We start from the raw sequence: 65,786 nt of genomic DNA, 5'->3' as shown, positions 1-65,786 counted from the left end.
TCGTGCACTTCTCTGGGATGCCTTCGCTGAAATGAAAAGACCAAATACCAAGGTCCTGTCAGCTTGGACCATAGATGGCAGGATCATCATTTCCATGAGGGCATCAAATGGGAAAACAATCACAAAAAGAATCTACAGCAAGATTGACTTGCAAAAGCTCTGAAGATCCACCAACATATGAAGTGATTAATAGATTATTGATTCTATGTAAACTGGGTTCTGCTGATTGATTTCTTATATATCTGACAATATAAAAGATCCGAATTTCAATACTACCACTCATATCTCACAAGTTTAGTGTCTAATGAAATAATCGAAAGGTGTTTTCTCCTGGTGTTTCTTTGCTCTTGATTACAACTACAATACGATCTAGGTTTATACCATTCTAATTTTTGCATTGTTTTTTTCTTTGTTTTTCCTCAACTTGCCAATTGTGTGATAGTTATTTCAACTACTCTGTAGTTATGTTTGTGTGTATTTTCGTTGTTTGTATTTTCGTTGTTTCATTGTAATGTCCAGTAAGAATGATTATCGTCATTTTCAGCGCCTTGACAATGTTGATTTAAGTATTCTTAAGGATTACCTAACTCCTTCTGACTCTGAGGAGAATGTCTTCTCGCAGGGGTATTTGACAATTAATGAATTTAATAAGTTTTTAGATAGTAATTTTGAACTCAAACAATTTCATGATAAGATATTTTGTGTACATGTGAATACCCGCAGTTTGTGTCATAACTATGATGAGGTTGCATTGTTTTTAGACTCTCTGTCTGTACAGCCCTCTATCGTAGGCATAACTGAAACATGGTTTCATGATAATATTGCATTGTCTTTGTATAATATTGATAATTATAGATTTGAAGAAAATCATAGAAAAACTAAGCGTGGAGGAGGAGTTGGTATGTATGTATTAAATGATATTGACTGTAAGAGACGCATTGATCTAGATGTAAACAATGATTTCATTGAAAGTATTTTTGTGGAAATTGAAAATTATAAGAATTCGTCAATAGTTGGCGTTGTTTACCGACCTCCAAATCAAAGTACTGATGAGTTTCGTTTTTATCTATCTCATATTTTAGACGTTGTACATATCGAAAAGAAAATAATATATTTGATGGGTGATTTTAACATAAATTTATTGAATGCCGGGAAAGTGCAAGATGTTAATGAATTTTTAGATATGTTGATGTTGTACTCCATGTTCCCTTCTGTGCAATGCCCCACGCGAATCACAAAACAAACTGCCACTCTTTTAGATAATGTACTTACTAATGATACATGTGTTATTCATTCAGGAGCCCTTTTTACAGATATATCTGATCATTTACCGGTATTTTGTATTTCTGATAATAGCATTAAGTCCCAAAGCAAGACAAGTTATGAAAAGCGGGATATCAACGAGACCACTATCACTCTTTGTGTACGTATGATGGAGAATGTGGAATGGTCACCTGACGCAAATGATGTTAATAGTATGTATAGTGATTTTTTGATTAAGTTTTCAAATGTTTACAATTTTTGTTTTCCTAAAAAAGTGTGTTGCAAAAAAGAATTTAAGAAAGGTAAACCATGGATAACATATGAAATTCGTAAGTTGTGTAAAAGAAAGTGTCGTTTGTACAGATTATTTGTAAAGAATCCGAGTGAACGTCATGAGACTGTGTATAAGAAATGTCGAAACAAAGTTACAAATATGATCAAACTTGCCAAAAAACAATATTATGTCGGACAGTTAAACAAATGTAATGGAAGTACGAAAAAAACTTGGAATGTTATAAATAAAGCAATGGGCAAAGAAAATAACACATTCAAGTGCAATGGAATATTAAAGAATTGTGAGAAAATATCTGATAAGAAAGAAATATGCGATGTTATGAATAAGTACTTCGTTGATATTGGATATGAATTGAATTCAAAGTTTACACAAGACCTTACTGATAATTTTATGCAATATGTGAAAGTAAATGAACGCACTATTTATTTTAACCCTGTTACTGAGAAAGAAATCATAGACATAGTCTGTAACTTAAAATCAACTACCAGTGCCGGATATGATGATATTCACATAAAAGTTGTAAAGAGAGTTATACATGTGATAGCAAAACGTTTGCGTTTGATATTTAATAAGTGTTTTGAATTTGGTATTTTTCCAGAAAATATGAAAATTGCTAGAGTGATTCCTGTGTTTAAAAGTGGAAGTCCGGAACTTGTTTCTAATTATCGGCCAATTTCAGTCTTGCCAGTATTTTCAAAAATATTAGAAAAGTGTATATATAATCGTCTTTTTAATTTTCTTACACAGTGCAATATAATACATGAAAATCAATATGGTTTTAGGCCGGGGCACTCCACATCATCTGCAATGGTGAATTTTGTGCATGAAGTTGTAACTGCGATTGAGAATAAAGAATATATGATTGGTGTATTTCTTGATTTAAGTAAGGCGTTCGGCACGCTTGATCATAGTATATTGGTACGTAAATTATATGCATATGGAATTAGAGGATTACCATTACAATTACTTAAGAGTTATTTGTGTGAACGTAAACAACATGTAAGCATCTGTAATGATAAATCGATTAATTTAGGCATAAGATGTGGAGTGCCCCAGGGCTCTATTTTGGGACCTTTACTATTTTTGTTATATATCAATGATATTTTCAATGTTTCTGAAACCGTAAAGCTTATTCTTTTTGCCGATGATACGAGCATATTTTTTTCACACAAGAATATTTTAGAGTTACAAATTATTTTGAACCAAGAACTTACTCTGATGACAAAGTGGTTTTATTCAAATAAACTTACAATTAATGTTCAAAAAACTAAATACATGTTATTTACCAAGAGAAATGTAATATTGAAAATTTTTCTGTCAATATCTGTGCCTCTCAGGTAAAACGTGTGTCGGCTTTGAAGTTTTTAGGATTAATACTTGATGAAAGTGTTACCTGGAATGCTCATGTAAATAACCTTTGTAATGTGTTGGCAAAGAATATTGGTGTTATGTTTGGTGTTGTGTTATGCTTCATATCTTGCCCATTCAAAACCAATCTTTCATTTGTATAAGATGCTGCAATTTTATGATATTTATCTTTTACAGTTGGGTATTTTTATGTATTTATGTTACAAAAAGTTCCTTCCAGAATCCCTTTTAGATTATTTTTCGCTGAACAGCACTATCCATAATTACGAAACAAGAAATTCTGCAAACTATCATCTATATCACATGCGCACCTCATTTTTCAAAAATTCAGTTATATATCAGGGCCCTCATATATGGTATTCTATCCCTAGAGAAATTAAAGCATCAAAATCCATAAATAATTTCAAAATTAGATATAAACACTTTTTATTGGAAGATTACAAACATAATTAATTCAAGGCGTATTTTTGTTGTTGCTGTTTTCTGTGTTGTTATCGTCCATACCTCCGTAGTTTTCTTTTGTAATGATTGCATCGGTTTGACTTGTTCTGTTTTGTCAACTTCACTGACATTTTTTTTTTCTTAGATAATTTTATGTCAAAGGTATGTATGTTACAGTAATATGGGTCAGCTACTCACAAGGGCTTTTCCTTTCTTGCTGCTTTCCCCACCAATGGCATTGTCTCTGTATGTAGTCATACCGCCACATTATTTTTACTTTTATGTCGTAATTCTATGTCCTATGAATTTTTCTCTCTTTGTATCTCATTTTGTACACTCATGTTTTATTGTATGCTCTGTACATTTTTAATGCTTGGTGCAAAAAAAAAAATAAACTAAACTAAACTGAAACTGAAACTAATAGTGGGAGTTACTTGGGGATGGGCTTTTTGGTTTAACACGTTCACATTTTTGTGCGTACACTTGTATTTTATTGCATCCATGTTTGTTATCAATAAAACAAATGAAATGATACGTATTTAAAGTATCAACATTTGATTTCTACTTCTTATGCGCGAAAATGGCACACAGGAACTTACAGGATGGGAAATATTCTCGTTTACTGTGTCCAAATTATGCATTTTTTCACTTACTTTGTACGGCATTAACTTTTGAAGTACGGCGTGTACTGTTTAAGGTATATAATTTGAATGGAATGGATAGATACCACTACACAAAAAGAAAAGAAAAAGAAAATGAGTATGGGGAGGAGAGTGTTACGCTTTGGCTGAAAAGAAACGTGACGCCCCTCTTAGAAGTTAACCACAAAGCGGAGGGAAAATACCATCAAAGCTCAATTCTTTGTTACGGGAATTTATGGTGATTCTACTTCCGAGTTCTACTCGTAAGCCGTAATCCTTGGCTGGGCAATTGGCTTTATTTACATACCATGACCCCCAGTGAAAGATTGTTAAAACGGTTAGCTAGCAATGTAATGAAATAACAGGGGGAACCTCTCGAAAACTATAGCCAAAAAGTGAAGAGGCTTCACCCTGGGTAAATGAGACCACATTTATCATTATTCTGAACAGTACTCTTTTGATTATCATCATTATCATCGGCGGTTGGTTTTCTTCCGTTTGTTGTCAAGGACGTACACGGAACGAGCTACGTAAAAATATGCAAAAAAAAAAAATGACAAAAGACACTAGCAGATAAGAGCAGCTCACATGAAGGCTAACAGAAATACATAATAAAAGTTGGCATGCGAATAACAAAAATTACAAGTTGTGAGTGCTGCTCAATGTCAGCTGTATAGCATATAGCGTAACACAGATTGTGTAACTCGTTACGCTCTCCCTCTTGATGACTTCTTTGATTCAATTCAGACAATATCCATCCATAATCCATGATATGGACAATATCCTTTATATTGTGGGGTTTCTAAACATCTCCAGATCCATCATAAGTCTACTTTATCGTCTAGCAAAGTGGTCAAACAATTTGGAAATGTCTTCCGATTAGTGTGTATAAAGCGGGCATCTCACTAGCGTGGAGACTAAAGCCTCGTTTTAACAGAGCCTTTCAGACAAAGAGTTTTACCGCAGCAGCGTGTAAGTAATCTCCCCCCCCCCCCATTCTGCCTGTTAACCCTAAAAGGGTCGGGGGGGGGGGGGAGAGAATCTCCCCTCCCGACGTATTGCGCTGTAATTCTGTAACGCGAGAAGGCCTCGTCACAAGGCTTCTTGACTTTCTCTATTCAAGTTCGCGCAACTTTTGCGACCAAATTTGCAACGTCCGCGCGTACTTTTGCGTAGCCACGCCCATTTTTGTGACTGCATGTCACCCCAAACCGGGCACAATTTGGTGATTTTGTGTACATTTCCTACGGACAACAGTGTTCTGTCATGAATCTCATAAAAACTAGATTATTTTTACAATTGATTTTTTGAAAGATGTGAAATAAATTGAATTGAATTGAATTGAATTGAATTGAATTGAATTGAATTGAATTGAATAATATTAATAACTTTGATTGATTAATTTTATGCTAATCATGGTAGAAAAGTGGTCTGTGATAATTTCGAATAAAAAAAAACCAGAAGTTAAAAAACAGAGAAATCGTCGTGCGCATGGCAGATTGTCGTTAGCGCGCTTCCGTGCGCATGGCAGATTGTTGTTAGAGCACTTCCGTGCGCATGGCAGAATGTTGTTAACCCTACGCGCACTCCCACACCCTAACGACAATCTGCCATGCGCACTCCCACGCTGTAACGACAATCTGCCAGGCGCAGGGAAGTGCGCTAACGACAATCTGCCATGCGCACGACGAAATACATAAGAAATTCCAAAAGCAATATAAAAAAAAAAGAATTGAAATGACTTTTGGAAGTTTTCATGATGTATAATGTTATTGTTAAATAAGTTAAAATAGATATACAAACCAAAAAAGTAGACTCTCAATGCTTTTTATTAGGCTAAAATATCATCTTGTGCTTAATTTGCATAATTAATTAATTAAAATTAGAAATTGATTATTTGAAAAACACTTACAAGACAACCTTGTAGATTGCGAAGTGGGTGTCACGCAGGCCAAGTTTGGTTGCGATCACACCTCTGATGTCTGAGATCTCGGGGGGGGGGGGGGGGGAAGGGGGAGGGTGTGGCGGAATCAGCCCCCTCCGACTTTAGCATAGCCAAAAAAGCCCAGTCTGATTTAGGGTTGAAGCGGTTGTTGCTCGGACATTGTCGCGGTAACTTTTGCTTTTTGCTTTTGCAATCTCCTGCTATTTCATTGTCTGAGGCGAGGAATTTTGTTCTCCAGACATCGTCGCGACGTTGCCATGGTAAGGTCTGTTAAAACAGGACTTCTTACATTACACATGACCAAGGAGCTATCAGACAACTCCTTGACATGATATGACACAATGAAAATATGTATAAAAATACGGAAGTAAAACTACACTGTACACGTATTCATGCACATGCAATTACAAAGTATTAGAATCTTCTCTCATTAAAACGTACACATGCAAACACGATGTGATATCAGATTGTCTTATAACATGTGTCAAGGATAATCATCCCACAATTTATTGATAGCATGATAAACATTCATCTCAGTATCTTTCATAGTAACATACGAATTCATCATTTTCAAGTGATATTGATTGCTAACACACTAGTGTGAGCACATGAAAATGGCATTCAGTCCCTGAAAGAGTCTGCAGCAATTGCCATAGACAAACACATTCTCTGGCATTTAGTCATTTTTCTACAATTTTAATTGTTTGATTTCCATCAAACACTTGCTAATCATCCGATGTGAATGCTTTCATCTGGAACGTATTTCTCACAGGGGCAAATAATCACTTACACACGGTGAAAATGCTGCTGTTAAACTGAAGAAGTAAATTTGCGATCGAATTTGAGTTGCATTATTTCTCTCCTTCAGGCATTCCTACGATACAAACCGCCCACAAGAAACTATTGCATTAATAAATGCTACATTCATTCACAATATAGTTTATGACAATATTTCAGTGTTGCATGTGTCGCACCTCTCTTCCAGGTGAACAGAAAGTTGATAATATTTCGCACAAAAACATGGACATTACAAAAGCAAACTTTGTCTTTAAACTATGATAAAAACTAGTAGCTCTATTACATGCTTCATTAATGAAATCCTGTTCAGCAATCGGTCTACATAGTGTCATGTGACCAGCAAGACAACATGCCGAAGGAAAAAAAAAAATAATGTGCTTTACCGTGACACAATATCAATGGTATAGTGCACCATACCATGCCACAGCTATGCGATAAATGCTTCTTCACCTACAGCGTGTGCAAAAGTGTTATCGATATCAGGATCACTAGACCGCCATGTAAATTGCGTCCATCTTCACTGCAATATGTACACAATTTTATTTCAGCAAGTTTACTGTTTTTAATTCTTTGATTTGTTTGAAGGATATAAAACAATTGTACATCATGTACTGCCCTGTTTTGAGCAAATATTGAAAGTATGGATTCCTCAGTGACAAAATTGCACTATTTTGTTCAGGTCTGCGCCAGTCAGAAAATAGTGGATACCTAACTTTGGAATCCATAAATTCAACTCAAGCATTTGATGCATGGCATGTACTTTTTTTTTTTCCATACTATCATAACATTATCCTGTTGAGGATGAGTTCCGAGTATACTCAGGCAAGTGTCTATGGGAAATGCATGTTGTAGCAAAATCAGCCCGTCCTCAATGGGTTTTAAAAAATAACTATTAATTCACAAAAATAACATCCATAAATTGTCACAGACAAAAGGAATTACATGTACAATGGCAAAAAGGTACAAAGCACACAGAATTTGAGCTACATACACAACAAGCTGGTCTATTAATTATCGCAAGAGTTAAGAAAAAAAAGAAAGAAAGAAAGAGTGGGACTGATTTTCGCATAACATGCATATTAAACCTGAGAGTGAAACATTTTTCTATTTTTTTTTTTTCGTCTCCAAACGCAAGAATTAATGCTTTCCACAGTTAGTTGTAAAGTACAATTCTCAAATACAATTTTCAAATGTTAATATCCTGTGTGTGTGAATCACTTCTTATTTCTATTCTGGGCAAGAAAGATTCTCACACATATGTTAAGCAATCACAAAAGTGTCCTAGTTGTACTAGTTCAGGATGCTGCAGTGTTTTTTTCTTCTCTCTTTTCACAGGGACAGATTGAAAGCAGCAATAGGATACAACAAAATAGTCCAATGACAGACAAAAGAGAAAAATAAGTTTGAGATCACACATACTATATGATTCTCGCTGAATACATTCAAAATAATAACAATGGCAAAATTTATATCGGAAGACAGAAATCTTACTGCAAAAAGTGGTAATATAATCACACATTGAAAAGTTGACACATTTCATATATTTTGCAAATATATCTTGAGCTGTATTTTTGGATTCATTTCTCATATTTCAATATCTTTATAAACAATACACATCTGGAGTTACCAATGAATACTATGAAGTGTAGAGTAATGGAAAACCAAGCTGCATTTTCTGTAAAAATGTCTCATAGATCTTTAATCCAATCAACTTTTAATCATCATGTAGTTACTAAGAATTAAATAAATCAAAGCCACCATCAAAAGAAGCGACACATGACTTGAAATTTGCGTACGACTTTCATGATATGATTTATCAGATCTGCACTATATTCATGGTGCAACTGCATAAAATGTTCCAATGCACATCGTTTGCCATTCATTTGGGCGAGTCGCTGATGTATATCAGAAGTAACTACTAACCCTCTGGACAGACAAAATAAAAAATCAAACACACACACACACAAACATACAGATGCACACAAGACCTGCACAAGAAAACATGTCTTGAAGGTAAAAAAGGCATAGTTCGGTTCAAACATGCAATGAAATGGTACTTAATCCTACATATAATTTCAGAAATGTCATATATTTCATTACAGCAGCATATTTCTTTCTTTAAGAAGAGGGAAAAAAAAAAGTAAAAGAGAGTGCATACTAGTTGGTAGTTCCGGGAGTTGAAAAAGGGTGTGGTCACTCTCGCCTGGATCTTGATGCCAGGAAGGCAGCGATGTTGTTCTGGACGAGGTCCGAGGTGAAGTTCTCCGCCATTTGATGGGCGTCCTCCTCCCGGCGCTCTCGCAGGTTGCGCAAGAACTTTCCCCGGAGCTCCTGCTTGCATTTTGCACGAGGCACGCCTACGACAAATACAACGAGTCACCCAGTTTACATGAACAACTCATTCTAGGAATTTTCTGCACACCAAAGTACCTGGTTTATGTGGAAGAGGATGTAAAACTCTTTATTCATGGTGTACAGTCTGGTAGAATAGTATATGAATAAAATCAGATCATTGTTGCCTTTTCATGGAATAAAATGCATTATGTTTTGAATGAAGACAAATATATCAGTTCACATCATTAGTATCTGTTCACAGGGCAAGTATTTGTATGGATTGAACGGTGTATAGGGTTTCTTTCAATTTTCTTCACAAATATACCCTGCTGATTAGTTTGGAGCTCAAAGGCAGTATACAATCTGATCAAGGTGGATTCGACCCCTCCACTTTTTCCCCATTTGTTATTGACCAAGGCGCATCATAGAGGTGATTCAAAACATGCGACACTGTTTGTCTGTAAGACATTTAGTTTGTTCCAATGTTCAACCATTTTATATTCATTCTTTTGGGCAAATGAAACCTAATAACCTATTAGCATACACAATGTCCAGTCTTAGTGACTGTACTCTGAGTGGTGGAATGGCAAAATATATCTAGTGAAATGTGAAGAGAATGCAAATATTGCTTCATATGCTCTTCCTATCCCTACAACCACCTCCCCCCCCAAAAAAAAAAAAAAACCAAAAAACCAAAAACAAAACAAGCAGACCTACGAGTCTCATGGATTCAACACAAGACTCAAGCCTCAAGGCCTTTCTCACACTCACGCCTGACAAGCTCTTTCCTGATCCTTGCAACCCACCCCCCCCCCCAAAAAAAAATGGATTTCCAACCACTAAAAAAGTCACATTTTGAGACAACTGAAAAATATAATAAAGTAAAAGGATAAGTATTGGTTGAGGTGAGGATTTAGCTTTTAGCTTTTTGACAGATACTTAGAAACCACTCTATGAAATTCTAAAAAGCGAACAATTCTAGGAGAAATGCAAAGTTTATTTGATTGAAAATTGGTTGTGAAATTAGCTGAGACATCCAAAACAAATTAAAACAATGCAATCTTAAGAAATGGTGGGGCCAACTTTTTATCAGGATCACTGTATTTTGGATATCTCAGCCATTACAAAACCAATTTTCATCAAATAAACTTTGAATTCCTCTTAGAATTGTACGTTCTTTGGTACACAAGGGGTTTCTCACTATCTCATAAAAAAGTTGGAAACCTGAAGCGCCATTTCAACCAAAAGTATACCATCCCTTTAAGTCAGCGCATCACCCCCCTCTTCCACACGATAAAACAGCAAACACTCGAGCCTTGCTCATCTCTGACCTTGGTATCTCTGAAAAGTATGGTTTGACTTGGTTAACTCTTTATGTGCCATGTTCGCACGTCTGACTCACTCGACGACGTGCCAAGTTCGCATATTCTGCTAAAACCCACAAACCCGCTCAAACCGATCAATAAATCGCCAAATTCCGCAGTACATTGTACAATGAAAGCCTTTCTCGCACTTCTGTTCGACTCACATATAGCTTGCATTTTATGTGGTGATTGACAATCAAGCGTTGTTCCCAAATAAATTTAGGTATAGATTCCAAGTTTCTGTCACTGTTTTGTGTGCAAAAGTCTTGCCTTTACAGTAATGTAGCTGCCTGTGACCTCTGACCTTGTGGTTACCTTCATGTTTGGTAAAATGTGTAACTTTGTATAACCACTCTTCCCTCCAAGTTTGATTGAAACTGAAATCCTCACTAGAGAGTTATTCAAGTTACGGACAGACAGACGACGGACGGACAGATACCACAGGTGATCCCTTAGTCTCCTTGCACCTCCGGTGGGCTCGACAAAAACAATCATCGATTTGTCATACAATTTTCATCAGAGCAAAACTTGGAATTTTTCTCTACAACTTTGCTCACTACATGTCCAGCTTAACAGAAATCTACATAGAAGTTACATAGATTTGAAAAACAGAATGTTTTCTCAAAGCATGACTACGTTGGTGTCAAAGGGTGCGTTTGAGCGCTCTAAAGTGAACCAAAGCGAACTGAACCAAAGCATACCGTACTGAACTGTGCCAGATTTGAAGCATTCGAGAGCTCTGTTGAGAAAGCATACCTCGGGAGTTATTTTTAGAAAAAGTTACACATTATTATAGCAAGAATGTCATTCATGTGGTGCTTGAACTACTTACAGCTGTCCCGAACAAAGAGAATGTTGTCTTTGCATCGTCACGTATGCGCATGATATGCGCATGCTTTACAGCGAACTTTTGGTATGCTTTTGGTACACTTTCGGAGCACATCAGGAAGTAGTCCACTTTTGGCTCGGTACATTATGGTACGGTACACTTTGGGAGCGTTCGAGCGCTCCTCTGGCGCGGGTATGGTACGGTACAGTTCGCTTTAGGAGAGCGCTCGAGCGCATTCTAAGAATAATGTGGCACACAGGGGATTTCCAGCATGGCACATAAAGAACTGACTGTTCTCACCTTGTATTTTCAAAAATCTCCCCATCTCTTCCCTCACACTGTCCATCAACTTGTCCTCATCCACAGCTTCGTCCACCATACCAATTCTCAGAGCTTCCTCTGCATTGTAGATTGTGCCTGGAGAGCAAATATATTATTATATATGCATATACTTATGTTCGCATGTATATATGTACGCATGTAGGTGTATAGGTAATTCCTATTATCATACAAAATGAAAGGGAACTAGAAATGTCGCTATGGCGACTGGTATGCCTCCGCCATAATGCATGATTGTCCTAATAAGTCTAGATAATACATGTGGACAATGTGTGATTACATTTTCACAAAATTGGCAAAATATTACAATGACAAGTTTGTCACAAAGGTGCTGAATGTTCACCTTCCTTGACCTAGGTTTAATTGGATGAATAGGAGAGCATGTATTTGGGATTTAAGGGTTTTAACTTGACTTTGACCCATTCATACGTTTATGCATTGAGTAATTTTCAAGGTATGGAGAAAAAGTGCAATTTCTGTATTGAATAGTAAATAGTAAACCATTTTCATCTGGCCTTTGACCCTAAAATTCATAAGATAATCACTGTCAGGCAGAAGATGCATAAATATGTAGTACGTTTCAAGATAACTTGAGCGACTTCCGAGATATGGAGGAAAAAATTAGTTCAGCACTTTCACTTGATCTTTCACCTTTTGACCTTTGAGGCAAAAACAAAAGAAAAAATAAACTTTCCAGAGAATCTCTTTTAGGTCATACATGCATACACCAAGTGTAAAGAAAAATAATAATAATAATCCTGCTGGCACTGCATAAACATGAGGGAAATAGTAAAATTTTGAAGCATTGCCCTTGACCTTTGACCCCTGACCTTTGACCCCATAAACCCTGAATTCTCTAGATAATCATTGCCAGTCAGTACATCTATATATAGTATGTTCCATGAAGATACCTTGAAAAATTTCCATGGTACAGAGAAAAAAGGTGAAGTTTTCATATTTTACTTGACCTTTTGACCTTTGACCTCATGACCCAAACTTTCACCTGAGAATCTTAATTGGGTAATACATGTATACACTAAGTTTCAATAAAATATCTTCAGGCATTGCATAGATATGGTGGAAATAGTGAAATTTTATGTATTTGACCTTGACCTTTTGACCTTGAGCATGTGCACCCAAAAGTTGATAGGCACAACTTCACCCCCTAATACACATACATACCAAGTTTCATTAGGATACCTCAAAAGGTTTTGATAGTTACCCTGTCCACAAAATTCATTACGGACGGACGGAAGGACGGACGGACGGACGGACAACCCGAAAACATAATGCCTCCGGCACCACTTCGTGGCGGAGGCATAAAAAACATAGCGAGAGTTTGACTTTTTAAAACAGTAGAGGTCATTACTTATCCTATAATTTTATTGCAGAATATTTAAAAATCTGATTGCAATTTGAGACTACAGCTGCCTTCTTTTGAAAGAATCAAGCATCTAGTAAACTTGACTCCACATATGCATTATACTTAGGAAAAAATCTCCTTTTTAAGGGATGGTATAGTTTTGGTTGAGATAGGGCTTCAGGTTTCAAACTTTTTTATGAGATAGTGAGAAACCCCTTATGGGACATGAAAGAGCACACAATTCAAAGAGAAATTCAAAGTTTATTTGATGAAAATTGGTTTTGAAATGGCCGAGATATCAGAACACAAAGAGGTCCTAATGAAAGGTGGGACCCATATTTTATTATAACCACTTTGTTTCACTTAGTTTTTTTGATATCTTAGCCATTTCCAAACCATTTTTTTTTTTTGGGGGGGGGGGAGGATTGTGTCTTGGGGTCAGAGTCTAGAGGTTAACTGTTAAGAGAATAGAAAGGAAGCAAGTTATGTTTCTGAAATTTCAATACATGCATGTATGGTGTAAAGATTTGGTGAAAGGTCAAGATTCAACTTATCATTACTGTTGTTGCATAATAATGTTCAGACTTGCCGAGTGTACATTTCTGTATATATTTTGACAATCAAAGAACTGGTACGAAGATTGAATAATTTGAAGTATTTATATGCAGAAGTTCATATAGAAATATGTTTATATTGGTATTTGTCCTTCAACTGAAGTGCAATAATGTGCTTACATCTGTATATTCATTACGTTTGAATTGTCTGTTTTTTAATATTTATCCAGATGCATACAGCTTCTTTCCCTTTCTTTCCTTCCTTTTCCCGTCTACTCACTCCTCTTCTTCTTCTCCTTTATCCTCACATTTCTCCTGCTCTCGCTTTGTGCCTCCCTTTTTTTCCCCCAGCCTTTGTTTCTTTTTTTCTCCTCTCTCCCCCTCACTCTGTTCAGCCTTACACTTCATATAGCATTCTCTATCTCTCAACATTCCTCATTCCACGCCTCCTCCCTTATTCTTATATACCCTTTTTATTAGCTTAAAGGGTTGTGATACGTCACTAATGGAGGATATAAGATACATATATATGTAAAACGTTTTTTTTTCACTCAACTCTGTTTCTGTTGCAATATAATTTATAGACTGAATGTATTTCCACTACTGATGTACTGATGATTTGTTTTGCTGTTGTCGTAATGATTGTATTTTGTTCGTGTTTTGTATATGTAAGTTATTTTGTCTAACTGTATTTTTATCGATGTAAATCAGACACAATTCAGCTGTTCAGCTGCGAAGTTTGATCAATAAACCATTCCATTCCATTCCATTCCAAATAAACTTTAAATCCCTTTTAGAATTGTGTGCTCTTTCATATTTCATAGGTGGTTTCTTATTATCTTGCAAAAAGTTAGAATTTGAATCCTCTTATCTCAACCAAAGCTATTCCATCCTTTAAGAGTTAGTGTGGGGAGTGTTTACCAAACTGATGAGTTTTTTTTTTTCCCCCCCCCCCTTTACCTAGCTGCATTGCCCTTTCAGCTTGACGATGGCCAACAGTGCACCGCAACAGATCTCTGATCCAGAAGGGAATAACCACACCCTGGCAGGAGTGAAAAAAAAAAAAAACAACAACAACAAAACTTACACTTTAGGGGAAACATAGTGGCTGATTCAAACAGACAGGCCAATGATGATAATAAACTTAAATTTCTTTTGCCACACAACAGAAGTCTATCCCACTGTGGAGCTGCATACTAAAGAAAAAAAAAAAGTCAATTACGTGAGGCCAGTAAAAAGTGTACATAAGTCAGTGACCTAAATATCACCCTTGACCTTTGAAAGATGTTACGTTGAGGGCAGTATCACCTAGCAGACAGGAAAACCCTTAAGGGGCAAGTTCACCTTCATTAACATATGGATTGAGAGAATGTAGCAATATTAGTAGAACACATCATTGAAAGTTTGAGGAAAATCGGACAATCCGTTCAAAAGTTATGAATTTTTGAAGTTTTTGTGCAGTCACCGCTGGATGAGAAGACTACTGCAGTGTATGATGTCACATGCGTACAACCATATAAGGAAAATATAAAGAGAATTTCACAAAATTTCATCTTCTGAAAAAAGTACACATTCCCTTGACTCGTTACTGACATATAATGGGTAATATTATTCCCATTGCCTTTAGAAAAAGGCAAGTCAAGTCCTCTCTTATTGTGCGAAAAAAGTGAAAATATGTTGAATTTTCTCTACATTTTCTTTATACTGTTGTACTCATATGACATCACGAGCCTTAGTAGTCTCCTCATACAGCGGTTCCAACACAAAAGTGTTAAAAATTCATAACTTTTGCATCGATTGTCCAATTTTCCTCAAACTTTCACTGATGTGTTCTACTAATATTGCTGCTTTCTCTCAATCCTTATGACAATGAAGGTGAACTTGTCCTTGTAAAACAAGCAAATGTAATGCTGTATTAGACACAGCAAGATACATATCACCTACTGTCCAACACACAGTGAACAACAAACAAGTAGAATAAACGTAAGTCTTGATGTCCATAACTAGCTTCCAGTTCAAGTTTGCAATAACTGTATATTTTTTCATCATCTGCACTCATAATTTTTCATGGCATTCTTTCAGTACAAATCACTTATCTGAAACTGAGGATATATAATGACAATATAAATTTAGTTTCAACAGTTTTTTGGATCTATTCTTCTTCAGTTGATACAAAAAAAAAAAAAAGATGGTGAGAATCCTTACTATGGCTACTTCATTTAGAGTGATGCCATAGGGTCCTTTGACCATGATCCTGCTGTCACAAGCCAAGGCCGACACTGCACCAGCCGCGTAACAATGGCCCTGGAGAAAGAGAAACACATGTAAAATGGTAAGTTGAAATGCAGCCAGCAAAGAACTCTCTTACCCCGCGTTCACATTGGTCCCCGCAACTCGGGGACAGCCACAAGAGATCTTATCTTTTTTACGACTGACCGTTCACATCTGTCCCCGAGCTGTGGGGGCATATTGGGGCTTGGAGCAAGCTCTGCCACTTGAATCCAGGCATAGCGCATGCGCACATTTGATGACCACAGCTGGACGCTATCAATTTCGCCCCAAGGTCACTCTCCCCCACAAATCTTGTCCCTGTACCCGACTTGCTTCGCGAAGGCGAGGGACAAGTCCCAGCGAGCGTTCACATTATGGTTATTGAGGAGAAAGTCCCACAGCTCGGGACTTTCCCCGCGTTGCGGGGTTAAAGGCAGAAATTCAGGCAGAAGATCTACCAAGGTTTCCTGTGACCTTTGTCCTACAACCCTTGACCCCAAATCTACTCAATTCATTAGTGAGTAGTCACCCCGATGCACAAGTATACCATAAACCATTCTTATGCCTCTCACTCTCCTAACACTTCATCTATGAATACTGTGAATGAGGAATGTTCGTGTGCATTTTAATTTCGCAAATTTTGAGAGAGCCACGATTGGCGAAATTAAAATGTACGCGAAGGCTCTTGCCTACACTATACGCATTGAATGCCAGAAGCACTTCGCGAAAATTTCATGCCTTGAAAAAGGCCGTCGGCTCCAATTTGCGAAATTTAATGCCGCTAAAATATCATGCTTTACAGTAGTTACACACAAAGAGACAGTCATGGCAAAGCCATGACACGACTAAACACTGCTGAAATTCTGTTCTGGTTTTAAGCCTCATTGTAAAAGACTGAAATTATCTAAGATCAAGGGCCCATATTCTACTGTAGACAGTGTGTCAGTAGACCAAGGTTTAAACCCACTTTAGATCCAGATGTGGGTTTAAACTCGGCCTAATTTTTTAGCAGAATATTGGCCTAAGAGCTAGGCCAATGATTGCATGTATTCTATGGGTAAAGATTGTTGACAGCTGTGACTCATATTCTATTATGTTTTGAAATGCTACAGACCATGGGTTGTAAAACAGAAGATTTTTTTTTTTCTGGTCTAGGAAAAGAAAACATTTTGTGTTTTTTGTTGTTTTTTTTTTGCTGCTGATAAATCTTAATTTTCAATTCTACACAAAACTACGCAACCAAGCCAGAGCTAATGTCAATACAGCTCATCATATGCCTAAAAGAAAGCAAGGGCTTTTCTTGGTTTAGTTGCATGTTACCAAACAAGGAAAGTGGTTCAGCAGATGTGATGATCCACTACCTACATACTAGGCTTGATGTAAACTTTGTGGTGATTTTCCAAACTTCTGCAAACTCTGCCCATTTAATCATGTTATTAAAGGGACATTCCACACAATTTTCATAATTCACATCATGTACAAATGTAGTACATAAATCAACAGCCCTATATATAGATTTGTGGAATTTATTGTGGTCCCTGAGCAGAGAAACCAATACTCTAAAAAACCTTAAACAAATGACACTGAACAAAGTTGATGACATAGGAGCCTCATATATTTCAGAAATGTATCAGTGTAATTCCATTGCAATACCGCTTGCTTAACAAGTTCAGCCTGCATGAATGTGAGCAAAGTTTGTTGGTTCACCACCTTCTCCACATCAATTGAGGACCAAAAAGCATTTTTGCATGAGCATCCTTTCGATTCTGGTTGGATATTTTTTAAAATTCTTTTTATTTCTATTTATTTTTTTGTTCTGTCAGGATTTTATATCCCATACGGGCTCTTGTTAAAGGGGCATAGTCCCGGTAGTGTAGATGGCGCTGTTGATGATACTGCCGATCACTGTTAGCATTGATACGAAGATTACCGAAGTTGAGCTGTCATCAAGAGTAAAGTGCGTAGGTGTTGCTAAGTAACATTGCCTTTGTTGTCTTCTTTGCGCATCGCGCAGTCTGTAGTAATGCCAGGGTGCATGCATAAGTGCTTGTTATTGTGACATCACAAAAGAAGTTTGCTAAAGCTGCCATCCCCCTCAGCCAATTCATAAGCCGAACTGTGATCGGACCACTGACTACAATGAATCGGACTTCTTCAGACTCGGGGAAAGTGGGCCAAAGCGTAAGCGCCAAAGAGAAGTCGATAGCGTAGGTCTCTATAGGAAACTTGCGCCGTGCGCCCGTGTACGCATTTGACTAAAACACCTGGACCATGCACCTTTCACATATTTTTTTCTGGATACGTACATTAATGGCAGCTATAGTGGCCAGTCGGGTGCCGTAGAGCACAAGAAAGGCTTCTTGGAATGCTCGCCAAAACTCCATCATCTCCTCCTTGGGCTTCTGGTAGGCCATCTTGAAGTCTAGGCCACCTGAAAATAGCTTGGGAATGTCCTTTAGAGAGGAAAAGATCAACACAAAACAAACAAAGAGAAAAAGACAGAGAGTGAGGAAGGGCAACACTTTAAATCAGAAACTGTTACTTCTTTATATTTTCTGTATATATCATCTCTAGGCGTAACACATTGCACACAGAGGCCCGAATTCACGAAGGTGGTACAAATGAAACCATGGTTTACCATGGACAAAAACCATGGAGCGCCAAGTGTCGCACGGAATATTTTGTTCGAAATTGGTCATTTCGTCGACAAAATGACCGTTTCGTTAACAAAATTATCATTTTGTGGACGAAATGTTCATTTCGTTACAAAATAATCATTTTATCAACGAAATGACTGATTTCGTAACGAAATATTCTGTGCGACACTTGGCGCTCCATGGTTTTTGTCCATGGTTTAAACCATGGTTTCATTTGTACCACCTTCGTGAATTCGGGCCATGATGTCATACTACATACTGTATTTTGAATCATTGCTGGAGCTAGTGTTAAGATAGAACCAACACCAGCACTGTATATTACCAAATTTGATATCACCCAATGATTAAATCAATGTGTTTGATTTTGACCTTCTAAAAGACTTATCCCATATGTTTTAGAGTTAATAACCCACGAGGAGCAATAAAGTTTGCAAATCATTTTCAACATAACCAAAACTCAAAAAGTTTTGAAATGTGCTGCTTTCCTAGATGAAGCTGAGTAATCCTTCCCATCTCTTCTCTTCCTACAATTGCATATTAATCTCATCCCTTTTCTACTCGAACAGCAGCAGTAGCAGGGGCAGATCCAGGAATTCTGTGATAGGGGGGCACCTTTACAAAATTAAAGGGGGCGCACGTATCCCTAATTTTTGTTTTCTTGTGTTTTAACAAAAATTAAAGGGAGGACGTGCGCCCGGTGCGCCCCCGCCTGGATCTGCCGCTGAGTAGAGTGTGTTGAAGAATCAAAATTCAAAGCTCCTCTGCCCAGATGACATACTGATGTAATCACAAGTCCTTCCATTGCTGGATCGCCCTCCACGTCCAAGATGTTGGTGGTCATCTCCTTCACAAAGTCCAGCGAGTATCCATTGGCTGGTCGCCGTTTCATGTACATGACAGCGAAATCTGGGTGAGAAAAAAACATTTAGCAATAATAATCATAATGATAGTTGTTTTGTGTATTCACAGTGCCAGAATTGTTCTGCAACATATCATTACTCATACAATTTAATTCAATACACATTTATTTCATATCAAAGCAAAGCAATAAAATGTCACAAGAACATACATGTCGGGTAGCACATTATGAAAGCAGATTGCTTACATAGCAAAGTGCAATAACTCAATGAAATACTCAATAAAATGACAAGTGACTTTGGATATACCCTTGTTGATGGTAAAATGTACAGCACAGTGTTTAGATAATAGACATAAAATGCTGGTTAAAAAGTCCTGTTCATAAGTCCTAGTTGCAGCCTGTTACAACATAACAGCATACATGTGATGTAAAGAAGATAAGTACTTTAGACAAAATATAGTCATTGCTAGTAAAGTTTCTTGGCCGAAGAAGTTCCGAAATATACTTAAACATGCTGATGTCGGAAAATGGAAAATTGACGAGATTAATATTTTAGTTTGTGCAAATAAATTCGATGATATGGTAACCATTATGGATGATTAAGATGCTTGAAATAGAACACTTCCCTACAGCGCATAAACGGGATTAAAAAGGGGTTTGACTATCAGTTTAAATCATTCGTATTGCTGTTTTGCTTCAAAAAGCCGGAGAATAGCTTTAATCGGGGTGTATTTCGTAGAAAACCGCTTGACTTGCGATGACATCATGTGGTCATCCGCGAGCAAGCAAGTAACTTTCCTGGAGAAAGTTATAGAATAAAAACATCGGCTATGATAATTTCAGATATAAGTAGTTTCTGGTATTGTGATTTTCGAAAAGTATATTCATGTTTATTTCGCTTTGTGGAAAACCAAGATTATTTTAGAGTAAGAATAATAATTTGGAAGAAAAGAGTGATTGGGTCAGATATCTTCCTCTGGTCAGCTCGGAGAGACCGCGTGAGTTTCATTTCGCTCTAAGAACGGCCAGAGGAAGAGAACACGTTTTGCGTCGGAGGAAAAGTCAAAGTTTTGGACAATCATCCCGATTTTGGAGAAAATCCGGGTTTGTACGACGTATTCCGAAAAGCGGGAACTCGTAACACAACAGAGATTCCTGTGTTGGATTCAGGGGTTTTTTCTTTTGGATTTTTTGTTTTGATTCTCTGAGTCATTTAGAAACATTAAAGGCCCGAGTTCCTTTAACTGAAGTCTCCCGACATCCTCATTGGTGTGAACCCCGTGGACCTCAACCGTCCATATACCCCGTGAAGTCGACCCACTTCACGACAGAATTTCTGGTGGCAGCGGTGGGATGATTCTTCAGTCGGACGGACACCATCGGGCATCCTGAAACCCCTGAACTCCAAGGTCATCGAGGGCTGGAAGGACTTCGCCAGGGCCGAGACTGGACTGCGAGGAGTGCAAGTTCCTGTCTGAGAGTGAATCACAAGAGGCTACAGGAGCATCGTAGCAAGGAGAGTTCCGGAGGGAGCTAATAGAGAACATTGTTCAAGAGTAGAACAAAGGTGGTTTAATGTTGGACGGAGTATATCCAACGAGTTAGCCTTGGAAGTGTAAAAGGAAGTTTTACATATTCTAAAGCGTATTGTATACATAAAGTGTGTTTTTTTTGTTGTGTTGTTATATTTTATCTTGTGTAGAAGGTGTTAAATATGGCAACAGACGATCAGGGAACGGCAGCGATGGCTGACATGCTGAGGGCGCTGACCACCACACTACAAGGCCTAGGTGTACAGCATGCACCGCCTGCTGTTAAATTGAGCAAATTTAAGGGGACACCTCGTGGGCCGGGAGATCCAAGTGTAGGTGAGTGGGTGGAAGATTTTAATTGTTATGCCCGTCGTTATAAGTTAACAGGGAGTGCCAAAGCAACGGCACTCATGGAGCACCTAGCTGGGCCAGCAAGGGATGAGCTCCTTTGCAGGGATGAGTCAGTCAGGGAGGACTGTGATCAAATAATCGAGGTACTCCGTTCGCTGTTTGGAACTACCCCGTCAGTGCCACTGTTGAGTGCCAACCTGCATAGCCGGATGCAAGCAGAAGGGGAGACGCTGGCAGATTATAGTCGAGCTCTTCTTCGACTGTATACATCCATGGAAGATGCAGCCAGTAACCCAGAAGACAAGGAGGCTTTGAGGCGACTGCGGGACCAGACCCTGAAAGACCGCTTTGTGCGTGGCGCAAGAGAGAAATGGGTTCAAAGGGAACTTAGGAGGATTGAGATGGCTCACAAGTCCAAGAGCTTTTTGGACATGAGGGAAGAAGTCCTCCAGTTCTTTCAGGACCAGGAGCATGCTCCACGCCGCAGCAGAACAGGGGTAAATGAGGTGAGCGAGGCACAGGGCTCCGTCCATGCTCTACAGGCTGGAGAAAAAGAAGTTCAGGGGCTGCGGTCGGAGGTGAGCGAGCTTCGAAAAGAGTTTGCAGCACTTCGCAGCTGTTTACAGGGGCTCACGGGTCAGCAGTCGACTAAAGACGGAAGGCGGGGCCCTAAGGAAATGACCTGCTTCAACTGTGGGGAAAAGGGTCACCTGGCCCCTTCGTGTCATAAGGAACGCCGTTGCTTCAAGTGCAAAGAAGAGGGTCATCTCAAAAGGGACTGTCCTCAAAACCTTGGACTACCGGCACCCTCCTCACAACCCAGTCCTCAACCAGAGAGCACCGGGGCACCAGCAGGGCTGCAAGGAGTACCTGGTGCACAGGTACGGAGCGCCAGCGGTGCAGTGCACGGGGATGCCGTTGGAAGCTGGAGGAGCAGGTTGCTCTCGAAAAGTCCGACAGCGATCATCAAGTTGGCAGGACTGGAGATGGGTTGCGTCTTGGACACTGGTGCAGAAACCTCCCTCATCCCGGCCTCTGTATATGAAGGGAAGCTCCGCAATAACCTTGGGGAAGTGGGAGAGGTGGGAACCTTTCTCAGTGTGGTTGGGGCGAGCGGATTGGAGCTTCCTATTAAGGGTTGCATAGAAGCTCCACTGAGCTTAGGGTCAGCCACTATTCAAGCAGCTTTCTTGGTGGTGGATGACCAGCAGGCAGTGAAGAATACCAGGCAGGAAGAGTTCCCGATACTTCTGGGATGTAACATCCTGCGCCCACTTCGCGAGCAACTTCTCCCGCTGGGTGATCAAGCAGGAGGAGAGCTGGGCCTGGTCTTCAGTACTCTACAGGGAGGGGATTGGGAGGGGAACGAGGAAACTAGGCGGCCAATCCCAGTCATGCCGGAGCAGGAGGAAGTGATCCCACCATTTACGGTTCGTCGCATCGCCTGCCGCACGACACCTATGGATGAGACCTTACTGGTGACGGCAGTTCCCATCTGTACAGAGGGAGACCAGGCAGTGGCAGCCTATGATGGCTGTCACAATACAGCGGGAGGGAAGCTCAACCTGTATGTGGCGAACAGAACAGAGCTGTTACAGGTTATCCGCCCTGAAACACCTGTAGCAAAGGCAATTGCAGTCCATCCCAGGGAAGAAGTGATGTTGTCCTTGAAGGGAAGCCAAAGGATTGTAGTGTCTGTGGAGGAGGTCATTACAGACACGGTAGACTCTCTAGTGTACCAAGAGGAGAAGACCCAGGTATCCTCAGAGGATCTCCCTCAGGAAGGAAGTAAAGATGAAAATTTACTTCCAACTGGGGTGATGCTAGAGGGATTGGGTGTGGCAGAGAGGGAGGCTGCAGAAGCACTGCTTCAGAAGCACAAGTCGGTGTTTTCTACCGGGAGTTTTGATGTAGGAGAATGCGACGTCATTCCGCACATGATTGACCTCACGGAAGGGCCTCCCATCCGCCTTCCATATCGAAGAATTCCACCCCATCTGATGCCGGAGGTTAAGCGAATGCTGCAAGAAATGCTGGATCAAGGCATAATCCAGCACTCTAAGAGTTCCTTCGCCAGCCCCATCGTTCTCGTGAAAAAGAAAGATGGCTCATTGAGGCTGTGTGTGGACTACCGGCAGCTCAATGACCGGACCATCAAGGACTCCTTCCCACTTCCCAGGATTGAGGAGACTCTGGAGGCAATGGGGGGTGCTCGGTTTTTCTCTTCACTAGACCTGTCACACGGATATTTCCAGGTAAAGATGGATGCTGGCTCCGTGGAGAAGACGGCCTTCAGGGTGCCCTGGGGACTGTTCGAGTTTACCAGAATGCCACAAGGTTTGACCAACAGTCCAAGCACCTTCCAGCGGACCATGGAGTTTATTCTGGGGGATCTCAACCTCTCTCAGATTATCCTCTACCTGGACGACATTCTGGTGTTTTCGTCCACTTTCGAGGAGCACCTTGAACGGCTGAACAGTGTCCTTCAACGCCTGAGAGATCATGGATTGAAGGTGAAGGGCAAGAAGTGCCAGTTTTTCAAGGACAGAGTTAACTACCTAGGGCACGTTGTTTCTGCGAAGGGTGTATCAGTTGACGAGGAGAAGGTGGAGAGAATTAGGACATGGCCAATTCCACAGACTTCGGGGGAGGTGTCCTCCTTTCTTGGTCTTGCGTCCTACTACCGGCGCTTTGTGCCGCGGTTTTCTCATATGGCTGCACCGCTGCATAAGGTTGCCGGAGGTAAGACGGGTGCAGCGGGGAAGAAGTTCCAGTGGGGTGTGCAGCAACAAGAGGCTTTTGACACATTGAAGACTGCCCTCACTCAGACGCCTGTTTTAGCCTATCCACAGTTCGATCGCCCCTTTGTCATAGAGGTGGATGCGTCCTATGGCGGTCTAGGGGCATGCCTTCTCCAGGCTGATGAGGACGGAAAGTTGCACCCTATTGCGTATGCAAGCCGCACCCTGCGTGGGGCAGAGAAGAATTACCCGGATCTGTCTAGTTTCAAGGTTGAGTTGCTAGGGCTCAAGTGGGCGGTGACAGAGAAATTTGGTCCGTACATACTTGGATCCCAGTGTACTGTTTACACCGATCATAACCCGCTAGCTCACCTGAAAACGGCGAAACTTGGGGCAACAGAGATGAGGTGGGTCTCCCAACTTGCTCCATATAATTTAGAGATCAAATATCGTCCTGGTAGGAACAACAAGTGTGCAGACGCTCTGAGTAGGCGGCCAGAGGACAACAGAGCCAAAGTTGAACAGGAACTAGTGACCAAGGACATGACAACGGAAGACGTCAAAGTGGCCATACGAGAAGTAGGTGGGTGCCTTGCTGTGGGGCGAGAGGTGGGTGTGAGGAATGGGGTCACGTCAGCTCCCACATGCCAAGGAATCTGGCCAAGCGTACTGCCGTCCTTCACTCATGCAGAGTTGGTGGATGCCCAACAGGCAGATTCTGCATTGAGAGAGGTGAAGGAGATGTTTCAGAATGCATGGCAACCCGGAGGTGACTACAGGAAGGATATCCCAGGACTGAAGAGTTGGCTGAGGGAGTGGCCGCGGATAACTCTACACAAGGGGGTCCTGTACCGAGAAGTCACAGACACCATCTCAGGAAAAGAGCGGCAGCTGCTGGTTCCGTCGCAGCTGCAGAAGATGATGCTTGAGGAGGCCCATGACAAGTGGGGTCATCAGGGAGTTGGAAGAACGACCAGCCTCCTTCAAAAGCGATGTTTTTGGCCAGGCATGCACCACCAGGCGAAGGAGCATGTGAAGGGGTGTTTTCGTTGTGTGACCTCGAAAACGCCCACGCCAACGGTGCGACCCCCTTTGAGGCATCTCCTCGCATTCCAGCCCTTGGAGGTCCTCGCAATCGACTTCCTGAAGATCGATCCTGGGAAGGGAGGCTACGAGGATCTCCTAGTTCTTACTGATGTATACAGCAAGTTCTCGATTGCGGTGCCTTGCAGGAACCAGACCGCGAAGGTGGTGGCCGCTGCCCTTCGAGAACACTGGTTTGCCCGCTACGGAGTTCCCCTTAGGATCCACTCGGATCAAGGGAGGAATTTTGAGAGTGCGCTGGTTAAAGAGATCTGCCAGCTGTACGGGGTGAAGAAATCTAGGACAACACCGTACCATCCGTCCGGGAATGGACAGGTTGAGCGCTTCAACCAGACACTTTGCTCCCTGTTAAGGTCTCTAGACCCAAGGGATAGGAGGCGATGGCCTGAAATGGTAACCCATGTTGTCTTCATGTATAATACCACGCCCCATCGAGTAACGGGAGTCACTCCCTACCTCTTGATGTTTGGAAGGGAGGCAGTCCTTCCCCTGGATCAACTGATCTTAAACACGGACAGAGACTGGAGCGAAGATTACTCCCAGACCCAAGCCGAGTTACTGAAGAGGGCACACGTCGTCGTGTCGAACCGTCTTCGGAAAGTAGCTGAAGAAGAGGAGAGGCGCCATCAGTCAAGGACGTCGACCCCGACGATACCTATCGGCCAGAGAGTCTTGCTGCGTCGATTCGATTTCAAGGGACGACATAAGCTCGCTGATAAGTTCTTCCACTCTCCGTACGTAGTGGTGGGCAAGAACAAGGAGGAGGACGTGTACGAGATACGGCCTGCACGCGGGGGAGAAACTAAATGGGTGAACCGGCGACTTCTGACGGTAGATCCCCGTGAAAGCGTCGAAGCAGGATTTGAACACGACGAAGAACACGAGGAAGTCCAGGACCACACAGAGTTCGGATACCAGGTGGAGTCAGGAAATGAATCCAGCGACTCAGAGCTCGACGAACTTCGCATTGTCCACCGTGTGCCAGAGATAGATGACACACCAGTTGCCGCTGATGAAGAACCACGGAGGTCCACAAGAAGCAACAAAGGGGTGCATCCAAACCCAGCTAGGTTGCCACGATCCGTGATAACGGGCCTCCCAAGTTAGTTAACACGCGGGCGTTAACATTCAAAAGTCGGTCATTATGAGTTGTTTACGAGGGCGTAAACAACCATAAGCGGGGAAGATGTCGGAAAATGGAAAATTGACGAGATTAATATTTTAGTTTGTGCAAATAAATTCGATGATATGGTAACCATTATGGATGATTAAGATGCTTGAAATAGAACACTTCCCTACAGCGCATAAACGGGATTAAAAAGGGGTTTGACTATCAGTTTAAATCATTCGTATTGCTGTTTTGCTTCAAAAAGCCGGAGAATAGCTTTAATCGGGGTGTATTTCGTAGAAAACCGCTTGACTTGCGATGACATCATGTGGTCATCCGCGAGCAAGCAAGTAACTTTCCTGGAGAAAGTTATAGAATAAAAACATCGGCTATGATAATTTCAGATATAAGTAGTTTCTGGTATTGTGATTTTCGAAAAGTATATTCATGTTTATTTCGCTTTGTGGAAAACCAAGATTATTTTAGAGTAAGAATAATAATTTGGAAGAAAAGAGTGATTGGGTCAGATATCTTCCTCTGGTCAGCTCGGAGAGACCGCGTGAGTTTCATTTCGCTCTAAGAACGGCCAGAGGAAGAGAACACGTTTTGCGTCGGAGGAAAAGTCAAAGTTTTGGACAATCATCCCGATTTTGGAGAAAATCCGGGTTTGTACGACGTATTCCGAAAAGCGGGAACTCGTAACACAACAGAGATTCCTGTGTTGGATTCAGGGGTTTTTTCTTTTGGATTTTTTGTTTTGATTCTCTGAGTCATTTAGAAACATTAAAGGCCCGAGTTCCTTTAACTGAAGTCTCCCGACATCCTCATTGGTGTGAACCCCGTGGACCTCAACCGTCCATATACCCCGTGAAGTCGACCCACTTCACGACACTAAGAAATCTACATTTTCAGTATCAAACTTCATATGGAAATGTCTCCTTTACCTTTTTTTTTTTTTTTTTTTAAAGGACTCTTGTCGTTTTCAGCTTGTCTTATAGAGTCCTGAGGGAATTTTGCTTCAGAAATCATTGAAACTATTAAAGTGGCACTTCTGAATTTCACGGCATATCGTATGTTGCACAAAGAGTGAATAAAACTTGTTAATGCTGTAAAATCTCCAAATAATCAGAAAACATTTCAAATCTGTCACTTTAAATGAGAACTATTACTACTTATCTCTTAAATAGATGTGTCACAAATTGATGGATGAATTACAAACTTAGGAATTAAAAGGCTTTTGAAAACTTTTGTACCAGTATCTAAAGAAAAGAATTGCAAACAATTTACATGTGTGTTGAAGTGACAGTGAAGCAGTTTTTTAATTTTACTGCATAAAATGCTTGAATAACCAATGAATAGCACAAGTAACAGCTCGAAACAACAGAAATGTGGTCATTGGGAGTCAATGGGGTAATACCTTTATCTTTTTCGATCCTGAAATTCCCTGTGCCATTGCTGTAGTGCCGGTGTCTGATGTGCAGTCCAGTCAGCTCTCCAAGAGAATTGGCACACAGGATATTACGCTGCAACGGTGTCAGCAACCGTATGCCTACTGAAATTCAAACAAGACTTGGGGGTAATCCTGGTTTCAAGGGCATATAGGGCAAGTACTGACAGTTGCTAACTTCAGCATAGAGCATTTGTGTACAATCAGTATGGTCTATGGCAGGCCAAATGGGTCATCAAAGTTAATCACAACACTGAGAGTTGAGGGGGTAAATCAATCATTTTGCAATTAAAACTCATGTGCATTTCGGAAGACGACCTTTCCTAATTCTCAGTTGGTTAGGTATTTCACTCATTTTCAAAGCGACATAACTTGTAGGCTTGTCCAACTAACAATTTATGAAATATGTTCTCACAAAAAATGTGGCTAGTGAGAAGCATCTATTCATTGCTTTGCACTGAATGTATTAACAATTTTTTCCCCATCAATATTGCAAAGTATTCAACCAAGTTTTAACGAACACTTTGTTGCTGTCAGGTGGATGTGTTGACAAGCACCATTTACAAGGATTACATGAATAATCATTACATCAATTCACTGATGCTTTAGTTATCTAAGTGAATTTACAAACCTGCATGCCTCATGTGGCAAATGACTTTTTTTCTTTCTTTTTTTTTTTTTTGCTCATGCGCAAAGTGTGATATGAGTGCCAGTGAAGTCAGGGGCTGAAGGTGGCTAAATTATTTAGAGCTTAGAGATGGGCATTTCCAAGGTAAAATGGACCATTTCAGGGATGTCGGGTTATTTTCTGTTTTTAATGTGCATTACCCCTAATACAATATGATCTTTGAGAACACTTTAATGAGAGATAACTTTGCCCCCAAAAATGCTTCAAACAAGCAATTTTAGAATCTATGTCAAAATGAAATTTTGTGTGTAAACGTACGTTATGCTGGACTGACATCTATATACTAACATATGAAGGTCAAATAATAAATGCTCATTGGAAATTTGTTGTTTTGCAACTGAATGGCTTTAACTGAATAGAAAAGATAGTAACAGCCCTTATTAGGACCTAAATTCTATTGAACACTGTGTTTCATACCATTTCTAGACTTAGTGGCATAGTGCCAATAGTGGTGAATGTACATTACGTGGGCTGACCAAATTGTCACATTTTTTTGTCAGTCCGAACCAGGATTCGACAACCAAAGACGACTGCTATCCATGAAATTTAGCATGCCGAAAGAGTAAAAAGAATGCTAATTTCATATCATGTCACTGAGCTGATGCGCGGCCTCCCTTCGAGAGAGAGAAAGCAGCTGGTGCGTGGTGCTGGACTTCGCCAGAGGTGTCCCCTACCCGTCCCCGACTCCAGCCGCCCGCGAATACGCAGCGTATGGCGTAAATCGGAGCAGCGACTAGAAGAGACACGATTCTAGAATGTCATGAGTACAAGTCGGAGACCATTAATTGACTGATCAATAAGATAGTACATTGTAGAATCACACATGCGTCTCTCTGATCTTAACAATACTTACGGATTGAAAGACGGTTGAGGAACATCACGACTATTTTTACCTCTTTTTTTTTTTCTGCACTCTTGATTACACAGGCATTCACACAAGTTGCCGCTGTACAGTGTACGTCTACTGTGCACGTATACGTACACTGTATTCCGTATCACGCATCCGGGGACCACATTTCAAGGGTCCTTTATGTTAGTCTCATCCTCAGCCGCAGATTTGTTTATTCGTTTCTTTATCGACCTGTGGTTATACTGTACTCGGGAAGCTATAACTATAATTGCCTTGGGGGGTATAGCACCGCTGAATAGGCCTCCTATTATAAGGGTGAAATTCAGAGGAGGAAGAAAGAGGAGGAGGAGGAGAAGAAGGAGAAGAAGAAGAAGAAGAGAAGAATCACAAAGAAGGTACGAAACGATGAAAAGAAGAAGTATGAACAATCACATGAGCAGTGCAGTGGCGGATGGGGGGGGGGTGGGGGGGGGGGGGGTTCGCAAAATAAAAAGAAAAAATGGGGGAGGGGTGCGTACGTCCCTCTTTAATTGTTGTAATGGTGCACCCTTATGGCACACTGGATCCGCCCCTGCATGAGGAGGAATAGGAAGGGAAAAGGAGATGGCTGTTTAGAAGAGGATTGGGACCCAGCTCCAGTCAGGTATCTTAGATTCCAATAAGCCTATACATTTATTGACTGACCTCAACATGCCCATCGTGTCTAAGCCAAGACTTAATGTCGACATAAAATGGTCTGTGTGATTCCTATTTTTTTTTTTGTTATTGTTTGCATACTGAAGTATGGCAACATCAGTCGTTGACGTATGAATATCACAGATTGCTTCTATTGAAGCAGAAATTCCGTTAGAGTAGAAGCTCATCTGTATTGGAAATTCAACTGAAATTGGTGTTTCATTTTCAGAAATTCACTTGTTTCAATTTGCTGCGGAACAAACGCACAGGTCTGCCACTGGAGCAGGGGTCTGTGTAGTGATGTCAAATAATGAAAATTTAATGTCGCCACCTCGCGACGGAGTGACGCATCAAGCTTGCATTGATAATAATTGAAAGGATTGAAAGGTTTACTCAAGGCATGACTATCATAGCCCAGATGCTGTAAATTGCATGTTAACATAATACACTGTGTCAACATTTAAAATCGAACTATGGAATTCGTGGAGTAGTATTGAAATGGTTTGTAAGTTATTTAAGTAATCGTAAGCAGTTTGAGATTTCTGAAGCTGTAGAATCAAAAATGATGTCAGTAAGATGCGGTGTGCCCCAGGGATCTATTTTGGGCCCACTCCTTTTTTTTTGCTCTACATTAATGATATAGTCAATGTTTCTGATAAATTACAAATGATATTATTTGCGGATGACACGAGTGTGTTTATGTCCGACAATGATCATCATGTACTTCAAAGTAATTTCAATAAGGAATTTAGTAAACTTGTTGATTGGTTTGATTGTAATAGGCTTATGATAAATGTAAATAAAACAAATTATATAATGTTTACCAATAGAAAGATTAATGTATGTGATATACAGATTAAATTTAAAGATGTAATGATAAAGCAGGTTAATTCAATTGGTGTCATAATTGATAATAAGTTGAAGTGGAATGAGCACACTCGAGTCATCTGCAACAAATTAGCCAAAAATGTTGGAGTTTTTACCAGATTGAAATTTTTACCTAAAAATATTTTGATTACATTGCATAATACCTTAACTCTCCCGCATTTGAATTACTGTTCGATAATTTGGGCCAATTCCAGTATGTCAAATGTGAATAGAATATTATTGCTTCAAAAGAAACTTATTCGTTCGATAAATCACAGTGATTATTATGCCCATACTACTCCAATATTTTACCAATTGAAACTTTTGAGGTTTCAAGATATCTATATTTATCAGTGTGCAATATTTATGTATTTGTGTTTTAACAATATGATTCCTAAAAGTTTATTAGATTATTTTAAGTTATATACTAATTGTAGATATAATATGAGAAATGTTAACGTATATAGTGTTCCTTTTGCCAGAACCTTGCCATCTCAAAAATCGATATTTGTCAATGGACCTAAAATATGGAACGGAAGTCCTCCTGATATTCGAAGCAGCACATCATTACGATTATTCCAAAGGAGATACAAGTTATACCTTCTAAATCAATACATTGAATTTTTTGATTGTTAGGCCGTTTGTGTGTAGGCGTGCGTATGTGTGTGTGTGTGTGTGTGTGTGTGTGCGTGTGTGTCTGATAGGTGTGTACAGCCATGTTTCAACTTGCTGAATTTGAGATGTTTTATATTTATCAAAAATATTTCCATGATATGATTTATTATAATATATGTGTATATTTTTTTCTGGAGACAGGCTTATATATAAGGCTGTGCCTTTCTGCTTGTCTCCTAACACTATCCAATCATTTTGTATTGTTATACTTCATATGAATGTTGTTGTAATGAAAATGCTTTTGTGTAGTCTAATTGATTGTAATGCTGAATGTTTTTTTCTGTCATATGTTGATTTGTTTTTATGGAAGTGTTAAATAAACCTGAAACCTGAAACCTGAACAATGAAGTAGACTGCAAATAAAATAACAAATGACTGTGCAAGAGATCGAAGGTCTAGATGTCGTAACAAAAGAAAAAAAACTGAAAAATTCAAAATAACCATTTATGAATGATACATTATGGAATTACCAAATAGAGACACAGATAGCATTTAAAACTAACGGAGATCACATAAACTCATCTTTTATATTTGCACAGAGTTGTATACAGTGATTAAAACAGGACATTTAAAGAATCGAAGAAAGACATCTGTTGGAAAATACACAAATGATATACCTACCGCGGTATACAATATGAAAACTCTTAGTATTGTTGCAGACAACATCAGTGTTCTGATTGTATGGAAAATATCTACTTATCATTACACCCATGCACAGAATAAATGTAAAACACGTTTGGTGGAAACATTTTTTATTTTGATGGATCAACATTTTTTTTTCACTCCAAGATATCGTAAAATTGTTTTATCTATACCAAGAACAACTTCATTCATTTTCATCCATACTTGGCCAAGTTTTACTAATTAACTTGTAAATTGCTGGAAAATGTGAATGTTAGTAGTGCACATGATGCAAGCTTGTGTTGTTAGCATCTCAGTTATTATTAAATTAACTTGCTGTAATACAAATTATATAATGTGTCTTACATATCATGCTATATGCAAAGAATGTCAGAACTCGCAAGTAACGGCTTACATAATCAGAATCGTGAGATTATGACATTGAGACATGTGGGAAGTCGAACCATCTTCCTCCCAAGACATGTGTGCTAAAAGACAATGTGAAATTGGTCTTAACTCGGCAAAAGACAAATCACGACACTTACATGATAAAAGTTTATATAATATTGATGATGATGATTACTATTATTATTATCATTATTACCATAAAAATGCCTATTTCTAATGACTCATCAATACCATAGTTAGCCTAACCTGGTTTACCGATGCTGAAGTAGTCGATATATTTTCATGAAGTTATTCGCTTTATCTTTGTCGGCTATGTATATTGCTATTGATAAAACTTATGCACAGGTCACACACGACTACCCGGCATGAAAACGATTTTTGCTTGAAGGAAATCGATGATGTCATATTTTTCTTTTCTCTTCTTTTCTTTCTTTTTAAATTGCATCAACTTGATATTTATTAGTTATATTTATGCCGTGCCCACTGTAATTGTTGTAAATTGTTATTTTCCCCACTTTCTGTCCGTCAAAGTATCTATCAAATTTTAAAGACAGAGAAATTACTGGAAGCATACAGGATAAAGGCGTAACAAAATTTATTATGCATGTCAAATATTGAAGAAAGAATAAATGAGAGCGGGGGGTGAAATGAGGGGGAAAATCGCATGGTAATTAGAGCGTGCTAACCTTGCCGTGACCGCTTTATGTAGTGGCGTGAACTACATCACCCTATTTCTCCTGTTCTCCCGAGTTCATTTTTGTTCCAAAACATGGCTTTCAAAACATTGACAAATTTGTTTTCTTCTCAATTGTCCGACCTTATTCTCGTGTACGCACGCAACGCCACTCAGGCAGGCATTCAAGCGGCATCCTCTATGCGAACAAAGCTGCGATATGAATTACATTTATTTCCGTATGCTATCAAACCGATCTCAATATTTCTATTATTTCTCTTTCTGTAGTACAGTGTATTCCAATCTGCCCCCTCTCTCCCCCAGCCTGTAACTTACACACATGTTTAGCGTATGTGTGTGTGTGTGTGTGTGTGTGTGTGTGTGTGTGTGTGTAGAGTGTGAGGTTTGTACCGTGTATACATTCATCATAAGTACAATACCTATCGTAACATTATAGAGAAGAATGAAAGAGCAGAATATATTATACTCAGCTGCGTTCCACCAGGTATTTTATTATTTATTACAAAAGTATTAAACTTATATCCTGCATTGGCCTACACGACGTAAAAAACAGAGCAGAAACAGAAGCAAAAACGAAACAAGTAACAATCATCCAGGGACACAGACATGCTGTTTAGGCTGCGGGGAGAAGAGACGGTCTAATTCAGTTCATTCCAATTCATTTCCCAAATTTTCCATTTTTGAATATTAGTTTTTGTCCCCGCCGAACGAGTTCGAGCAGGGCACTATGAAACGGGCTCCGTACGTGTGTGTGTCTGTGCGTCCGTCCGTCCGTCTGTGTGTGCGTCCGTGTGTGATCAAAATGTTCAATTTGCTACTTCTCTGTCATTTATGAGCCAATTTTGATTCTGTTTGCTTTATATGATAGCACTACATGGGAGCTTTGAAACTTCTACACAGAATTTCAGTTGTGACCTTTGACCTACATATATTGTACATTTTGCAACAAAATGCTACTCCTTCGCCATTTCTAACCCGATTTCGATTCCGTTTGCTTTATGTGATGGCACTAGGTGAGGGCTTCCAAACTTCTACACAGAATATTGACCTTTGACTTCTTTGACCTTTGATCTTGATTTTTGACTTATATTGTACATTTGCTACAAAATGCTACTCCTTCGCCATTTCTAACCCGATTTCGATTCCGTTTGCTTTATGTGATGGCACTAGGTGAGAGCTTCCAAACTTCTTCACAAAATTTTGACCTTTGACTTCTTTGACCTTTGACCTTGATTTTTGACGTATATTGTACATTGGGTACAAAATGCTACTCCTTCGCCATTTCTACCCCGATTTCGATTCCGTTTACTTTATGTGATGGCTCTAGGTGAGGGCTTCAAACTTCTACACAGAATTTTGACCTTTGACTTCTTTGACCTTTGACCTTGATTTCTGACCTGTATTGTACATTTTGCTACAAAATGCTACTCCTTCGCCATTTCTAACCCGATTTCAATTCCGTTGGCTTTATGTGATGACACTAGGTGAGGGCTTCAAAACTTCTACACAGAATTTTGACCTTTGACTTCTTTGACCTTTGACCTTGATTTTTGACCTATATTGTACATTGGCTACAAAATGCTAATCCTTCGCCATTTCTAACCCGATTTCGATTCCGTTTGCTTCATGTGATGGCACTAGGTGAGGGCTTCAAAACTTCTACACAGAATTTTGACCTTTGACGTCTTTGACCTTTGACCTTGATTTCTGAACTGTATTGTACATTTTGCTACAAAATGCTACTCCTTCGCCATTTCTAACCCGATTTCGATTCCGTTTGCTTTATGTGATGACACTAGGTGAGGGCTTCCAATCTTCTACACAGAAATTTGACCATTGACTTCTTTGACCTTTGACCTTGATTTTTGACCTATATTGTACATTGGCTACAAAATGCTACTCCTTCGCCATTTCTAACCCGATTTCAATTCCGTTTGGTTAATGTGATGGCACTAGGTGAGGGCTTCAAAGCTTGTGCACAGAATTTTGACCTTTGACTTCTTTGACCTTTGACCTTGATTTTTAACTTATAATATTGTACATTGGCTACAAAATGCTACTCCATCGCCCTTTCTAACCCGATTTCGATTCCGTTTGCTTTATGTGATGGCACTAGGTGAGGGCTTCAAAACTTCTACAAAGAATTTTGACCTTTGACTTCTTTGAACTTTGACCTTGATTTTTGACCTATATTGTACATTTTGCTACAAAGTGGTACTTCCGGCGGGGACATATATTACGCACCGCGTAATTTCTACTTTTCCTTGTTTTCTTCATTTATATATACGGAATGCATCGGTACATACACAGAAGGCTTTCGTACAATTATAATACATAAGAGATTCATATAAATGCAGCAAGTAGCAGCTGCAAGCGATGTATACAAATTATTGTTATCAATAATATCAATATCGGAAATATATACATGTCCTACAGTGGTATGTGAATATCATCGTTAAGCGTTTACTTATGATGATGGTCTCCTGCTTTTCTTATGTATTTAGAGTTGCTTATTATATGTTTTTCGAACGGCAGGTGGACATTTAATTCTTAAGTTTGCATGCAATAAATGATCGATGTCATGAGAGAATAATACATCCAAGCAGAATAAATCCTTCTCTAATATAGAAATGTATTAATATTCAACAGAACTGACTGTAGTCTCATTCTAATGTTTATAATGTTCCAATGTTTCTTGAAAAATTCATCTACTAATAATCAACTTCAACAACAAATGTATTTGGTTAGAAGTCTTGACATTGTTGTTTAATGTTGGAGTGAGTGATTACACGCAAAGAAATGTGACATTTTTCTCTCTCAATTTTTGTGAACATTTTGTCTTGGTAACATATTTTATCCAGCTAGGCATTTGTTACGTATGAAATTGCTGTAAGAGGTATACATGCCGTGATATATGCCACACTTAATGATATTCTTACGTCCAATTTCGCACTTAGTGCATGCAAGAGTAAAGAAGATCATTTAATTTCGGTATAGTAGATTGCAACCAAAGATACAAAATAGTCATTCATAATCGCTTTTATAGGGTAGCAAAAAAAAAAAGAAAAGAAAAAAGGGACAATATGTATTTGGCATTCGAATTCGCCAGAGCAATCAAAAGTGCAAAAACGTCATTCATGTTCGTTCTATACAATAGTGCATTCAAGTTTAGCACAGGAGGAAACGATCTATAAAGTTGAATTTATTGTTTACAATTGGGAGCATGATTAAAAAAATGTTCAAGTTGTCACATTTGATTGATACTTAATATGTGTAGGTCAGTTGTATCACAACACATCCTACCATAATTATATATTAAAAAAAAAATGCTATAAAGCCTAAAATATAGGAGATATCACCATTTTCATCACTAAACCATAACTGCAGACGGATAAGTCGGGAATAAGATTTTATTATTACTATTGTTCACATTTTGTATTGTAATTAACAATGCTTAATATTGATTGTATTGATTAACTTTTTAACACTGGTTGTTTCTATCCCTAACTCGCATTTAAGAACTATTTTGAAGCACTAAGCTGGGTTCCTGTTTTATCTACAAATGGTAAATAATGCCTTTAAGGTATATTCAATTTTGCCAAAAGTGTATTCATGTTCAAGTTCAAGTTCAAGGTTATTTCATTTTCTCTATCTCAACATGATCAATAACATATACGCACAATGTGAATTAAAGTAAAGAAACATCAACATAAATTATCATTAAAAGGGGGTAGGTTATAGTTTCGATGGGATTGCAGAAATAGACAATTTCGTGAAAAACAAATTGGATGGTGAAGATGGGGGAGGAACCCCCTAAAAAGATTGTGGGTCCCACCAGTTACAATGCACAACGTACATACAAAAAAAAAAAAGAAGAAAAAACAGAAATTTGTGGTTACAAAATCCAGTTCATATTGCTTAACTAATAAATCAAATTTAACATGAATATGTTAATGAATTCATATTGCTTTAGGAGATTGATAAAACTAGACAAAGTTTATAAATCTAGCATCTAGAGACGAGACTAATAAACAAGAAACAAAACAGCACATGAGCTAAGACACACGAGTACGAACGAAAAATACTAAAACGCAATAATACAAATAAATCGAGATGTGTGTTGAGAAAAGGGAAAAGGAAGAAGAATGGGAGAGAGGAACATGAGGAAGGATATATTTGATACAGTCATTCAAATGCTCAAAACAGGCAATGGCTTAGTGATATAAGAACATAGACAAATACTAATTATGATAATTCATAAAATTAGTATTATTATCCGATTGCAACAATATCCACTTCTGTTTTCTTTTAAATACAACCAGTGACGGGGCATTTTTTTAAATATTATTACTTAATGCATTCCAAAATCTTGCACCGTCATATGTAAACTATTTTGTGCTAACATGAACCTCAACAAACATTGAAAAATGAAAAAGGTAGGTGAAAACATTTATACATTATTACATTATACATTATTAAACATTTATTAGTAAATAATACTATTAAGCATCAACCCAAAATATGGTACTCCTCTCCCCACTTTCCATGTTTAAGCGTACAAACTTTGTCCAGTGCAAATTTGATAATGTTGCACATAATTTCATGCAATCTAGGCTGCATAACTAACCCAAACATAAATATTATACAGTATGTCCCCCCAAAATTACAATCAGATTATCGCATTGATAACACCCAATGTGATTAAATTGTCTAAATGCTACTCCAGGGTCTTAAAATATAAAATTTTAGCTCTATTTTGCAGTAAACCCTATTCGATTTGGTTAAGCGGTCACAGAGAAATGTGGATTGTTTTAAAGCGTGTCATGAGTTTGATTCTTCCAAGCTTAGCACTTCGATGATCTTGTGTGTGAATACAACAGACAGAACTTGGAGGAAAGAGATTCCTGAAATCCTCTACAAAATTCCTCATTTTTCTCCTTGACCACTGAAGCAAATCGAATGGGGTTTCCTGTAAGATGTGGGCAATGAGTTGCAGTTTCATACAAAAGCTGGTATCTCACTGAGCTGCGAACGTTTGCGAACGTAGCGAATTTGAGATTCGCCAACTTTTTTGACGAACGTTTGCGAAAAATCAAGGTTCGCTTCTGCCAATAGCGACAGTTAACGACTTTTAGCGATGTTTAGCGACAATTAGCAACACTTGAGCGAACGTTTGCGAAAGTGTTTGCGAAACACGGATGGCGACTATTAGCGAATGTTAGCAAATGTTAGCGAAAATTTTGCAAATGTTAGCGACAGTTTTGCAAATATTAGCAACTGTTTGCAAATCCTTTGCGACAATTTTGCGAATGTTCTTGGACCTAGAAAAGTACCAGGCGATTATGTAAAGTCAGACCCATAAAACGAACGTAAAACCTTCCACTGAATTCAGATCTCTTGTGACAACCGTTCAAGATGGATTTCCAGTATATGGAAATAAATTTCTGCCAAGAAGAGGCTGAAGGTGTTGCTATCCTTGTAGAGCTGCTTTGTCAGGCTGCTGCGACAGCTATTGTGCAGCATAAGAGAAATAAAATAAAGAAAAACAAGAAAGGAAGAAGAAAAGAAAGACTGGGTCAGAGAGTGGTTGCAGAGGACAGACTTGCAGCAATTACATGATGGAGATGTCAAGAGCTTCAAGAACTTTCTTAGAGTGGAACCATGTCTGTTTCAGAAGCTTTTATATAGGAACCATATGGTTGCTTGTTCGCTAGCAGTGGCGAATCAAATAAAAATGTTAGCGACACCGTATTACGACCGTTTGCGAATTCTTACAAGTGTTTTGCGAATGTTTGCAACTGTTAGCGAAAATACAAATTCGCAAAGGTTCGCAAAAAAATTTTGAACATGTTCAAAATTTCTTTGCGACAAGAAAAAACTGTTTGCGACAATAAAAACCGTTTGCGAACTTTCTTGCGACTGTTAACGAACCTTTTGCAACCCTTTACGAACCCTGGCGAAATCCCAAATTCGCTACGTTCGCAAACGTTCGCCGCTCAGTGAGATACCCCCTGTAACGCTCACTGCACCAGGGCAATGTCTTCCGCACCATTGTTGAGATCAAATATTGGCTATAGATTTAGGGTCGATGCTCAGAGGAAAGGACTGGAAGGTGAAGGGGGGGGGGGAGGGATGATGAGCGATTAAGAGAAATGCGTGTTAATGGTGTACTTGTATAATAATAGTGTGCGTCTGTAGATATCGCAGGTGTGTGTGTGACGTGTGATAAGTGTCGTATATAATCTTGATAGCTATAGAATGCAATGATTCTTTGATTATTTTGATTACAGAGGGTAGTTTCCATTTGCTACTTCGTTTAAAGAGCAGAACTCCCCCTCCCCCTTTCGCTATCTCGATATATCTTTCTCTCCAATGCTTTGTATAGAAACTGTTGTTCTATGCACTCCCGTGAGTAGCGGGATGATTTCCATGATTTCCCCTGCTTTTTGCAGGACATCTGGACAGAAGCAGTAAACCAGTATGATTATGAAATGAATGCAGTCCTAATTGTGTGTGAGCTTGTGTGTGTGTGTGTGTGTGTGTGTGTGTGTGTGTGTGTGTGTGTGTGTGTGTGTGTGTGTGTGTGTGTGTGTGTCAAAAATGTGTGTATCATAGTGTGTGTGGGGGATGGGGGTGGGGCAATACACAGGATGATGAACTGGAGGGGCAGGAGCTATACTACGGTATAGCGAGAGCTACTTGGGGATAGACTATTAAACTGTTGGTTTAACATGTTCCTATTTGATGTGCTTATTTCATTGCATCCATGTTTGCTATCAATTAAACAAATTTATTAAATTTTACATGTTTCAAGACATTTAATTTTTACTTCTATCTGCGCGAAAATGGCACACAGGAACTTACATGAAGGGAAATATTCTCGTTTACTGTGTCCAAATTATGCATGTGTTTGGGTTTTTTTTTTCACTCACTTTTAACGCTAACCTACACAAGTATAGCCCTATACTGTTTAAAGCATAACTTGAATGGATTCGATAGATAACACTGGACAAAAGAAAAAAGAAAAGAATGAGAATGGGGAAGGGGAGTGTCACATTTTGGCTCAAAAGATACGTGACGCCCCTCTTACAGCAGAGGTAAAATACCATAAGAGCTTAAAGGACAACTTCACCTTCATAAACGTAAGGATTGAGAGAATGTAGCAATATTAGTAGAACACATCATTGAAAGTTTGAGGAAAATCGGACAATCCGTTCAAAAGTTATGAATTTTTGAAGTTTTTGTGCAGTAACCGCTGGATGAGAAGACTACTGCAGTGTGTGAATAACTTAGATGTCACATGCGTACAACAATATAAGGAAAATATAAAGAGAATTTCACAAAATCTCATCTTTTGAAAAAAATACACATTCCCCCGACTCGTTACCGACAATGTTATGGGTAATAGTATTCCCCCTGCCTTTAGAAAGAGGCAAGTCAAGTGCTCTTTTATTATGTGAAAAAGTGAAAATATGTTGAATTTTCTTTACATTTTCTTTATACACTGTTGTACGCATATGACTCACAAGCTGTAGTAGTCTCCTCATCCAACACAAAAATTTTAAAAATTCATAACTTTTGCGTCAATTGTGCAATTTTCCTCAAACTTTCAGTGAGTGTTCTACTAATACATGTATTGTTGCATTCTCTCAATCCCTATGTTTATGAAGGTGAACTTGTCCTTAAATTCTTTGTTACTGGAATTTAGGGTGATTCTACTTCCGAGTTCTGATGCTTGGACGGGCAATTGGCTTTAGTTACCTATCACGACCCCAGTGAAAGGGTGTTACAACGGTTAGCTAGCAATGTAATGAATAACAGAGGGACCCTGTCGAAAACTATATAAGCCAAAATTGAAGAGGCTTCGTCCTGGGTAAATAAGACGCACATTTTTATCATTATTCTGAATCGTACTGTTGTTGTTTTTTTCTTCATCATCTTGATTACTATTATCATTATCATTACTATACTTACTACTAGTATTACAAATGTATTCGTTGTTGTGACCATAGGTATTATTATAATCAAATGGTTTATTGTTCAGGTATATAACAATCCAGCAGCAAATAAAAGTTTGCCATATGATGAAAATCGGTTTTGAAATGGTCGAGATATCTAAGAAGAAATTAGTCCTAATAACAGATTGGACCAAGCTTTTACCAGGACCACATACTTCGTTTTTGGCTCTTTAACATTCCACATAATAGGTTTCTAATTACATGTATCTCGCAAAAAGTTAAAAATCTGAGTTCCTGTCTTACAGTACCAAAACTATCCTACCATCCCTTTAACTACAAAGTATTTATTTCTTTAATCTCGTTTCTTTTCTTTTTAGTCCTATCATTGATAACCGGGGCCTGGTGTAACCGTGAAGTGACACGCAAGGATATCGTGGAAATTACGTTTGCCATGTACACGTGTATAATGTACATGTATAATGTATAATGGTCCCGCGGAATCTAGGACAAGACGTGCATGCAAAGGATATTCATTAACAGCCCTGATTAAGTGTTACTAGTCTTCATGATGATGATGATGGCTTCTTGTATATAATAAACGCCGATATCGTGGCCTAGAATGTCTCAATTTCAACTGTTCAGTCAATAGACATGATGCTGGGATATATTAGATTCCATTATTCCCAGTCAAGGATTGTTGGGAAGGCGTAGCTGGGAAGAGGTACAAGCCTTCAGGTATATAAGTCATGAAACGTGATATATAAAGAATCTGCATTCTTGATCCATTGAAGGAGGGCATTCCAATAAGCTTGGATCCATAGATGTGGAAGGCTCTGAGCCTTTAACACACGTACCAAGTTGCTTACTTATAAACTTGATTACAAACTAGTTTGCAATTAAGTTTCAATTCACTGTCCGTTCACAGGCAGGAAGAAGCTTTGCGGATTCTGCGGTTATTTCAGAGCGAGGAGTGGAGGGTGTGGCTTCTTTCTATAGTTCCCGTCAATCACTCTTGAAGCCTGGTAGTAGCGCGGGTTTTCTCCGGAAGTCGTTGAAGGGTCACGTAAGCTCTGCCCCAAAACTTAATTGGAGGTCAATCACATTCACACGCTAGTTTCGTTGCTTAATTCTGGCGAAACGTGATTAAAAAAAAAAACACCTCCAGACCGTGACTTAAAACTTAATTGTAATTAAGTTTCAAATCACTCTCCCACGATTCTATAGTTTCCATTCACACGGCAAATTTGCTTGATTACAAACTTGATTTGAGATTGCTTGGTTCCAAAATTGTTTAAAATTAAGCAAACTCGGTACGTGTAAATGCCTGGTCTGTCTTCCTAAGCTCTGCGGCTGAGAAATTCCTTCAACTGAACTTGGTTTGCTGATCTCGGGCTTTGAGCTGCATGGTTAATGCCTCAGTAGGATAGCCAATAAGCGCTTTCACCACAAAAACTTTAAGTTTAAAGTTAAAAGGTAATCCTCTCATTGATAGAAAGCCCACGATGATCTTACAAAATGGGGCTAGTTGTAAACCCTCTCCCTTTGTAGAGTCACTACCCGGGAAGCCATATTGGGAGTCTCTGAAGCAGTAGGTTTGGTGGTTTGTTTTCTTCGTTTGTTGTCAAGGGGACATACACGGAACAATCTACCAAAAAATATGCAAAAAATAACAAAAGACATTTGCAGATAAGAGCAGCTCATCGAAAGGCTAAGAGAAATATATAATAAATGTCGGTATGCGAATGACAGAAATTACAAGTTGTGAGTACTGCTCAATGTCGGCCGTATAGCGTAACACAGATTGTCGAATTCGTACGCTCTCCGTTGATGACTTCCTTGATTCGGGCAATATCCATTATATGGACAATATCCTTTATATTGTGGGCTTTCTAACAATCTCCAAATCCATCATAAATCTACTTTACTGTCAAGCAAAGTGGTCAAACAATTCGGAAAATGCCTTCTGAACAGTGTGTATAAAGCGGGCATCACACTGGCGTGGAGACTAAAGCCTCGTTTTTTTAACAGAGACTTTCAAACTAGAGTTTTACCGCGGCAGCGTCCAAGTAATCTTTTTTTTTTTTTTTTTTTTTCCATTCTGCCTGTTCTTCGCCCCCCCACGTTTTGCGCTATAATTCTGTAACGCGAGAAGGCTTCTTGACTTTGTTTGTTCAAGTTTCGCGCAACTTTTGAGACCAAATTTGCAACGTCCGCGCGTACTTTTGAGAAGCCACGCCCATTTTTGTAACTGCATGTCACCCCCAAACCGGGCACAATTTTGTGATTTTGTGTACGTTTCCAATGTAAAACGGTCATGAAACTCATAAAAACCTGATTATTTTTACAGTTAATCACTTTGATTGATTAATTTTATGTTAATTATGGTAAAAAAAAGTGGTCAGTGACAATTTCCAATAAAAAAAGAAAAAACAAAAGTTGAAAAACAGAAATACATAAGAAATTCCCAAAACAATAAAACACATAAGAATTGAAATGACTTTTGGAAGTTTTTATGATGAACAATTGTTGAATACTCAGTACATGTATGTTAAAACAGAAGGACAAACCCAAAAAGTAGACTCTCAGTGCTTGTAATTAGGCTAAGATATTATCTTGGGCTTAATTTGCATAATTAATTAATCAAAAATTAAAAATTGATTATTTGAAAAAAAATCTTACAACACAACCTTGTAGATTGCGACGTGGGTGTCACGCATGCCAAATTTGGTCGAGATCACACAACTGATGGCCGAGATCTCAGGGCGGGGGAGGGGGGTGGAATCCGCCCCCCTCCGGTTTTAGCGTAGTCAAAGAAGCCCGGCCTGATCAGGGGTAAAACGGTTGTTGCTCGGACATTGTCGCGGTAGCTTTTGCTTTTTGCTTTTGTTATCTCGTGCTAATTTTGTTCTACGGACGTTGTCGCGACGTTGCTGTGGTAAGGTCTGTTAAAACAAGGCTCCTTACATTACACATGACACAATGAAACTATGTATACAAAAGTAAAAGTACACTGTACACGTATTCATGCACATGCAATTATTAAATCTTTTCTCATTAAAACTGTACACATGCAAACACGATGTGATTTCAGATTGTCTTATGATATGCGTCAAGGATCATCATCCCACAATTTATTGATGACATGATAAACATTCATCTTAGTATCTTTCATAGTAACATATGAATTCATCATTTTCAAGTGATATTGATTACTAACACACTAGTGTGAGCACATAGAAATGACATTCAGTGGCATTTAGTCATTCTTCTACAATTGTAATTGTTTTGACTTCCACCAAACACTCGCTTATCACCCAAGGTGAATGCTTTCATCTGGAACACATTTCTCACAGGGGCAAATAATCACTTACACACGGTGAAAATGCTGCTGTGAAAATGAAGTAGTAAATTTGCAATCAAATTTGAGTTGCCTTATCTCTCTCCTTCAGGCATTCCTACAATGGAAACTGCCCGCGAGAAACTATTGCATTAATAAATGCCACATTCATTCACAATATACTGTACGGCAATATTTCAGTGATGCACCTGTTGCACCTCTCTTATGGGTGGACGGAAAGTCGATAATATTTGGCACAAAAACATGGATAATACAAAAGCAAACTCTTTTGCTCTTTAAGCTTTGATAAAAACTAGTAGCATTTACATGCTTAATTAATGAAAGCCTGTTCAGCGATCGGTCTACACAGCGTCACGTGACCAACAAGAGAACCTGCCGATGGAAAAAAAAATAATAACGTGCAGTACCGTGACATAATATCCATGGTACAGTGCACCATACCCTGCTAGAGCTATGCGATCGATAAATGTTTCTTTATCAATAGCGTGTGCAAAGTGTTATTGATATCAGGATCGTTAGACCACTGTGTAAATTGCGTCCGTCTTTACTGCAATATGTAAACAATTTTATTACAGCAATTTAAGTTTGCTGTTTTTCATTATAGAATATTGTTGGAAGGATACAAAACAAATACAGTACATCATGCACTGCCCTGTTTCGAGCCATTATGAAACGTATCGATTCCACAGTGACAAAATTGCACTTTTGTTCGGGGCTGCCCCTCCCCCCCCCCCCCCCCCCCCATACATGAGAAAATAGTGCATACCTGAACTTTGGAATCCATAATTTCAACTGGAGCATTCAATGCACGGTATGTATCTTTTTTTCATACTTTCATACAGAACAAATAATTGTTCCTTTACAAAAATAACATCCATAAGCTGTCACAGACAAAAGACATTATACAGTGGACTCCCGTTATAACGAAGTCCTCGGGACCAGCAGTTTTCTTTCGTTATAACGAAATTTCGTTATAACCGAATGAATAAACAATAAAAATACATAGAGTTGATAATGTTGCGGCCCTAAATTTTATTTCGTTGTAACCGGAATCGTTATAACCGTGTTCGTTATAACGGGAGTGCACTGTAATGGCAAAACAGTACAAAGCACACAGAATTTGTTTAAGAGCTGCATACACACTGAGTTGGTCAAATTATCGCAAGAGTTAACAAGAGACCCGGGGGGGTCTCGCACACACCTGAGTACTCATTATCGCAAATTCACCTTTAGTGCATTCTTACAGACTCTTACCTGAGACGTTGGAAACTGGGGGGGGGGGGGGGGGGGGGCAGCTTTGAGAGCTGGGGACATGGTGTCCATTTGCATATTCCATCACACTGGGAACAATACCTGCCAAGTACACTATACTTCATAGACTGTTGGACTCTGCAGTTTGGAAAAAAAGACTTAAAGCTCTATCACTTTCTAGAGAAGAATATTAATTGAATATTCCTTAATTTAGGAGGTTTGGGCCCCCTGGGACTCCCAAGGAAAGCATGGTGCCCATTCAAACACTTTGAGATCCTATCCCCCTAGGAATGCTATTTGCCAAGTTTGGTGAAATTCCATTATGTTGCTTTCGGCAAGAAGATGAAAATGTACAATTTAGGTCAACATTTGGATCCCTTGAGGGATCCCCCTCTTCCCCCCCCCCCCCCCCCCCGGCAGCCCTGGATTGCATGAACAAACTTGGAACTACAGTCATCAATCTTAATGTTTGGGGGGGGGGGGGTTGGACCCCCTAGGGGCCCCAAGGGGAGCATAGCACCCTGTTCAACAAACTGAGATCTTAATCCCCTGGCATGTTACCTGCCAAGTTTGGTGAATATTCATCATGAGGTTTTCAAGAAGAAGATGAAAATGTACAATTTAGGCCCCATTAGGACCCCTCCCTACTCCCCTCCCCTGGGTCCCAAGGGAGGCACCCCTGATTCCGCCATGAACAAACTTGGAACTACAGTCATCAATGTACTAATTCGTAGTATTAACTTAGCTCTATCATTTCTGGTTCTAGAGAAGATTTTTTAAGATTCCTATTTTCTTTTTCTTGGGGGGGGGGGGGGGGGCCCATGGGGGCATGGTGCCCATTTGAACAAATTGAGATCCTATTCCCCTAGGGATGCTACCTGCCTAGTTTCATGGGGTTCTAAAGAAGAAGACAAAAATGTAAAAAGTTTTCGCACGCCGGACGACGGACGACGCATGCGGGACGAAGAACGATCGCAATAGCTCACTATTACTTGAGCCTTCATCTCAGGTGGGCTAAAAATCAAGCGGGACTGATTTTCACATCACAGTGCATAACACGAGAGTGACATTTTTTTTCTCTCTTTCTTTTTAGTCTCCACATGCAAGAGCAGCTGCACACTACAATTTTCAAAATCAGTTAATATCAATCACTTCTCATTTGGGCAAGAAAAATTCCTACACATGTATGTTGGACCATCACAAAAGTGTCCTAGTTCAAGACCTCTGCAGGTTTTTTTCCTTTCTTTTCACAGGGACAGATTGGAAGCAGCAATAGGATACCACAAAATAGTCAAATGATAGACAAAAGGGCAAAATAAGTTTGAGGTCACACCTACTGTACGATTCTCGCTAGATATATTCAAAATAATAATAACAATGGCAAAATTGATCCCGGAAGACAAAAATCTTATTGCAAGAAGTAGTAATTGATCACACATTGAAAAGCATGTGACACATTTCATATATTTCGCAAATATATCTTGAGCTATATTTTTGGATTCATTTCTCATATTTCAATATCTTTATAAACAATACACATCTGGAGTTACTAATGAATACTACGAAGAGTAGAGTAATGGAAAACCAAGCTGCATTTTCTGTGAAAATGTCTCATAGATCTTATCCAATCAACGTTTCATCATCATGTAATTACTAAGAATTCAAAAAATCAAAGTCACTGTCAAAAGAAGTGACACATGACTTGAAATTTGCGTACGACTTTCATGATATGATTTATCAGATCTGCACTATATTCATGGTGCAAATGCATAAAGCGTTCTAATGCACATCATTTGCCATTCATTTGGGCGAGTCGCTGATGTATATCAGAAATAACTACTAACCCTTTACAGACAAAATAAAAAATCAAACGCACACACAAACATACAGATGCACACAAGACCTGTGCAAGAAGACATGTCTTGAAGGTAAAAAGGCATATTTTGGTTCAAACATGCAATGAAATCGTAATTAATCCTACATATAATTTCAGAAATGTCATATATTTCATTACAGCAGCATATTTCTTTCTTTGAGATGAGGTAGAACACGATAATTTTTTTTTCCAAAAAAAAAAAAGGAAAAAAGAGAGTATACTAGTTGGTAGTTCCGAGTGTTGAAAAACGACGTGGTCACTCTCGCCTGGATCTTGATGCCAGGAAGGCAGCGATGTTGTTCTGGACGAGGTCTGAGGTGGCGTCCTCCGCCATCTGATGGGCGTCCTCCTCCCGGCGCTCTCGCAGGTTGCGCAAGAACTTTCCCCGGAGCTCCTGCTTGCATTTTGCACGAGGCACACCTACGACAAATACAACGAGTCGTCCAGTTTATTTCAACAATTTATTCCAGGAATTTCCTATACACCCCTAAGTACCTGGCATATGGGGAGAAGGATATATACTGTATCCCATTATTCATGGTGTACAATCTGGTAGAAAAGTATCTGAATAAAATCATGCCATTGTTGCTTTTTCACAGAATAAGGTGCATTATGTTTTGAATGAAGACAAATATATCAGTTCATATCAGTAGTATCTGTTCAAAGGGCAAGTGTTTGTATGGATTGAACGGTGTATAGGGTTTCTTTCAATTTTCATTTTCACAAATATACCCTATTGATTAGTTTGGAGCTCAAAGGCAGTATACAATCCGATTGAGGTGGACTTTTTATCAGGATCACTCTATTTTGGATATCTCGGCCATTACAAAACCAATTCTCATCAAATAAACTTTGAATTCCTCTTAGAATTGTACGCTCTTTGCTACACAAGGGGTTTCTCACTATCTCATAAAAAAGTTGGAAACCTGAAGCGCCATCTCAACCAAAAGTATACAATCCCTTCAAGTCAGCCATCACCCCCTCTTCCACACGATAAAACAGCAAACACTCAAGCCTTGCTCATCTCTGACCTTGATATCTCTGAAAAGTATGGTTTGACTTGGTTAACACTTTCTGTGCCATGTTCGCACGTCTGACTCACTTGACGGCGTGCCAAGTTCGCATATTCTGCTCAAACCCACAAACCCGCCCAAACCGATCAATAAATCGCCAAATTCCGCAGTACATTGAACAATGAAAGCCTTTCTCGCACTTCTGTTCGACTCACATATAGCTTGCATTTTATGTGGTGATTGACAATCAAGCGTTGTTCCCAAATAAATTCAGGTATAAATTCCAAGTTTCTGTCACTGTTTTGTGTGCAAAAGTCTTGCCTTTACAGTAATGTAGCTGCCTGTGACCTCTGACCTTGAGGTTACCTTCATGTTTGGTAAAATGTGTAACTTTGTATAACCACTCTTCCCTCCAAGTTTGATTGAAATTGAAGTCCTCAATAGAGAGTTATTCAAGACAGACAGACGACGGACGGACAGATGCATAGGCGCCGGAAGTGGGGGGGCAGGGGGGGCGGCCGCCCCCCCAATCCAAAAAGTGGGGGGGCAAAACGCATTTTTGCCCCCCCAAAAAGCCCCCCCCCCCAAAAAAAAAAAAAAAAATAATAATAATAATAACAAATAAATGCATAAACAAAGAAAATAAAATAAATATGTATATATATGTATATGGCTACAAACGGCATCTTTTGGACTGTAAAATGTCAAAATTTTCAAGCTCGCTCGCTTCGCTCGCTCGCATCCAGCAGTTGAGCCCGGTGCGCCTCCCCCTTAATTTCTAAAGCGAAAAACATAGCTACGACGGCAATTGTTGGACTCTAGAATGTCAAAATTTTCAAGCTCGCTCGCTTCGCTCGCTCGCATTGAATCGTTATGCCATTCTCCTCATGTTGCTGACAGTAATTGCCAGTAGTTGCGCCCGATGCCCCCACCCCTTAATTTCCAAAGCGAAAGATAAATATAGCTACAAACGGGAGTTTTGGGACTGTAAAATGTCAAAATTTTCAAGCTCGCTCGCATTGAATCATTATGCCACTTTCCTAATGTTGCTGCCAGTAATTGCCAGCACTGAGTTGCGTCCGATGCCCCCCTTAATTTCCAAAGCGAAAGATATAGCTACAAACGGGAGTTTTGGGACTGTAAAATGTCAAAATTCTCAAGCTCGCTCTCTTTGCTCGCTCGCATTGAATCGTTATGCCATTCTCCTAATGGTGCTGCCAGTAATTACCTGCAGTTGCGCCCGATGCGCCGCCCCATTAATTTCCAAAGTGAAAGATAAAGCTACAAACCCCAGTTTTGGGACTGTAGAATGTCAAAATTTTCAAGCTTGCTCGCTTCGCTCGCTCGCATTGAATCGTTATGCCATTCTCCTAATGTTGCTGCCAATAATTGCCAGCAGTTGCGCCCGATGCGCCCCCATTTATTTCATAGCGAAATATGTAGCTACAATTAAAACTCCAGTTTTGGAACTGTAGAATATCAAAATTTTCAAGCTCGCTCGCTTCGCTCGCTCGCATTTTATTGTTATGCCATTCACCTTATATTGCTGACAGTATATAATTTGTCGATCGCTTCACACCGTCATTCCATAATCCATGTAAGGAAAACTTACAATGTTCCTCAATGACTGCGTTGTTGAATGTATCACATTCCGTAATGTATTGTAGTCCCATTATTGCTCACGCACACACGCACAAGCATACAAACCGTCAAAATTACTTTATGGTTCCCCCCATTTTCGACCCACCGTACGCCACTTTACATATGTGTATCTATATATATATATATATATATATATATATATATATATATATATATATATATATATAGATATATATATATATATATATAGATAGATAGATATATATATATATAATAGATGTGTGTGCGTGTGTGTGTGTGTGTGTGTGTGTGTGTGTGTGTGTATTGTGTAACATATGCATGGTCTAATCTTGAGCCCCCTCCAATGTTTGCCCCCCCAATCCAAAACTGCTTCCGGCGCGCCTGGACAGATGCCACAGGTGATCCCTTAGTCTCCCTGCACCTCTGGTGGGCTCGACAAAAACAATCGATTTGTCATACGATTTTCATCAGAGCAAAACTTGGAATTTTTCTGTACAACTTTGCTCACTACATATCCAGCTTAACAGAAATCTACATAGAAGTTACATAGATTTTAAAAACAGAATGTTTTCTCAAAGCATGACTATGCTGGTGTCAAAGGGTGCGTTCGAGCACTCTAAAGTGAACCAAAGCGAACTGAACCAAAGCATACCGTACTGAACTGTGCCAGATTTGAAGCATTCAAGAGCTCTGTTGAGAAAGCGTACCTCAGGAGTTATTTTTAGAAAAAGTCACACATTCTTATAGCAAGAATGTCATTCATGTGGTGCTTGAACTACTTACAGCTGTCCCGAACAAAGAGAATGTTGTCTTTGCATCGTGATGTACCATGCGCATGATACGCGCATGCTTTACAGCGAACTTGTGGTACGCTTTTGGTACGCTTTCGGAGCACATCAGGAAGTGGTCCACTTTTGGCTCGGTACATTATGGTACAGTACACTTTGGGAGCGTTCCAGCGCTCCTCTGGCGCGGGTATGGTACAGTACAGTTCGCTTTAGGAGAGCGCTCAAACGCACCCTAAGAATAATGTGGCACACAGGGGATTTCCGGCATGGCACGTAAAGAACCGACTGTTCTCACCTTGTATTTTCAAAAATCTCCCCATCTCTTCCCTCACACTGTCCATCAACTTGTCCTCATCCACAGCTTCGTCCACCATACCAATTCTCAGAGCTTCCTCTGCATTGTAGATTGTGCCTGGAGAGCAAATATATTATTATATATGCATATACTTATGTTTGCATGTACATATGTATGCATGTAGGTGTATAGGTAAATACGAATATATCATACAAAATGAAAGGGAAAAACATAGCGAGAGTTTGACTTTTTGAAACAGTAGAGGTCATTACTTATCCTATAATTTTATTGCAGAATATTTAAAAATCTGATTGCAATTTGAGACTACAGCTGCCTTCTTTTGAAAGAAGCAAGCATCTGGTAAACTTGAATCCACGTATGCATTATACTTACAGAAAATTCTACTTTTAAAGGGATGGTATAGTTTTGGTTTAGATGGGGCTTCAGGTGTCCAACTTTTTATGAGATAGTGAGAAACTCCTTATGGGACATGAAAGAGCACACAATTCAAAGAGAAATTCAAAGTTTATTTGATGAAAATTGGTTTTGAAATGGCTGAGATATCAAAACACAAAGAGGTCCTAATGAAAGGTGGGACCCATATTTTATTATAACCACTTTGTTTTACTTAGTTTATCTTGCAAAAAGTTAGAATTTGAATCCTCTTATCTCAACCAAAGCTATTCCATCCTTTAAGAGTTAGTGTGGGGAGTGTTTACCAAACTGATGAGGTTTTTTTTTTCCCCCTTTACCTAGCTGCATTGCCCTTTCAGCTTGACGATGGCCAACAGTGCACCGCAACAGATCTCTGATCCAGAAGGGAATTACCACACCCTGGCAGGAGTGGAAAAAACAACAACAACAAAACTTACAGTTTAGGGGAAACATAGTGGCTGATTCAAACAGACAGGCCAATGATAATATACATTTTTTTGTTTTTGTTTAAATGATAATAAACATAGTTATCATCATGTAATAATAATGACAATCATGATGATGATGATAATAATAATAATAACAAGAACAAAAATTATAATAGTACAGTAGTAATAATAATCATAAGAATAACAATTACAATAATTCAATAATAATAATAATAATAATAATAATAATAATAATAATAACAACAACAATAATAATAATAATAATAATAACAATGACAATAATAATAGTATAACTTAAATTTCTTCTGCCACACAACAGAAATCTATCCCACCGTGGAGCTGCATACTAAAGAAAAAAAAAGTCAATTACATGAGGCCAGTAAAAAGTGTATATAAGTCAGTGACCTAAATATCACCCTTGACCTTTGAAAGATGTAATGTTGAGGGCAGTATCACCTAGCAGACAAGAAAACCCTTAAAGTATGGTGAACGAGACATTAAAATCAAGAAAATCATATAAAAGAAGGTGTCAAAGCAGAGGGAAATGTCTCCTAAAACAGATTCTTAATGATACATATCAAAAGATATTCGCGCGAATGAGAAATCGCGAGTTAAAACTGACTGATTTGCTTCACCGATATTCGCTCCGGAACAGCCGTCTTTTTCGGGCCCTAAAATATGACGTCACGAAATGAACAAAGCCCTTTACGAGTGCAGCGGGACATCGAGGCCGCCATTCATAAAGCATGTATTTCTTGGTAAGTGGATGCAATATTTGGCCTGTCTTTAGTCGCATCTGCTTTCTTGGCTGAGACATTAAAACGTCAAATTTTTACCTTATATTGTACGGAAAGACTTTGAGTTTGACAACGAGAGTGAATTGAGTGATGACAGTGACAATAACACTGATATTGACAGTGGCAAAGTCAGGGTTGTAAAAGAAGCGAGGGAGAGGCGACGAATATGGAAGGCCGCTGTGGACATAACTCGTTTGGGGCGTACATGGAAACAGGCATACGTATGCAACTGCCTCTCCCTGCGTATGCCCCAAACGAACCACGTCCGCAACGGCCCTCCATAGACGGAGCTCACTGTGTGGATGGAGTGCATAGCACAGCGCACATTTCGTGATGTCATAATTTTGGTCACCAAAATTTTGCCGTCAGAGCGGGTTCAGGTGGTCTAAAAAGGGTCTCAAAACACCATCTCTCCATCGTTCTGGAGATGTTTTTACATTCTGAAAGCTAGTTATTCATATTCCTAGAGACTTAAGCTTTTCAGAAATGTATAAATTACCTTGTTTATGAATATCATCCTTTTTTTCTCGTTCACCATACTTTAAAAACTGACCTTTTGGGTATAAAGATAGTAAAACAAGCAAATGTAATGCTGTATTAGACACAGCAAGATACATCACCTACTATCCAACACACAGTCAACAACAAACAAGTAGAATAAATGTAAGTCTTGTTGTCCATAACTAGCTTCCAGTTTAAGTTTGCAATAACTGTATATTTTTTTCATCATCTGCATCCATAATTTTTCATGGCATTCTTTCAGTACAAATTACTTATCTGAAATTGAGGATATGTAATGACAATATAAATTTAGTCTGAACAGTTTTTTTGCATCTATTTCTCTTCAGTTGATACAAAAAAAAAAAAAAACTAGATATATCGCTACGGTGACTGATATGCCTCCGCCATAATGCATGGTTCTCCTAATAGGTCTATAGTACAATGTCTTGACAATGTGTGATGACAGTTTCACACAATTGGCAAAATATTAAAATGACGGGTTTGCCACAAATGTGCTGAATGTTCACTTTCCTAGAACCACACTGTAGGTTCAACTGGATGAATGATTAAAATGTCAGAGCGCAGGTATTTGGGGAACTGATGATTTTTACTTGACTTTTGACCCTTTTATAAGTTTATGCATTGAGTAATTTTCAAGGTATTGAAAAAAAGAATAATTTCAGTATCAAATGGGAAAATAGCATTATCTAAACCTGGCCTTTGACCTTTGACCTCACAGTTCCAAAGAGAATCACTGTTAGGTTGAACATGCATAAATATGTAAGTTTCATGATGATACCTTGAGTTACTTTTGAGCTATGGAGAAAAAAGTGCAATTCAGCACTTTCACTTGACCTTTGACCTTTTGGCAAGAAACTTCCCACAGAATATATATTGGGTAATACATGCATACATCAAGTTAAAAAAAAAAAAAAAAACCTTCAGGCATTGCATAAATATAAGGAAAGTAGTGATATTTTGAGGAGTGACCCCATGACCTTTGAACCATGACCCCCAACTTCCCTAGATAATCACTGCCCATTGGAACAAGCATATATACTAAGTGCCGTGAAGATACCTTGAACCATTTGCGAGATATGGAGAACAAGGAAAAGTAGAAATTACGCGGTGCGTAATATATGTCCCCACCGGAAGTAGCATTTAGTAGCAAAATGTACAATATAGGTAAAAAGATCAAGGTCAAAGGTCAAAGAAGTCAAAGGTCAAAATTCTATGTAGAAGTTTTGAAGCCCTCACCTAGTGCCATCACATAAAGCAAACGGAATCGAAATCGGGTTAGAAATGGCGAAGGAGTAGCATTTTGTAGCCAATGTACAATATAGGTAAAAAATCAAGGTCAAAGGTCAAAGAAGTCAAAGGACAAAATTCTGTGTAGAAGTTTTGAAGCCCTCACCTAGTGCCATCACATAAAGCAAACGGAATCGAAATCGGGTTAGAAATGGCGAAGGAGTAGCATTTAATAGCAAAATGTACAATACAGGTCAAAAATCAAGGTCAGAGGTCAAAGAAGTCAAAGGTCAAAATTCTGTGTAGAAGTTTTGAAGCCCTCACCAAGTGCCATCACTTAAAGCAAACGGAATTGAAATCGGGTTACAAATGGCGAAGGAGTAGCATTTTGTAGCAAAATGTACAATTTAGGTCAAAAATCAAGGTCAAAGGTCAAAGAAGTCAAAGGTCAAAATTCTGTGCAGAAGTTTTGAAGCCCTCACCTAGTGCCATCATATAAAGCAAACGGAATCGAAATCGGGTTAGAAATGGCGAAGGAGTAGCATTTTGTAGCCAATGTACAATATAGGCAAAAAATCAAGGTCAAAGGTCAAAGAAGTCAAAGTCAAAATTCTGTGTAGAAGTTTTGAAGCCCTCACCTAGTGCCATCATATAAAGCAAACGGAATCAAAATCGGGTTAGAAATGGCGAAGGAGTAGCATTTTGAAGCAAAATGTACAATATAGGTCAAAGGTCAAGGTCAAAGGTCACAACTGAAATTCTTTATAGAAGTTTCAAAGCTCCCATGTAGTGCTATCATATAAAGCAAACAGAATCAAAATCGGGTTAGAAATGGCGAAGGAGTAGCATTTTGAACATTTTGATCACACACGGACGCACGGACGGACGCACGGACGCACGGACGGACACACGGACGCACGGACGCACGGACGGACACACGGACACACACACGTACGGAGCCCGTTTCATAGTCCCCTGCTCGAACTCGTTCGGCGGGGACAAAAACATGAATTTTCAACCTTTTTTTTCCACAAAATAACCTGTGACCTTTGACCCCGTGACCCTAAAATCCAAACAAAGTGTCATCCCCCCAGGATATACCCTCATACCAAGTTTGATGCAAAACCACCTAACGGTTCTTGAGATATCGACAAAAACAAAATGGGACGGACGTACGGACGGACGACCCGAAAACATAATGCCTCCGGCCACTTCGTTGGCGGAGGCATAAAAATACCTTTGGGAATTGCATGGATATGGGGGAAATAGCAACATTTTTAGCATTTGACCTTGACCTTTTGACCTTTGACCTCTTGCCAATGTCACTAAAATCTACTCAACTAATTGCCTCATCATACATCATCCTTGGACCAAGTTTGGCAAAAGCTGCTTCATCCAGTTTTGAGTTATCACGTAAACAGATAAATTTTAGGATTTGACCCTGATCTTTGACCTTTGACCTCTGTCCAATTTCACTCAAAAACTAATCAAGTAATTGTCCCATCATACATCATCCTCGGACAACGTTTGGTGAAATTTGCTCAATCCAGTCTTGAGTTATCTCGTATACTGATACAATTTCATGATTTGACCTTGACCTTGACCTTGACCTTGACTCAAGTTATCGCGTAAACGAATGCGGACGGACGTACGGACGTACAGACGGACGGACAACCTGAAAACATAATGCCTCCGGCACCACTTCGTGGCGGAGGCATAAAAAAGATGGTGAGAATCCTTACTATGGCTACTTCATTTAGAGTGATGCAATAGGGCCCTTTGACCATGATCCTGCTGTCGCACGCCAAGGCTGACACTGCACCAGCAGCGTAACAATGGCCCTGGAGAAAGAGAAACACATGTAAAATGGTAAGGTGAAATGCAGCCAGCAAAGAACTCTCTTAGAGGCAGTAATTCAGACAGATCTACCAAGGTTTCCTGTGACCTTTGTCCGGCGACCCTTGACCCCAAATCTACTCAATTCATTATTGAGTAGTCACCCTGATGCACAAATATACCCTAAACCGCTTTCATGCCTCTCATTTTCCTCACACTTCATTTATCAGGAAATATTTACACACAAAGAGACACGCATGGCAAAGCGATGAACCGACTGAACACTGCTGAAATTCCGTTCTGGTTTTAAGCCTCATTGTAAAAGACTGAAATTATCTACGATCAAGGGCCCATATTCTTACTGAAGACAGTGTGTCAGTAGACCGAGGTCTAAACCCACTTTAGACCCAGATGTGGGTTTAAACTCGGCCTAATTTTTTAGCAGAATACAGGCCTAAGAGGCCAATGATTGCATGTATTCTATGGGTAAAGATTGTTGACAGCGGTGACTCATAATCTGTTTTGAAATGCTACAGACCATGGGTTGTAAAACAGACAATTTTTTTTTTCTGGTCTTGAAAAAGAAAACATTTTGTCTTCTTTTTTTGCTGCTGATCAATTTTAATTTTTAATTCTACACAAAACTATGCAACCAAGCCAGAGCTAATGTCAATACAGCTCATCATAAGCCTTAAAGACAACAAGGGCTTTTTGTGGTTTAATTGCGTGTTGCCAAACAAGGATACTGGTACAGCAGATGTGATAATCAACTACCCATATACCAGGCTTGGTGTAAACTTTGTGGTGATTTTCCAAACTTTCTCCAAACTCTGCCCATTAGATCATGTTATCAACCCGTTGAGGACGGGCTGATTTCACTACAACAAGCATTTCCCATAGACACTTGCCCTCAACGGGTTTAAGGGGCATTCCAGATGATTTTCACAATTTCACATCATGTAGTACATAAATCAACAGCTCCATATATAGATTTGTGGAATTTATTGTGGTCCTTGAGCAGAGAAACTAATACTCTGAAAAACCTTAAACAAATTACACTGAACAAAGTTGATGACATAGGAGCCTCACATATTTCAGAAATGAAGCAGTGTAATTCTATTACAATACCACTTGCTTAACAAGTTCAGCCTGCATGAGTGTGAGCAAAGTTGGTTGGTTCACCATCCCCTCCACATCAAGTGAGGACCACAAAGAATTTTTGCATGAGTATCCTTTCGATTCTGGTTGGATATTTTTTAAACTTCTTTTTATTTTTATTTATTTTTTTGTTCTGTCAGGATTTTATACTAGAGTATCCCGTACGGGCTCTTGTTAACATATTTTCATCTGAATACGTACATTAATGGCAGCTACGGTGGCCAGTCGAGTGCCGTAGAGCACAAGAAAGGCTTCTTGGAATGCTCGCCAAAACTCCATCATCTCCTCCTTGGGCTTCTGGTAGGCCATCTTGAAGTCCAGGCCACCTGAAAATAGCTTGGGAATGTCCTTTAGAGAGGAAAAGATCAACACAAAACAAACAAAGAGAAAAAGACAGAGAGGGAGGAAGGGCAACACTTTAAATCAGAAACTGTTACTTCTTTATATTTTCTGTATATATCATCTCTACGCGTAACACATTGCACACAGAGGCCCGAATTCACGAAGGTGGTACAAATGAAACCATGGTTTACCATGGACAAAAACCATGAAGCGCCAAGTGTCGCACGGAATATTTCGTTTCGAAATTGGTCATTTTGTCGACAAAATGACCATTTCGTTAACGAAATTATCACTTTGTGGACGAAATGTTCATTTATTTACAAAATGTTGTCATTTCGTTACAAAATAATCATTTCATCAACGAAATGACTGATTTCGTAACGAAATATTCTGTGCGACACTTGGCGCTCCATGGTTTTTGTCCATGGTTTAAACAATGGTTTCATTTGTACCACCTTCGTGAATTCGGGCCATGATGTCATACTACATACTGTATTTTGAATCATTGCTGGAGCTAGTGTTAAGATAGAACCAACACCAGCACTGTATGTTACCAAACTTGATATCACCCAATGATTAAATCAATGTGTTTGATTTTGACCTTCTAAAAGACTTATCCCTTTTCTACTCGAACAGCAGCAGTAGCAGGGGCAGATCCAGGAATTCTGTGATAGGGGGGCACCTTTACAAAATTAAAGGGGGCGCACGTATCCCTAATTTTTTTTTTCTTGTGTTTTAACAAAAATTAAAGGGAGGACGTGCGCCCGGTGCGCCCCCGCCTGGATCTGCCACTGAGTAGGGTGTGTTGAAGAATCAAAATTCAAAGCTCCTCTGCCCAGATGACATACTGATGTAATCACAAGTCCTTCCATTGCTGGATCGCCCTCCACGTCCAAGATGTTGGCGGTCATCTCCTTCACAAAGTCCAGCGAGTACCCATTGGCTGGTCGCCGTTTCATGTACATGACAGCGAAATCTGGGTGAGAAAAAAAACATTTAGCAATAACAATCATAATGATAGTTGTTTTGTGTATTCACAGTGCCAGAATTGTTCTGTAACATATCATTACTCATACAATTTAATTCAATACACATTTATTTCATATCAAAGCAAAGCAATAAAATGTCACAAGAACATACATGTCGGGTAGCACATTATGAAAGCAGATTTTTTATATAGCAAAGTGCAATAACTCAATGAAATACTCAATAAAATGACAAATGACTTTGGATATACCCTTGTTGATGGTAAAATGTACAGCACAGTGTTTAGATAATAGACATAAAATGCTGGTTAAAAAGTCCTGTTCATAAGTCCTAGTTGCAGCCTGTTACAACATAACAGCATACATGTGATGTAAAGAAGATAAGTACTTTAGACAAAATATAGTCATTGCTAGTAAAGTTTCTTGGCCGAAGAAGTTCCGAAATATACTTAAATATGCTAAAAATCTACATTTTCAGTATCATGGGAGGGGGAACTTCATATGGAAATGTCTCCTTTACCTTTTTTTTTCATGTTTTTTTTTATAAAAAGGACTCTTGTCATTTTCAGCTTGTCCTACAGTCCTGAGGGAATTTTGCTTCAGAAATCACTGAAATCATTAAAGCGGCACTTTTGAAATTTCACGGCATATCGTATGTTGCACAAAGAGTAAATAAAACTTGTTAATGCTGTAAAATCTCCAAATAATCAGAAAATATTTCAAATCTGCCACTTTAAATGAGAACTATTACTACTTATCTCTTAAATAGATGTGTCACAAAAATTGATGGATGAATTACAAACTTCAGAATTAAAAGGCTTTTGAAAACTTTTGTACCAGTATCTAAAGAAAAGAATTGCAAACAATTTACATGTGTGTTGAAGTGACAGTGAAGCACTTTTTCCTTACTGCATAAAATGCTTAAATAACCAATGAATAGCACAAGTAACAGCTCGAAACAACAGAAATGTGGTCACTGGGAGTCAATGGGGTAATACCTTTATCTTTTTCGATCCTGAAATTCCCCGTGCCATTGCTGTAGTGCTGGTGTCTGATGTGCAGTCCAGTCAGCTCTCCAAGAGAATTGGCACACAGGATATTACGCTGCAACGGTGTCAGCAACCGTATGCCTATTGAAATTCAAACAAGACTTGGGGGTAATCCTGGTTTCATGGGCATATAGGGCAAGTACTGACAGTTGCTAACTTCAGCATAGATCATTTGTGTACAATCAGTATGGTCTATGGCAGGCCAAATGGGTCATCAAAGTTAATCATAACACTGCGAGTTGAGGGGGTAAATCAATCATTTTGCAATTAAAACTTATGTGCATTTCGGAAGATGACTTTTCCTATTTCTCAGTTGGTTAGGTATTTCACTCATTTTCAAAGCGACATAACTTGTAGGCTTGTCCAACTAACAATTTATGAAATATGTTCAAACAAAAAATGTGGCTAGTGAGAAGCATCTATTCATTGCTTTGCACTGAATGTATGAACAATTTTTCCCCATCAATATTGCAAATTATTACCTTTGTTGCTGTCAGGTGGATGTGTTGACAAGCACCATTTACAAGGATTACATGAATAATCATTACATCAATTCACTGATGCTTTAGCTATCTAAGTGAATTTACAAACCTGCATGCCTCTTATGTGGCAAATGACTTTTTTTTTTTTTTTTTTTTTTTTTTATTTTTACTCATGCGCAAAGTGTGATATGAGTGTCAGTGAAGTCAGGGGCTGAAGGTGGCTAAATTATTTAGAGCTTAGAGATGGGCATTTCCAAGGTAAAATGGACCATTTCAGGGATGTCAGGTTATTTTCTGTTCCTAATGAGCATTACCCCCAATACAATATGATCTTTGAGAACACTTTAATGAGAGATTTTGCCCACAAAATGCTTCAAACAAGCAATTTTAGAATTTATGTCAAAATTAAATTTTGTGTGTGAATGTACGTTACGCTGTACTGACACCTATTAATATGAAGGTCAAATAATAAATGTTCATTGGAATTTGTTGTTTTGCAACTGAATGGCTTTAATTGAATAGAAAAGATAATAACAGCCCTTAAAGGGACTGCACAGTACTGGTTGAGGTGGGGATTCATGTTTTGAACATTTCTAAGTGAGATAATGAAAAGCCTCTTATAAAATATGAAAGAGCATGTAATTTTAAGAAGGATTCAACGTTTATTTGATGAAAATTGGTTTTCAAATGGCTGAGATATCCAAAAAAGTGCTAATAATAAAAGGCGACATGCCACAACTTTATTATGATCTCTTTGTTTCACCTTGTTTTTGGATATCTCAGCCATTTCAAAACCAATTTCATCAAATAAACTTTTGATACCTCCCTAAAACTGCAGGCTCTTTGACATCTCATAAGAGTGGTTTCTGAATATCTTGCAAAACGTTAAAAGCTAAATCCTAAATCCTTACATTATGTGGGCTGACAAAACTGTCACATTTTTTGTCAGTCCCCGTAACGTACATTCACCACTATAAAGTCTACAAATTGTATAAAACAGTGTTCAATACATTTTGAGGGCTGTTATTATCTTTTCTATTCCATATAAAGTCATTCAGTTGCAAAACAACAAATTTCCAATGAACATTTATTATTTGCCATTCGTATGGGTCAGTCCAGCGTAATGTACGTTCATAAATTCCAACATTTCGCTTGTTTGAAGCAATTTTGGGGCAAAGTTATCTCTCATTAAAGTGTTCTCAAAGATCATATTGTATCTTGGGGTAATGCACATTGGAAACAGAAAATAAAGCAACATCCCTGAAATGTACCCTTTTAACTTGGAAGTGCCCATATGACATGATGGGTGGAATCAAACCATCCCTTGGAAATGGGACTACCAGGGGGTAAGGTGATTATGAGCACCTGTTACAAAATAGATGTGGCAGGGGTGGGGATGGGAAGACAATTAAGTATTATTACCTACCCTGTATGTACCTCCTGGATTTGAAGAGTCTATTTAATAATCTTGTAAAGGGAGCTACCAGGGAAGGCTGATATGAGGGTTTTCCTAGCAGAGCAATACCCCTGTAACATTAATATGCACTCAATTCTGGCAATCCCTTCTCCAATAAATGGTTTGATGCCACCCATTTATATCATCTTATTTGTAATCTGGCAAGCTCATTATCACCCATCCCCCCCCCCCTCCACCCCGTATAAATGCCCATGGCTGCAATATAACAGGCACTCATATCACCCTTTCTTTGGTAGCTCTCTTTCCAATAAGGGTCTAGTCATCTGATGCCTGAAATTGTGCAATTTTATTAGAGCTTTAACATAAAAATAATTTGGCTCCTTATGACACAGTACATAGGTACCAGTAACCCCAGCGAGGGGCGCTGTCCGGTACGTCATACGTGTTGGGGTCGCTGGTGCAGTTAAACTAAAGGTATTAAAGTTTACCGGGTACATTGATGTAGGCCTATGGCTGACAAACATCATTAAAAAAATATACCACTTCACAGTCCCCTAATTTTATTGGCATCCTCCATCCTCCCCATGATAGGAAACAGTCCACTGATACACTAATTTCCATATCTCAAATACTGGATAGCCCCTCAAATTGTGGTGTTGTAATTAACTTCAATGAGATGACGCAGAAGTGGATTGGCCCGACATTTCTGGACCACAATGTTGCGTTCTAACGTTACACATAGGCCTATGATGATATTAGTATGCTGTAAAGTTTAGACTAAACTAAACTAAACTTTAGTGACATGTATATTATACTGTCAATAATTACCCTCCCCTCCCCCCCCCCCCCCCCCGAACCAGGATTCGACAACCAAAGACGACTGCTATCCATGAAAGTTAGCACGCTGAAAGAGTAAAAAGAATGTTGATACTTAATTTCATATCATGTCACTGAGTTGATGCGACGGCCTCCCTTCGAGAGAGAAAAAACAGCTGGTGCTGGACTTCGCCACAGGTGTCCCCTACGTAACCCGTCCCCAACTCCAGCCGCCCGCGAATACGCAGCGTATGGCAATGACAATGACAATGACAATGACAATGACAATGAATTTTATTCTTGAACGGCCCCGCCAGGGGGCATGGAAGAATAACAAACAAGTAAATGTTTTATGGCTAAACAAAGCCATAAATAAAGATGTAATACAGAAAGCATATATATACTATATACATATAATGAACTTCATAAAGCAAACAACGACAGTTAACCAAAAAAAAAACAAAAAACGATCGAATAAGTAAGACAATCGGCAAACACTCCACAGTGGCAGTAGTATGGCGTAAATCGGAGCAGCGACTAGTAGAGGAGACACGATTCTAGAACGTCATGAGTACAAGTCGGAGACCATTAATTGACTGATCAATAAGATAGTACATTGTAGAATCACACATGCGTCTCTCTGATTACAAAAATACTTACGGATTGAAAGATGGTTGAGGAACATCACGACTATTTTTAGCTTCTTCTTTTTTTTTCTGCACTCCTGATTACACAGGCATTCACACAAGCCGCGCCGTCAGTGTCACGTCTATCTACTGTGCACGTATCATCCGGGGAGCGCATAATCTGTGCCGTCTTAAAAAAAAAAAATTATAAGATGGCTAAGTAATTTCCAGCTTGCTGATTGGTCAAAGTGTACCACGTGATCATTCGCGAAAAGTGTCTATCCCTGCACGCCCGTGGGATTTTCGCGCACCCAAATTGTCTAATCCACGGTTGAAATTTTCGTGGTGTTCAAATTTTCGCGCATTTCGCGCAACCAGAAACTAGCGCGACCCGGCCAAGCGCGAAAAATTAGTCACGCGAATATATCCACTTTTACAGTGTTGTGTTCAACACAACCTGGGATGGGGTAATCTCGGGGAAAGCCTAACGTTACTCTGGGCCATTTTCCAACGGTGAGTACAATCTCAAAATCTTTGATATTGGATTTATTTCATTATTTCTTTTTCATACAAGGTATATTCACCTCGCGTTTGAAATTACTTAGCCATCTTATAAAAGGAATAACGCATTTTCCCGTCGTTCTTCAGCGATATGCAGTGCACTCGAGGTTTCTTCTTCGCATGCACACTCCACACTCGCCTCCGGCTCGTGTGGAGTGCGCATGCTCAGAAGAAACCTCTCGTGCACTGCATACTCGCTAAACAACTCCGCGGCATGCGTTATTCCTATAAAAACGCATCCGGGGAGCACATTTCAAGGGTTCTTTTTGTTAGTCTCATCCTCAGCCGCAGATTTGTTTATTTCTTTCTTTATCGACCTGTGGTTATACTGTAGTACTCGGGAAGCTATTACTATCAATGTTACCATGGGGGTATAGCACCGCTGAATAGGCCTCCTATTAGAAGGGTGAAATTCAGAGGAGAAAGAAAGAGGAGGAGGAGAAGAAGAAGAAGAAGAAGAGAAGAATCACGAAGAAGGTACGAAACTACGAAAGACCATTAGTGCCACGGAGAAAAAAAAAACTACTATTTCTACTAATCTGTTTAAACAGATTATAATCTGTAATAACAGATTACGGTATTTCTACTAATCTGTTTAAACAGATTACGGTATTTCTTCTAATTTGTTTAAACAGATTATAATCTGTTATAACAGATTACGGTAATTCTACTAATCTGTTATAACAGATTATAATCTGTAATAACAGATTACATTATTTCAACTAATCTGTTTAAACAGATTATAATCTGTTATAACAGATTACGGTATTTCTACTAATCTGTTTAAACAGATTATAATCTGTTATAACAGATTACGGTATTTCTACTAATCTGTTTAAACAGATTACGGTATTTCTTCTAATCTGTTTAAACAGATTATAATCTGTTATAACAGATTACGGTATTTCTACTAATCTGTTTAAACAGATTACGGTATTTCTTCTAATCTGTTTAAACAGATTACATTACTTCAACTAATCTGTTTAAACAGATTATAATCTGTTATAACAGATTACGGTATTTCTACTAATCTGTTTAAACAGATTACGGTATTTCTTCTAATCTGTTTAAACAGATTATAATCTGTAATAACAGATTACGGTAATTCTACTAATCTGTTTAAACAGATTATAGTAATTCAACTAATCTGTTCAAACAGATTATAATCTGTTATAACAGATTACGGTATTTCTTCTAATATGTTTAAACAGATTACGGTATTTCTACTAATCTGTTTAAACAGATTACAGTAATTCAACTAATTTGTTTAAACAGATTATAATCTGTTATAACAGATTACGGTATTTCTACTAATCTGTTTAAACAGATTATAATCTGTTATAACAGATTACCGTATTTCTACTAATCTGTTTAAACAGATTAGTAGAAATACCGTAATCTGTTATAACAGATTATAATCTGTTTAAACAGATTAGAAGAAATCCCGTAATCTGTTTAAACAGATTAGTAGAAATACCGTAATCTGTTATAACAGATTATAATCTGTTTAAACAGATTAGAAGAAATACCGTAATCTGTTTAAACAGATTAGTAGAAATACCGTAATCTGTTATAACAGATTATGATCTGTTTAAACAGATTAGAAGAAATACCGTAATCTGTTTAAACAGATTAGTAGAAATACCGTAATCTGTTATAACAGATTATAATCTGTTTAAACAGATTAGTTGAAATAATGTAATCTGTTTAAACAGATTATGGTATTTCTTCTAATCTGTTATTACAGATTATAATCTGTTATAACAGATTAGTAGAATTACCGTAATCTGTTATTACAGATTATAATCTGTTTAAACAGATTAGAAGAAATACCGTAAT

General features: G+C 38.9%; 2 protein-coding genes across 2 annotated transcripts; both read right to left on the bottom strand.

Moving 5' to 3' along the window:
- Positions 1 to 8,118: 8,118 nt before the first annotated feature.
- On the bottom strand, positions 8,119 to 18,271 carry LOC140231428 (enoyl-CoA delta isomerase 1, mitochondrial-like). The gene is made up of 5 exons (XM_072311551.1): positions 18,112 to 18,271; positions 15,740 to 15,838; positions 14,495 to 14,576; positions 11,579 to 11,695; positions 8,119 to 9,108 (listed from the first exon to the last, which is right to left on the bottom strand). Exons 1-5 carry the CDS (start codon positions 18,217 to 18,219, stop codon positions 8,945 to 8,947), a joined length of 570 nt encoding a protein of 189 aa, XP_072167652.1. The 5' UTR covers positions 18,220 to 18,271; the 3' UTR covers positions 8,119 to 8,944.
- A 29,015-nt stretch (positions 18,272 to 47,286) lies between these two features.
- On the bottom strand, positions 47,287 to 63,513 carry LOC140231427 (enoyl-CoA delta isomerase 1, mitochondrial-like). The gene is made up of 8 exons (XM_072311550.1): positions 63,421 to 63,513; positions 59,995 to 60,126; positions 58,859 to 58,986; positions 57,870 to 58,016; positions 56,417 to 56,515; positions 51,997 to 52,078; positions 51,245 to 51,361; positions 47,287 to 47,945 (listed from the first exon to the last, which is right to left on the bottom strand). The coding sequence occupies exons 1-8, from the start codon at positions 63,443 to 63,445 to the stop codon at positions 47,782 to 47,784; spliced, it is 894 nt and encodes a 297-aa protein (XP_072167651.1). The 5' UTR covers positions 63,446 to 63,513; the 3' UTR covers positions 47,287 to 47,781.
- Positions 63,514 to 65,786: the final 2,273 nt, after the last annotated feature.

The sequence above is a fragment of the Diadema setosum genome, chromosome 8 (genome assembly GCF_964275005.1).
Source record: "Diadema setosum chromosome 8, eeDiaSeto1, whole genome shotgun sequence".
Classification (NCBI taxonomy): domain Eukaryota; kingdom Metazoa; phylum Echinodermata; class Echinoidea; order Diadematoida; family Diadematidae; genus Diadema; species Diadema setosum.
This window is presented reverse-complemented; position numbering and strand designations above follow the sequence as displayed.

Excerpts from the sequence above, each read along its gene's own strand:
- LOC140231428 (XM_072311551.1), bottom strand. The coding sequence starts at position 18,219 with ATGGCCTACCAGAAGCCCAAGGAGGAGATGATGGAGTTTTGGCGAGCA. Across the intron at positions 15,839-18,111 it reads CCACTATAGCTGCCATTAAT|GGCCATTGTTACGCGGCTGG; the intron begins GTACGTATCCAG and ends CTCTTTCTCCAG. Across the intron at positions 14,577-15,739 it reads CTCTAAATGAAGTAGCCATA|GGTGTGGTTATTCCCTTCTG; the intron begins GTAAGGATTCTC and ends CACTCCTGCCAG.
- LOC140231427 (XM_072311550.1), bottom strand. The coding sequence starts at position 63,445 with ATGTTCCTCAACCATCTTTCAATCC. Across the intron at positions 56,516-57,869 it reads CCACCGTAGCTGCCATTAAT|GGCCATTGTTACGCTGCTGG; the intron begins GTACGTATTCAG and ends CTCTTTCTCCAG. Across the intron at positions 52,079-56,416 it reads CTCTAAATGAAGTAGCCATA|GGTGTGGTAATTCCCTTCTG; the intron begins GTAAGGATTCTC and ends CACTCCTGCCAG.